Source organism: Saccoglossus kowalevskii, chromosome 11 (genome assembly GCF_978046115.1).
Source record: "Saccoglossus kowalevskii chromosome 11, keSacKowa6.1, whole genome shotgun sequence".
NCBI classification, from domain to species: domain Eukaryota; kingdom Metazoa; phylum Hemichordata; class Enteropneusta; family Harrimaniidae; genus Saccoglossus; species Saccoglossus kowalevskii.
The window spans coordinates 20,510,281-20,582,369 of record NC_140651.1 but is presented as its reverse complement, the minus strand read 5'-3'; the positions used below and the strand labels follow the sequence as shown (position 1 = coordinate 20,582,369).

The 72,089-nt window shown below is 35.1% G+C and overlaps 5 protein-coding genes across 6 annotated transcripts; 2 read left to right on the top strand and 3 right to left on the bottom strand.

Moving 5' to 3' along the window:
* Positions 1 to 9,085: 9,085 nt before the first annotated feature.
* Positions 9,086 to 11,872, top strand: LOC100367117 (protein D2-like). Of its 2 annotated transcripts, none has more exons than XM_002734551.4 (4): positions 9,086 to 9,304; positions 10,457 to 10,537; positions 11,427 to 11,472; positions 11,613 to 11,872. In XM_002734551.4, exons 1-4 carry the CDS (start codon positions 9,131 to 9,133, stop codon positions 11,798 to 11,800), a joined length of 489 nt encoding a protein of 162 aa, XP_002734597.3. In that variant the 5' UTR covers positions 9,086 to 9,130; the 3' UTR covers positions 11,801 to 11,872. The 2 variants fall into 2 exon arrangements, with proteins under 2 accessions (XP_002734597.3, XP_077865226.1); XM_078009100.2 differs by lacking the exon at positions 9,086 to 9,304 and adding an exon at positions 9,313 to 9,455.
* A 3,782-nt stretch (positions 11,873 to 15,654) lies between these two features.
* On the top strand, positions 15,655 to 20,220 carry LOC146736284 (protein D2-like). Its single transcript, XM_085505471.1, has 4 exons — positions 15,655 to 15,885; positions 17,046 to 17,126; positions 17,993 to 18,038; positions 18,179 to 20,220. Exons 1-4 carry the CDS (start codon positions 15,712 to 15,714, stop codon positions 18,364 to 18,366), a joined length of 489 nt encoding a protein of 162 aa, XP_085361597.1. The 5' UTR covers positions 15,655 to 15,711; the 3' UTR covers positions 18,367 to 20,220.
* A 7,036-nt stretch (positions 20,221 to 27,256) lies between these two features.
* LOC100366962 (UDP-glucuronosyltransferase 2C1-like) lies at positions 27,257 to 47,483 on the bottom strand. The gene is made up of 4 exons (XM_085505003.1): positions 46,550 to 47,483; positions 28,652 to 28,871; positions 28,138 to 28,357; positions 27,257 to 27,979 (listed from the first exon to the last, which is right to left on the bottom strand). The coding sequence occupies exons 1-4, from the start codon at positions 47,405 to 47,407 to the stop codon at positions 27,691 to 27,693; spliced, it is 1,587 nt and encodes a 528-aa protein (XP_085361129.1). The 5' UTR covers positions 47,408 to 47,483; the 3' UTR covers positions 27,257 to 27,690.
* A 5,402-nt stretch (positions 47,484 to 52,885) lies between these two features.
* On the bottom strand, positions 52,886 to 59,489 carry LOC100369963 (UDP-glucuronosyltransferase 2B1-like). Its single transcript, XM_085505265.1, has 4 exons — positions 58,632 to 59,489; positions 53,947 to 54,166; positions 53,314 to 53,533; positions 52,886 to 53,174 (listed from the first exon to the last, which is right to left on the bottom strand). Exons 1-4 carry the CDS (start codon positions 59,487 to 59,489, stop codon positions 52,886 to 52,888), a joined length of 1,587 nt encoding a protein of 528 aa, XP_085361391.1.
* Positions 59,490 to 69,089: 9,600 nt separating this feature from the next.
* Positions 69,090 to 70,229, bottom strand: LOC146736283 (UDP-glucuronosyltransferase 2B33-like). The gene is made up of 3 exons (XM_085505264.1): positions 70,148 to 70,229; positions 69,516 to 69,735; positions 69,090 to 69,378 (listed from the first exon to the last, which is right to left on the bottom strand). Exons 1-3 carry the CDS (start codon positions 70,227 to 70,229, stop codon positions 69,090 to 69,092), a joined length of 591 nt encoding a protein of 196 aa, XP_085361390.1.
* Positions 70,230 to 72,089: the final 1,860 nt, after the last annotated feature.

The window sequence follows — 72,089 nt, the reverse complement described above, 5'->3', positions numbered from 1 at the left end:
GCATTCTTGACTTTTGACTGCAGTTCTTTTTTTATATTTTAGAGTAAATGCTTCTGATATGCTCTTAGGTTGCTTAATATCCGTCTGAAATTCTGGACTGTGGTCATATTTTTCGATTAGGAGTCGTACATTTAAATTACTCACTGTGACTAGTGTTTTGCATTATGAAGTATATTGTTATGAAGGTCAACACACTGCAATTTAGGTAAATATTTACCATTTCGTTATTTCATTATTTCGCTTTCCAGCATTTCCGGAAACGCTTCATTCTAAAAAATGCTATCGCAAAACGGTTGGAAATAATAAATGTAACAGCAGAATACGTCCTAGCACAGTCACTCTACTAGGAGAGAGTAACTGTGGTCCTAGTACTAAATTAAGTGACTTCTAAAGACTGAATGGTGTTTGCGAACTTCGTATTAGTTATAAACCGACGTCAGCTTCACGTATATGTCACCATGGAAACAGCCAAAAAACATGTTGCTTGTTTTTGAGCGGAGCGGATCGCCAACCAGCCTACCGGCTTGTTACGTTTATTTATTCCCCCCCCCCCACCTTACATATGCAAATATACATGAAATTGATGCCAAAGCCCCATCGTGAATACATTGACCGCCCAGGAAAAAACAGATATAAAAACCCGTCAAGGGAGAAACAAATCTGGAAACCTGTACCCCACGCAATGTCATATGTACCTAGGGGTGGACGTCGGGAGTCGTCCATATTAAGAATACTATACATTTATAAAAATGAAATAAAAAATACATCGTGAGTTGTTTGCAACCGAGACTGAATACAATAGAATACTCTTCTTACTATATACTCATGAGCACCTGCCTACTTAGCCACTAACCAATCGGAGCAGGTGCAATGGCACCTGAATAATTTACATACGAATAGATAGCAATTATCTGCTAATCTACGAAACGCAGATAATTTCTCATTTCATGTACAAGTCTTTTTAAGCAATCTACGTATGTTTCTTGCACATACCGCCAAACTATAATACTGAGATTCCGTGATCAGCTTTTGCAAGCATCATTCGCCACCAGACGTTGACTGTATGGTACCATCAACCATTTTACAAAGACAACATATAGAGTGTAAATTTACTGATTAATAATGGTATCATTTCTGTCATTCCATTGGAAGTATTAAACTGCCTCAGTTTCATACAATTGTATGTATTGTATGTTTGTTACTACATTCAGTGTAACGAATGGGTTGACGTAAAGAAGCAGCAGGGAATAACAAAGTTTGAAAAGATGAACCGAAAAAATAAATTTAAAATTGTCATCCTTCTTTAAAATACGAGGCAACGCATTAGGCAAAGTTTTTTGTTCGATAGTTGGTCATTAATTGCCTCGTGTGTAAAAAAATCGCCATTTTGGTTTTGCAAATGGTACTTTAAAATTGATATGAGTGCATCTGTTATCGGTCCCAGTCACTAAAATACGTTAATTGAGGGGTGATGTGATGTACATTTCATGGCCTGGTCGATGGTAAATTAATTTGCGCGTTAGTACTGAACTCACGAAACGACTCTGGTTTAGATTCAAAAAATATAATATGACATAATGATATGGGGACACACTAAGTGTAGAGAGATAGGAATTATACATATGTTGTTCAGCCCTAGTATTGGCTCGGATTTAAGTTATTACCTTACATTGGCTTATCGGTTAGCACAAGTGACGGTGTGATAAATATGTGCATGCGGGTGGTGCTACACAAGTTGCCTTCACGTACGAGGAACCTACAAAAATACAGAGGAACTACGAAACTTTCGAGGAATATACAAATTTCGAGTTCCTTTAGTTTTCAGTACAATAACTCGCCATGTATACGATTTAGTTAGATTATAAAATAGGACGCAGGTTTCCCTTTGGATTATTCAAATTCCAGAATACATAGTCTTCTAATCATTTCATGAAGCAATTTCATTTTGGTAAATTGCGATGGCAACTGAAAAAATATTAGCTTGTTGATTTTAGAAATAGCGTTCACTTGCTTCAACTAATCGTATGTAAGACTGGACGTGATTCAAGTGTCTACTTTAATATACAATTTCAGACCAAAAAGAACGAATTGTCACATAAAAAAAGAATATTACGCGGTTTTCGTGTTAGAATGACAAATACAAAAACGAAGTGAAGTAGTAACCAAGCAAAACGTAAAACAGCTACTGCGATATATTAAGCGACAAATTCGACATCGAGCGTTGCCAGCTTTCAATTTATTCGAGAACATAGTTGCCGTGTTTCAAAATTTTTGATTCAATATAGATAATATTGCACTGAATTACCGATGGTGATCTAGCGGTTGACCCGTCCTGAGTTTAAATCTTGTATCTAAGGCTGTTATCGGCCCCATCACAGGGGATGATGTATTTGTCAGGGCTTGGTAGATGATAAATTAAACTTGCGCGGGTTAATGATATGTCATAGGATCTCATTCGTTATGGTTGGTACACAGTCGTACCATCTCGTCCCATTGTCCCAGACATTGGATACGGTTCAACTGTCCCGTGGAATAGTTAATTCAACAGGAGTCGTCATAGAACTAAACTTAACTTTGATATATACAGTCTTTATGATCAACGAGTAGCTAGTTGTAGATTGAATGCCCAACTAAGTACATATACGTAATTAGGGCTTGGTGATTGGAGTCATACCGGATAATTCTCTGTCTGTTCTGGGACCTGTCCGTTCCGCCATTCGGTCACAGTCTAGCCTGGTAGTTCAATTGGTAACATATTTGCAGCAGAGCGATTTTATGTGTGATCCAATTGAGTCAAAAGGTCAATACTGCATCATTCCACTGTAGATCAAAACAAAAAGCTTAAATTGACGTAAATAAATGCGTTGTAGACAGCTTTTACTCGTTGCACCTTGAGTTAATGAATCATTCAATGGTGCATTTCAGAAACTCATTAATATCATTCTACTACAAGAATTCCAGTATATTAATTTTCGCCAGAAGCAAGCTCCAATTTTCAATAGTCCACCCACAATTACAATATGCTGTAACAAGTAAACACTGACTACAACATATTTATATTACTTCAATTGACGCAGTTTGTTTTGACGTACCGGGAAATGATGCAGTATTGACTATTTGTACTCAATTGGTTCGCACAACAAATTATCATTGCCAATCGATGGGACTCCAATCACCAAGCTATACATAAGTATATGTTGTCAGCCTGCTACAAATTGAACATGAACACCACTGTATATATGTAAAATATAAAAATTAAAAACTCACCCTACTGATGTAAGTTACGTTTAATTCCATAAAGACTCGAGAGTATCGGGAATATGAATTAAATTGAATATTCCACAGATTGACCGTATTGTCAATGAGACGAGATTGTACGACAATCTACCTAGCATAATGATTACATCCAGATAACCAAGCATTAACATACGCAAGTTAAATTATCACCGACATCACTCCTCGATTTTGGTATGTCAGTCACTGGTGCCGATAACAGCCTCAGATAATGATTTAAACTCGAGGCGTAGAGACACTATAATATGTACATTGCCAGGACAGAATTCAGTTTACAAACTTCAATTGTTATGTGTCCATAGTGATTATTCGTGTTTATTTATCTATCTTATGTCTTTTAACACGAAAACAACGTACGAAGGGAGTTGAATAAGTTATGCCATATACTCATTCTCCATAGCAGGGGATTAATTAAACATGGCACAGTTACGTTATTAGTATTTCTCTACATAGGAACCACCCAGAGTTATGCATTTTTCCCATTGTTTGATGCAGCTCCGGACACCGTTTTGGTAGAACACCCCAGGTTGGTCCTCCAGCCACGTCCTAACTTCAGAAATGAAGGCTGCATCATCTGAGAAACGCTTCCCCTTCAAAAACAACTTCATGACTGGGAAGAGATGAACATCAGAGGATGCAAGGTCAGGAGAGTAAGCAGGATGGAGAGGATTTCATAGCCACATGACCGTGCTTCTGATCTGGCGACATGCGAGTTGTTGACCGGAGCGTTGTCCTTAGAAGAGAGAAACCTTTGCTGATCTTGCCCCGCCTCTTGATTTTGATAGCTTCTCTTAATTTCATCAAAAGTGAAGCGTAGTAGGCTCTTGTAAGTGTGGTACCATTTGGCAGGAAATCTGTCATCACTACTCCGTCCTGGTTCCAGAAGACTGTGAGCATGACCTTGCCAGTGGAGAGCTGCACTCTTGCCATCTTTGGAGGTGTGCGACATTCAAATGGCTACATTTCACACCTGACTCAGTTCAAACACCTGTAAATCAGAAACCACAATTAGTTCAGAGCTTTTTGAAACATAACCCTCAGAGATGTAAATCAGACAACTAGAAGTGCGTCAGGGACATAACTTATTGAACGCCCCTTGTAATACATTTTCGTTTTATAGGACTTGTTGGCCTTTTTGAACGTTTTATAATGTAATCATAAATTAGAAGAGACGCATTTACTGTGAATCAAGAAGTCAACATTAGCTAGAACGAGATAAGGCTAACACAGTAAAATAACTGGTACGTGTTAAAGTCTACACAGTCATGTTTTATTGATGTATTTAATCTATCTATCTCTTGTATTTAATTCTAAAAACCTACAATTTAAATTTCTGTCAGTTGTTCTCATTTATTAGAAGAATTATTAAAAATGAAATTGCTTGAGGAAAAGAAGATTGAATTTGGAATTTGAATAATCCAACGAGACAGCTGAGTTGAATATTATTTATTCATTGTTAGAGATTATATCCGTTTATGTGTCATTCCGTACTACTGTTGTAACAAGAGAACTAAATTGTATAGATCACGTGTTACTTAGCTGAAAAGTAAAATAATTTAAAATAATTTTGTTGAAATGCAAATGGGTATATCCGATATCCAAATGTATGAGTTTAACTTTAATCGTAGCCAATACTAGCGTAGGCTGAACTCCCTCATGTATAATTCGTGAGCTTTGTCAAATCTCTTCGCTTATTGTGTACGCTATCATGATGGCTTTTTATATATTCTTTCATTTTTATCTAGACCAGAGTCATTTCGTGGAATTGTGTTTCAATGAGGTAGTGTTAACACGAGCAAGCTAATTGGCCATCGACTAGGCCCTGAAGAGCACAGCACCCATCAGTTAAGAGCCGATAAAAACGGCTTCAGATATCTACGATTTAAACTCATGACAGAGACAACAGTTACGTCACCATCGGTAATTGTGAAATTCGTCGTCAAATATATTACAGTAGTTTCCTTTTTCGTAGTATTGTGTTGTCCACAAGGTCTTCCTTGTTTACCACATCACTCTTATAGTAACGTATTTTAACGTCATTAATGTAATATTTGAAACAACCAACATGGCGGTTTTGTATACACATGAGGCAATTCGTGAGCAACTATCTGAAGAAACTTACTTGGACTCATGTGCTGCCTCATAAGAATATTGAGAATTGTAAAGTATGTTTTAGGTACATCATTTCGAAATCTAGTCGAATATTTAGTGTTGCTTCTTTACGTCAATTGATTCGTTCCACGGAATGTAGTAATGCAAAACACCACATCGTTTCATCCAGGTACACGGTATGCAACATGTGTTGATATTGTTATTAGAATTGCAATTGAGGCCCTCTATAGTTCAAAGTAGTTTCTTTATTTCCGTTTTGACTTTGATGCGTATTCTGCTGAAGTGAAGTGAAGTGAGACTGAATGCTATTTGCGCACTTCGTATAAGAAGCTCCGGTTTTAATTATAAACCAACGCTAGGTTCACGTTCATGTCCTTTCATGGCAACACCACAAACATATGTTGTGAATCGCCAATCAACCTACCTGCGTATCTGTGTATTGTGCGCGTATATGTATTGCCTAACAGGTTTCAATAACACATACATAAGCTGGTATAATGCACAAACCTCATTAGTTTCTTGTTGCAATCAGTGCGTATCAATAACCAAATTTGCAAATTATTTTGCCAATTTTATGCCTTTCGTGTTTTTTTGTTTTTTAATTTTAAAATTTCGAAGCAATTTTCAATGTACTCGATCTCCGATTCATGTAACTTCATTCCAGTTTCAGATGTTAAATAGATAGAGGTAACATTTAGTGTTTCTGTAGACGTCAGTTTAATGTTCGTAGCAGTACTGTGCACAGATGAATGTACCCCAGCGAAGCATGCAACGTGTTGGAAGCCAGAGAAATTCAAGTTCAAACTATTTTACTAATGACATGCCAGTAAATACGACACACTAGCGGTACAAATTGTCAGAAGATTGCTGTTGTTATGTGCTGGCAAAACGATTCTCTTGGTTTGTTTTCAAAATTTCGAAATTCAATATGCTGGATCAAATATCTTTTTGCTACGCAGATATATTTTGCCAAAACAGAATTCACTACCCCAAAATACCTTTGTTTTCCCGTTCTGCCTTCATCAATTCTAAAGTGCTATAAGGCAGCTTTTTGACATTGTTATTTTACAAGATTCTTTCATTCACTGTTTCTGCACCTGTCTTCATCTTTCAAAATGCATTTCACTCCATAATGATGTAGTTGCATGCGCAAGTGAATATGTATATAAATAAATATGTAAACTTTAGCATAGAACACATTATCTTAATGATAAAACCCACTGAATATTCCTGAAATAGTAAATCAGCGAAATTTCAACCCAGTGAAAATTAGTCACTTTACAGTATCACATGTTTAATTGAAACATCTGATTTTAATATGATCACATATACAAAGCATAATTTTAAATGACAATAAATCCTGTCTACAAACAAGCTGCTCTCTGATTAGTCAGATTGTTAGGTTTTTGGGTTGGATAGCCAATCACGATCTTGTAGGTAGCTTCTCGTTGATTCCGTACATATGCTTTTTTTACCATCACAACGCTAGAGGGCGTAATAAAGCACCCGAGTGCCAGTGGTGGTTGGTGTCTTTAGTGGAGATGAATAGCATAACGTATGTAACTTATTATCATCATGCTGCAACCATTTTATTTCTGGATATGGGTCTACAAACAATATAAAATGGTTATCCGGTATTGCAATGCCACTGGCTGTTTTTAAGTGCAATCAGAACAAATCTAGAGAAATATAGACTTTAAAAATATGACGTGCACACGTAATTATTAATGCTAGTATTTGTTTTAGTCCCTGGTATTTTGTGAAAAGAATAATTACAACTGTACATACAGTTTTGCACACTACGATGACGGTTATTCGATAATTCACGATTGTCAGGTTCCATGGGACATACATTTAGTTCAGAACGTTCTACAAGTTCAATAAGCTTTACGTTTCTCTTGGAAGAATTTCTGGAACTTTTTCGAACTAAGATTATTGATGATGTCATTCCTCAGTGATCCTTTAAAAACAACCGACTCGAAGTGCGCCCGCGCGCGTTCAAACATTGAAAGAGTTAGGAGTTGAAATGGCAACATACTCAGAACAGTGGTTGACCCGTTGTGTCGTCACAGGAAGCGCTGTCCCAGCACAGACCTGTGTCATCAATCTCCCAGGCAGAGTTCTATTCAATCTCCAGGCAGAGTTCTATTCCTCGAATATATCTCTGCCACCACGCGATCTTATGCTTGTCGTTGATTGGTCGATGCGTCACAGTGGCACTACTTTCAAAGGCGCCCAACAAAACATTGCCATGCAAGTGTTCGATTTTCGAATCCGACGAATGTGTACGCGTTGTTTGCAGATTTTGACTGTTTTCAAAAATAGAAGATTTTTTTTTTCTTTCTGTAACACAAACGGTGTGGCAGTAGGACGATTTAGTCGTTAATACTAGGAAGTGCTTTCGTAAGTTTGTAATTCGTTGCCTGGCAATCGACAGGACGGTCAGTTTGATGAACCGAGTAACACCTTGGCAACGGTTATTACGCAAGGAATTATTTTGTTTTGTTAGTTATAACTATTTCACCGTTTTCGGTGCGTTTGCAAAAAAATCATTATCAGCTATCGATGAAATCTTTTAAAACTAGTTTATCAGTAGGAATAAATCAACACAAGATCCGGCTCCCTCTCATAACAAAAATACGCAAATAATTGGCGTAGTAAAAGTCTTGTGGTGTTTCACCACAAAATGGCGGTGTGTGGTGGCAGAGATACTTTCGCATCCTGCGTAACAAGGGTCACGCGACATCCGTGGGACCGATGGTAGAGAATGATACTTTCGGTGATCTAACCGCAAGGAACTCTGGGAAGGAGAATGCTGTGTCATATGACGCCTTACTAGCCGATTTTGGCTAACATAGCGCTCCGCCACCTCTTTACACTAGTTTTTATACACGGAACTTGATACTTCTTTTTCCAATTTAAGTTGCTTGTTAATCGCGTATTGTAGTGAAATATTGTTTAGTGGATGAAATGTTAATGTCATAAATATTTCAAGCTTGTAAATAACAGAAACTAACACATGATAACGATAATCAGAAGTTCGAAAGTACATGTGTAATTTCCGGTTTTAACGAGTTCGAAAATAGAACGTCATTGAACGCGATAAAATCACGAGTAGAACTCCTTCCGAACTAGACACTAGCAGTGTAAATTTGCGCAATTTGGGTCCTGTTTGTTCTTACAAATTTTCTAAGTTTCATTTATCATTATTTAGTAAACAGGTCTCTGAAACGATTTAATATATCCGTAAAATATGTGACAATCGACGATTGACTTCGAAACGTTCGAAATTTCGAACAAACTCCCGGCACACCTTGCGCGATATGCGTCAGATCGGTGTAGAAGGCGCCGACCTGCAGCGTCAATGGTGGTTAACCATTACTTTCTATGTCATGATGTAAAACCTAAGAATATAGCGGGTAAACCTTAAATAACAAATAACTGCGTCACTGACCGGTAAAATGCATTCTAGGAGATGAAGGTAGGAGAAGAAATAGTGAGGCAAGAAATTTTGTAAATAACAATTTTAAAAGGCAGTCTTATCTCTGTAAAATTAATAAAGGCAGAACGGGAAAACAAATGTATTTTTGGTTACTGAATTCTGTTTCTATGGCAACATATACCTGCATATTAAACGGATCACAAATAATCTGATCCAGCTACTGAATTTCGCGATTTTACATAAAACGAGCGAATCGTATTGCCACAGCACACACCAACTACGATGAATCTTCTGACAATTTGTATCGCTCTCGTTAGTGTATCGTATTCACTAGGGTGCCAATGTTCCAATGATTTGAGGTTGACTTTCTCAGGCTTGCAAGTCGCATGCTATGCTAGCGAACAGTCATATTCACTCGCTACAGCCCCTGACGTAAAATTGCCGACTGCAGATATTGTGGGTATCACCTCTTGTGCTATATAACAATGTGTTGAATGTATGACTCAATTTGGCCTTTTGGTTTTCGAGAAATTATGCTGTATCTATGCATTGTGTAATTTCATATTATATTTTAATACGTATTTTGAGCAATAATAGATTGTCAGAGGTAAGATGTTTTTTTTAAATATAGTTATTAAGTAGGTACTTCAGTTGTTATATATTTGACTGTTGAAGGCGTGATATTTATCTGCAATATTTTATCAGCTTGAATTAGCTCAAGGCAGCAATATAACTATGTAAACGCATTTTGTACGAGTCGATTTCGAGGGTTGAAAATCGATAGTACTGACTACCAACATGTTTCTGACCGTATGTATGTTTTGTGTGCTTTGTGGCCTTAACGTTATTCTTTTTTTTTAATTCTAGCGTATCAGTAGTGGACATCATTTGTTCTTTCTCGCAATGTCTAGACAGCTGTCTGTACAAGTTCCATATTGTTCCTTTAAATCGGTCACCACTAAATCTTAAAGACATTATCTTAAACAAATGTTTTTGTGTAAATCTGCTAGCATTATACACCCTGACTATAAAGAAGCAAGTGAACGTACATATAAAATCTTGGAGGATGAGTTCTGTTAATTGCTCGATTATACACATAATGGCATCTCGACATATAACAAACAACTATATCAATAACGAAAACATAAAATTAAACAGGCTTTTTTTTTCATAATCAGGATACTACTTTCAAACTCAATGGGTGGGCATGCTAAATAGGCTATATAACTTTGAAAACACATCAGTGTTCACATTTAAATAGTTGGCATTGGCAAATTACGAAATATGAAGTTCCATACGCATACTTAAGCAATGGACAATACTATATACGCAAGCCACATTTATTTCTTTGCAGCATTAAGCAACACAATAAAAAATGCTTAGAAAGAACTCCTGTGTGCTGAGGGTAATAGAGATCCAATAATCGACAATATTTCAAATTAACGTTTTAATATTAAGAAACACGTCTCATATATCACAACAATAACACTGAGTTTCATGGTTGAGTAAACAGGTGAAAACATTTACGAATATGTACAATATTTGATATATTGCAGAACAGTCGTTTTTTATTTATTTCCTAACACATTTTTTTTTCTTAAATTACAGTCCGCAATGTATACTCTTGTAATGCGAGATGTAGATGCGCCAGGAGGCAATTGGTTAAACTGGCTAAAAGGAAATATCCCTGTAAGGAATTCTACTTGAATATGTTATTAACCCTACCGTAAACCACACATCTCACATAGCACAATGTTGTCACAATAACACTATAAAGGGTAATTCTTTTGTTGTTTGAAAAACAGAACTGAACATATCCAGAAATATATTACAGATAATTTATAACGTAATGTAATATTAATGTAATGATTATTTTCATAATTATTACAGAAAAAAAGATATTTCTTTGTATTCTCTATAGTTTCATATGTCATGAATTATAACTTGCACAAGTTGAATGAAATTGAAAACTATATAGTTTATATAACTCATGTTTGTACAATAACTTTAATAAATGAGATTTTACTAGGTAAAAGTACTGTATTTAACTTGGCATAAAAGCGAAATAATTTCATAATATCGAAACGAATAGCCTTTATCATAGAATCCCATTGATTTAGACTGACAAAAATGAAGCATTGTTATCAAGTTAATTAATGGATATCCAGGCTTGAGGTTATTGCTTCCATTATTATTAGATTAGATTTCTTTCTTACACAAAAACAAAGCTGCCCCATCGTGGCTCACATCTTCATTTAGTTACATTTGGTGAAAATAAATTTGTGATTTTGAAGATTTGTGATGATTTAACTGTGATTCATGTCCGCATTCCTCGCAAACATATGTTTTTGACTGTTTCTCGAACAGATGTAATAGTTTGTTTTAGTATTTCAACTTAGCAAAGTTCTAACTTGAACTTGTAGTTGTAGCGAATTTGCTCTGTTAGTAGCGTCTGTGTTTCAGTGAATGATAGATGTGTCTTTCCTCCTTAAAAAAATAGATAAACACACACATAAACCATACATGTTTTTAACACAAAAATCAATCATTCTTATTGCTCATTGTTTCTCATTTGCAGGGCGATAGCCTTTTGTATGGTCCTAGTGGCGGTGTTGACATTGGAGGTAACACATTGCTCGTACTGTATTCATAGTATGTTTGTGCCATGCCATGTAACACTTTATAATAGCCTTTATTGTTTTTACTGTTGTTGTTGTCTTCTTCTTATCTCCCATAATCGATAAGACTCCTTTTATTTCAACAGGATTTTCGTATATGAAACCAAGTCCACCTACTCCAAATCAATTCGAAACGCTCATTTATAAACAACCAAGCACTTCCACACCATTTGTCTCAACATCCAGCCGATTATCTTTTGATCTTGACAGTTTTGTGGCAGCGAACGGATTGGGTGGTGTAATTGCTTCTCATTGTTTCGTTGTATATCCATAACATTGTGATTAACAATATTAGAACATGCCCGTATTACAAAATGTCGGCATACCAATAAAATAATTAAACGTGCATAGTCTTTGGTATACTTCTTAACATTAACCTACATTTTTTCTCATTATCTGCTGTGCTACCATTTCTAATTAGATTGCTTATAGAATGACGCCACTAAACATTACGGCATGTTGCTCAATGTACTAGTGTCAGGTAAATATCAAGGCTTAATTATCGTGTTATTAAACTAATGCTGAGGTACCAGGGTCCGGGGAATTCGCCACCTTTTTACTGAACAAAACACACAGAGAATGGAATCGTGTCACTTCTAATCTCGGCCTAGTAGGAACTGTTCCAAGGTTGGCTCGCCTCGTCTTCCAGCACTCACGACAGACCAAGACCTCTTTATTCACTTCTCCAACAGCCAATTACAGAGGAGTTTAAGAGCTTAAGGCGTAGCCTCTATACATTCAATTCGCATATAGCCAATTCGCTGACTCAAGTTCCGTCTAAGACCTCCATGAGCCTAAATGGTGACAAGTTATGGGAATGTGTTGAATGATATTAACCAGCTATAAACTAAAACAGTTATCAAGTCGTATCAGTGACCGATCCTTTAGACACATGGAAATAAATGATGACGTAAACAACAAATTCAAATTGGATGATGAAGTAATCCAGTACAAAAAAGTTACATATAACAGAGACGTTCCTGTTGTCAAAGTAAAAAGACGAAGGCAGTAAAACAATAATGATACAACTGATTTAAAGATGCATTACCATTTTGTATGATCTGCAGAACAAATCCGGGAATGTAACTTCTAATCTGCGTACATTCTTGGTATTTGATGTTCAACGATCTGATGTTGCATCATGTTTTAGTACATGAAGACGCAATTAATATTATGAAATGAAACGGGCTTCATTAACTAAATATATCTATAATTCACTTGTAGACTCATGACAGTCGCCACTGAATATACATTTGTTTTCCATATTTTTTTATGGAAACCCTCATTGCAGAAAACTACGGACTGTGGCGTTAAGATGAGATTGTCGTACACGAATGCACATATTGTACCATAGTGTTCCATCAAACGAAAGTGATTTTGATGATGAGCCAGCTTGTTGACCGCTGAGAAAGTTTGTCTTCATATCTCCTTTCGATTTTACACTTTCATCAGGTATTTTAAAACTGCGGAAATCGATCGATATTAAATACTTGGATAAAATGTTTGTTCAACAAATGATTGGTATCTGATCTGATCTACTCTTCTATTGTAGTATTCATTTTCTGAGATAATCACACATTTATTTTTAAAAACTACATCTATTTATTGTTTGCTATCATGATGGCATTCATCGATATAACTTATGTCAACCACATACTACCATGGTTGTCGATCTAATATCATGGTTAAAAACATTTGTTATCTTGAAGTGCAACAATGACCTAACATTTATACATTTATTCGTAGGTCAAACATTTATTTGTGCCTAACTTTCCGGAATACAAAATGATATTCCATATTTCAGCAAATTACAACCTGATAAAAGGTATCATTTTATGTAGATAACTTGTAGTTTTCTTCCTGTGTGCAATATATTAAAAACCTAATAATGAACGTTTATTTCTAGCATCACAATCTAAAATGTGCTCAATACAGGTCGACATAAAAGTGTAATAACAATTTCAGTGTGATTATACATAGAGAGAGATGGTTATCTACATAAGAAACGTCTTGATATATTTTACATCGGATCTGAAGCTGGTACTGTATTCAATAATCATTATCAGTATTCATTAGCAAAACATTACTGAATTAAAATAATAACTGTAATTCTAGCTAAATAACCAAATATCAGTTTAATTTACAAAGAACACATTTATTAATCGGTGACGAATCCAATGGGTCTTTGAGACTTACTTTTAATATTTATTTATATAAACAAAACGGGGATTATATTTGTGATTACTGAAGGATTGTTGCTATGGTTATATGTGCCTGCGTATGATAAATATAACAAATAAGCCGATTCTCGATACGTCATTCTAAAATCCACTGCGCCACACCCAATACATCGACATTTCAACAGTTCAAGCCTTGGTCAGCAAGAACGCTATCAATGAAACTTGTTATATAAATTCTTTCGAATAATGTGCATATTAATTAGGTGTTATACATATTACCATACTTCCATGAGCACAAGGCCAGGGGCCTCAACATGTAAAATTGTTCAACATTGTAATTCTTTATTAAACCTTGTACCCATGTCCCCCTCGAAAAAATATCCGAATTTCGTGCACCATGTGACAGATTAGAAAGAATACGTCTTTTTTGGAAAATTAAAATTCTGTAAATGCGTGCATTTTATTGCAATATTCAGTGTAGTCCACATTTCAAAACAGTTGGTAAACGACCTATACCTATACTGCATACAATATTCCAGCATTTATATTTGCCCACTCAGTTTTTCAATATTCTTTCTTTATATAATTGAAGCAGAATGACTTCATTCTTCATATATATGCTCATACATTTATTTATAATACTCCAGTAAGCAAGAAATTATCCTGAATAATACCAGCTCAATACACTCTTCTTCTTTCAGTCGGCATCGAACTCTACGAATGTCGAGAGGAGTCTCTGTGGTGTCATCTGGCGCTGGCCTATGTCACTAAATCTCATAGAAATTGATGTCATCATTAGGAGTCAATAGTAATAATTAATTAATTTCAGATCAGTACATGTTTAAATGTAAATTATGTTTGTACACAAATAATTAGATAGTTGGCAGAGCTAAGATGATATATTTTGGTTCATCCTTTGTACGTATATGTAGTTTTGACATAATGTTTTAAAATAACGAAGAATATGGTAATATTTAAACAAGACGCCCTGAAATACATCTCGCCGGGGGCGTTCAATGTGCTGTAAACACCTTAACCAGATATATAACAGCCTCCTCCTCCTCTAGATGTCACAACATGAAAGTGGCAACCTCTTGATTTATCCCACCCTTGTCAGACCTACGGTCGCCCCTGAAAACAATACGCGACCATTTGTGCCTATGGGCCGCAAGGGATTGTGAACTGATCTTACCCCATGCAAAATTTCTTGCCGCCGCCACAGTGTATGCACAGAGCCAGCAAATTTAACTGTACAGAAATACACATGAACAGAAAGCTTGTAAATAACAGAAACTAACACATGATAACGATAATCAGAAGTTCGAAAGTACTTGTGTAATTTCCGGTTTTAACGAGTTCGAAAATAGAACGTCATTGAACGCGATAAAATCACGAGTAGAACTCCTTCCGAACTAGACACTAGCAGCGTAAATTTGCGCAATTTGGGTCCAGTTTGTTCTTACAAATTTTCTAAGTTTCATTTATCATTATTTAGTAAACAGGTCTCTGAAACGATTTAATATATCCGTAAAATATGTGACAATCGACGATTGACTTCGAAACGTTCGAAATGTCGAACAAACTCCCGGCACACCTTGCGCGATATGCGTCAGATCGGTGTAGAAGACGCCGACCTGCAGCGTCAATGGTGGTTAACCATTACTTTCTATGTCATGATGTAAAACCTAAGAATATAGCGGGTAAACCTTAAATAACAAATAACTGCGTCACTGACCGGTAAAATGCATTCTAGGAGATGAAGGTAGGAGAAGAAATAGTGAGGCAAGAAATTTTGTAAATAACGATTTTAAAAGGCAGTCTTATCTCTGTAAAATTAATAAAGGCAGAACGGGAAAACAAATGTATTTGTGGTTACTGAATTCTGTTTCTATGGCAACATATATCTGCATATTAAACGGATCACAAATAATCTGATCCAGCTACTGAATTTCGCGATTTTACATAAAACGAGCGAATCGTATTGCCACAGCACACACCAACTACGATGAATCTTCTGACAATTTGTATCGCTCTCGTTAGTGTATCGTATTCACTAGGGTGCCAATGTTCCAATGATTTGAGGTTGACTTTCTCAGGCTTGCAAGTCGCATGCTATGCTAGCGAACAGTCATATTCACTCGCTACAGCTCCTGACGTAAAATTGCCGACTGCAGATATTGTGAGTATCACCTCTTTTGCTATATAACAATGTGTTGAATGTATGACTCAATTTGGCCTTTTGGTTTTCGAGAAATTATGCTGTATCTATGCATTGCGTAATTTCATATTATATTTTAATACGTATTTTGAGCAATAATAGATTGTCAGAGGTAAGATGTTTTTTTTTAAATATAGTTATTAAGTAGGTACTTCAGTTGTTATATATTTGACTGTTGAAGGCGTGATATTTATCTGCAATATTTTATCAGCTTGAATTAGCTCAAGGCAGCAATATAACTATGTAAACGCATTTTGTACGAGTCGATTTCGAGGGTTGAAAATCGATAGTACTGACTACCAACATGTTTCTGACCGTATGTATGTTTTGTGTGCTTTGTGGCCTTAACATTATTCTTGTTTGACGTTTTTTTTTAATTCTAGCGTATCAGTAGTGGACATCATTTGTTCTTTCTCGCAATGTCTAGACAGCTGTCTGTACTAGTTCCATATTGTTCCTTTAAATTGGTCACCACTAAATCTTAAAGACATTATCTTAAACAAATGTTTTTGTTTAAATCTGCTAGCATTATACACCCTGACTATAAAGAAGCAAGTGAACGTACATATAGAATCTTGGAGGATGAGTTCTGTTAATTACTCGATTATACACATAATGGCATCTCGACATATAACAGACAACTATATCAATAACGAAAACATAAAATTAAACAGGCTTTTTTTTCATAATCAGGATACTACTTTCAAACTCAATGGGTGGGCATGCTAAATAGCTATATAACTTTGAAAACACATCAGTTTTCACATTTAAATAGTTGGCATTGGCAAATTACGAAATATGAAGTTCCATACGCATACTTAAGCAATGGACAATACTATATACGCAAGCCACATTTATTTCTTTGCAGCATTAAGCAACACAATAAAAAATGCTTAGAAAGAACTCCTGTGTGCTGAGGGTAATAGAGATCCAATAATCGACAATATTTCAAATTAACGTTTTAATATTAAGAAACACGTCTCATATATCACAACAATAACACTGAGTTTCATGGTTGAGTAAACAGGTGAAAACATTTACGAATATGTACAATATTTGATATATTGCAGAACAGTCGTTTTTTATTTATTTCCTAACACATTTTTTTTCTTAAATTACAGTCCGCAATGTATACTCTTGTAATGCGGGATGTAGATGCGCCAGGGGGCAATTGGTTAAACTGGCTAAAAGGAAATATCCCTGTAAGGAATTCTACTTGAATATGTTATTAACCCTACCGTTAACCACACATCTAACATAGCACAATGTTGTCACAATAACACTATAAAGGGTAATTCTTTTGTTGTTTGAAAAACAGAACTGAACATATCCAGAAATATATTACAGATAATTTATAACGTAATGTAATATTAATGTAATGATTATTTTCATAATTATTACAGAAAAAAAGATATTTCTTTGTATTCTCTATAGTTTCATATGTCATGAATTATAACTTGCATAAGTTGAATGAAATTGAAAACTATATAGTTTATATAACTCATGTTTGAACAATAACTTTAATAAATGAGATTTTACTAGGTAAAAGTACTGTATTTAACTTGGCATAAAAGCGAAATAATTTCATAATATCGAAACGAATAGCCTTTATCATAGAATCCCATTGATTTAGACTGACAAAAATGAAGCATTGTTAACAAGTTAATTAATGTATATCCAGGCTTGAGATTATTGCTTCCATTATTATTAGATTAGATTTCTTTCTTACACAAAAACAAAGCTGCCCCATCGTGGCTCACATCTTCATTTAGTTACATTTGATGAAAATAAATTTGTGATTTTGAAGATTTGTGATGATTTAACTGTGATTCATGTCAGCATTCCTCGCAAACATATGTTTTTGACTGTTTCTCAAACAGATTTAATAGTTTGTTTTACTATTTCAACTTAGCAAAGTTCTAACTTGAACTTGTAGTTGCGTCTGTGTTTCAGTGAATGATAGATGTGTCTTTCCTCCTTAAAAAAATAGATAAATACACACATAAACCATACATGTTTTTAACACAAAAATCAATCATTCTTATTGCTCATTGTTTCTCATTTGCAGGGCGATAGCCTTTTGTATGGTCCTATTGGCGGTGTTGACATTGGAGGTAACACATTGCTCGTACTGTATTCATAGTATGTTTGTGCCATGCCATGTAACACTTTATAATAGCCTTTATTGTTTTTACTGTTGTTGTTGTCTTCTTCTTATCTCCCATAATCGATAAGACTCCTTTTATTTCAACAGAATTTTCGTATATGAAACCAAGTCCACCTACTCCAAATCAATTCGAAACGCTCATTTATAAACAACCAAGCACTTCCACACCATTTGTCTCAACATCCAGCCGATTATCTTTTGATCTTGACAGTTTTGTGGCAGCGAACGGATTGGGTGGTGTAATTGCTTCTCATTGTTTCGTTGTATATCCATAACATTGTGATTAACAATATTAGAACATGCCCGTATTACAAAATGTCGGCATACCAATAAAATAATTAAATGTGCATAGTCTTTGGTATAATTCTTAACATTAACCTACATTTTTTCTCATTATCTGCTGTGCTACCATTTCTGATTAGATTGCTTATAGAATGACGCCACTAAACATTACGGCATGTTGCTCAATGTACTAGTGTCAGCTAAATATCAAGGCTTAATTATCGTGTTATTAAACCAATGCTGAGGTACCAGGGTCCGGGGAATTCGCCACCTTTTTACTGAACAAAACACACAGAGAATGGAATCGTGTCACTTCTAATCTCGGCCTAGTAGGAACTGTTCCAAGGTTGGCTCGCCTCGTCTTCCAGCACTCACGACAGACCAAGACCTCTTTATTCACTTCTCCAACAGCCAATTACAGAGGAGTTTAAGAGCTTAAGGCGTAGCCTCTATACATTCAATTCGCATACAGCCAATTCGCTGACTCAAGTTCCGTCTAAGACCTCCATGAGCCTAAATGGTGACAAGTTATGGGAATATGTTGAATGATATTAACCAGCTATAAATTAAAACAGTTATCAAGTCGTATCAGTGACCGATCCTTTAGACACATGGAAATAAATGATGACGTAAACAACAAATTCAAATTGGATGATGAAGTAATCCAGTACAAAAAAGTTACATATAACAGAGACGTTCCTGTTTTCAAAGTAAAAAGACGAAGGCAGTAAAACAATAATGATACAACTGATTTAAAGATGCATTTCCATTTTGTATGATCTGCAGAACAAATCCGGGAATGTAACTTCTAATCTGCGTACATTCTTGGTATTTGATGTTCAACGATCTGATGTTGCATCATGTTTTAGTACATGAAGACGCAATTAATATTATTAAATGAAACGGGCTTCATTAACTAAATATATCTATAATTCACTTGTAGACTCATGACAGTCGCCACTAAATATACATTTGTTTTCCATATTTTTTCATGGAAACCCTCATTGCCGAAAACTACGGACTGTGGCGTTAAGATGAGATTGTCGTACACGAATGCACATATTGTACCATAGTGTTCCATCAAACGAAAGTGATTTTGATGATGAGCCAGCTTGTTGACCGCTAAGAAAGTTTGTCTTCATATCTCCCTTCGTTTTTACACTTTCATCAGGTATTTTAAAACTGCGGAAATCGATCGATATTAAATACTTGGATAAAATGTTTGTTCAACAAATGATTGGTATCTGATCTGATCTACTCTTCTATTGTAGTATTCATTTTCTGAGATAATCACACATTTATTTTTAAAATCTACATCTATTTATTGTTTGCTATCATGATGGCATTCATCGATATAACTTATGTCAACCACATACTACCATGGTTGTCGATCTAATATCATGGTTAATAACATTTGTTATCTTGAAGTGCAACAATGACCTAACATTTATACATTTATTCGTAGGTCAAACATTTATTTGTGCCTAACTTTCCGGAATACAAAATGATATTCCATATTTCAGCAAATTACAACCTGATAAAAGGTATCATTTTATGTAGATAACTTGTAGTTTTCTTCCTGTGTGCAATATATTAAAAACCTAATAATGAACGTTTATTTCTAGCATCACAATCTAAAATGTGCTCAATACAGGTCGACATAAAAGTGTAATAACAATTTCAGTGTGATTATACATAGAGAGAGATGGTTATCTACATAAGAAACGTCTTGATATATTTTACATCGGATCTGAAGCTGGTACTGTATTCAATAATCATTATCAGTATTCATTAGCAAAAAATTACTGAATTAAAATAATAACTGTAATTCTAGCTAAATAACCAAATATCAGTTTAATTTACAAAGAACACATTTATTAATCGGTGACGAATCCAATGGGTCTTTGAGACTTACTTTTAATATTTATTTATATAAACAAAACGGGGATTATATTTGTGATTACTGAAGGATTGTTGCTATGGTTATATGTGCCTGCGTATGATAAATATAACAAATAAGCCGATTCTCGATACGTCATTCTAAAATCCACTGCGCCACACCCAATACATCGACATTTCAACAGTTCAAGCCTTGGTCAGCAAGAACGCTATCAATGAAACTTGTTATATAAATTCTTTCGAATAATGTGCATATTAATTAGGTGTTATACATATTACCATACTTCCAGGAGCACAAGGCCAGGGGCCTCAACATGTAAAATTGTTCAACATTGTAATTCTTTATTAAACCTTGTACCCATGTCCCCCTCGAAAAAAATATCCGAATTTCGTGCACCATGTGACAGATTAGAAAGAATACGTCTTTATTGGAAAATTAAAATTCTGTAAATGCGTGCATTTTATTGCAATATTCAGTGTAGTCCACATTTCAAAACAGTTGGTAAACGACCTATACCTATACTGCATACAATATTCCAGCATTTATATTTGCCCACTCAGTTTTTCAATATTCTTTCTTTATATAATTGAAGCAGAATGACTTCATTTTTCATAGATATGCTCATACATTTATTTATAATACTCCAGTAAGCAAGAAATTATCCTGAATAATACCAGCTCAATACACTCTTCTTCTTTCAGTCGGCATCGAACTCTACGAATGTCGAGAGGAGTCTCTGTGGTGTCATCTGGCGCTGGCCTATGTCACTAAATCTCATAGAAATTGATGTCATCATTAGGAGTCAATAGTAATAATTAATTAATTTCAGATCAGTACATGTTTAAATGTAAATTATGTTTGTACACAAATAATTAGATAGTTGGCAGAGCTAAGATGATATATTTTGGTTCATCCTTTGTACGTATATGTAGTTTTGACATAATGTTTTAAAATAACGAATAATATGGTAATATTTAAACAAGACGCCCTGAAATACATCTCGCCGGGGGCGTTCAATGTGCTGTAAACACCTTAACCAGATATATAACAGCCTCCTCCTCCTCTAGATGTCACAACATGAAAGTGGCAACCTCTTGATTTATCCCACCCTTGTCAGACCTACGGTCGCCCCTGAAAACAATACGCGACCATTTGTGCCTATGGGCCGCAAGGGATTGTGAACTGAACATGCAAAATTTCTTGCCGCCGCCACAGTGTATGCACAGAGCCAGCAAATTTAACTGTACAGAAATACACATGAACAGAAACAATTTTCCTTGAGTACTAAATGCGACAGTTCCCTCATTGCCTAGGCTGATTTGAATTGTGAACGTACACCACCTTCAATATACCACACCTGGCACATATCTCCCGAGAGGGGGGGGGGGGTAGTCAAGAAACAGTTTCACTGAAGTACTGCAAAGGACTGAATTGTTGTCGACCAGCTGCAGTGCCCTGAACAGCAATCACGGCTTACATCAAAATCTTAGAAACACACTGATACAGTCAATACGTAAAGCAAGAAATAGCCACAAACATATTAAAAAACCAAAACACGTATATAAATACTTGTTTATTATTTGCTCCATCTAATCGACAGTAGAATGAGATGAATCAACGATATAGTCCGCCATCTTTAATTAATTTTATATTGGATACAACCATTACCTTACGGAGGAACCAAGACATAACTTGAGGGGAGTTAATACCTCTGATTTTTAAAATGCCATGATCAATGCGAGTCTAAATTACAGAGTAACATTTATTTTTCCGACGATCATTGAATACATTAGGCATGCTGAACGTATCTCATTTCGGTCAAATTAATAGTTCAGACTTAATTGAATCTGAACATAACAGGCCAATTATATCAGCCCTTGCTAGACTCAAACTTCCATCCAATCAGAGAATTCCAAATTAAAAATGACTCTGTAAAAGTTCTAGATGGCGCTACAGCCAAACATTTGTCTTTGTTTACAAAATTGATACTAATAGTAGGGACAAATTACAATTAAAAAAAAGAATTCAGATTCACCTTCAAACCATATTATTTATTCCCATAGAATCAAAGGTATGTGTGACCAAGGACATAGTAACTGCGTTGGATATTGTAAGTCTCAATGTAACTGTACGGGGTCCGTGTTATGTCACAATGACATTCGAGCTTTGGAATTATTTTCACATATGGTAAATTTCTTTCTAAACCAAGATTTTCTATTTTGCTTCTAGGAAAGAGGGACTAAACAGCAAAAATACATTATTTATAAAAAAAATACCACAATAACATTTTTTTAGAGAAGTGAAGTTGGTGATTTCTACTTAAAGTGCCAATATAAGCCGTTTTGGGCTGTTTCTGTTTATTTGCCAGGGCGTTCAGGATCGATTAGTCTCTTAAGATGCGCGTGCTAATAATGGTATGTTATTGAGATTAAGATGTTTCTTGTAAATATTTCATCGCCCAATTATTAATCGAAAGCATTGCGTATGAGACACTGCAACCACATAATTCCGTCGACGATGTGTAGGCTATCCATTGTGGTAATTAGAAGACTGTACTAGCTCCAACCTTACCAAACTGATCGCTCGATTTAACAGGTCTTTTGGCTTTTTATATTAATAGAATATCTGAATATTCAATAGCCACTAACGGTGGCTGTTCCGGCTCAATTCGTAAATATTTTCCTTTATTGCATTTCTACTGAAACATTGACTTCCAGTATATAACATATGTTGGCCACTCTTCAACTAAACACCATCATGTCGCCCTCTAGTGATGGAACGTGTATCACATATTTACGTCACGGAATCGTTTCGTCACTAGACTTTTAGAAAAATGTATTTTGTATGGACAATCAACTTGAATATAGGCAACTTGAATCTCTCTTATGTATTGTACACACAACAACAACGTCAACAATATCATCATCATCATTAAAATGTCTATTATGTTGGGACTAATTTGCTCTACATGGACATTTATAAATAGTTTACAAATTTCAAATAGCAACCTATGACACTTGATCAATACACGCCTATGTATACTTTTTCTGCGTTTATTAACCTTTCTTTTTATACTCGCTCGCTTTGCCAAACAGTAATACGCTGCTCAATTTAATATTCCGCGTCAAAAGATAATGTCACTACTTGCATGTTTTTGAAATCCACTCCAACGAGCTAATTACTGCAATGTTAACACATTTTAAACACGTTTGATCTAGAGTTATGGGTAATGAGCGTTACCGGTAATCGGTACTTTTATTTATCAACACCGCAGTCTAAAGCAACAAAACTTTAATCTGAAATAGTTATCACTGAATAGTTTATTTTACATTATGGGTGTTGTATGTACCAATATAATTTCTTTCAGTTAAAATTTGCGCTTCCTTTAAAACGAAGGAATCTCCGAGCTGGTCGTGATAGGAACAAAATACGTGTATGTAAACCGAACATGCAAATTGTAAGTGCTTAACTGGTGTTAAACTAACAACGAGTTGAATATTGTGCTGTTAAAACCGTTCATGAGCGGTAAATTCAAATACTGTTCCAGCTCTACTGGCATGACATCATAGATATTATATTTCCATTGGAACTGTTTGTACACTACCGTACAAAATCACCATTCATACAAAGCTACGACATTTCCAGTACAAGCTTACTATAAAATATTTGCCATCTAATCAACTTCTGTATACATGGAATCTCGCCGAGTCTCTATTATGTTCCTTTTGTGGAGAGGTTAGTTAAGACCACTATCACTTATTTTCGGATTGTAGATTTACAAATACGTTTCGGAACTTAGTTAGAAAATAGCTATCCTTGTTCACAGAATTAATTTTCTCATTAAGTTCTACAAAGTGTATAGATCAATGCTTAACTATGTCCTACTTATAGGTCGTTATTATATGTTTAAGTGCAAGTTACAACGTAATCTGTCAAATATTGCAGGTTTTAAACCCTTGTGTAAAATATATCTTTGATTTGGAAAATATCATTGCGAAAGCACAAACCAGAAAAACAAAGTTCGTAAAGAAGTGGGGGCTTTTATTAAATATTATGATCTGTAATTGTGTTTTATGTTGTTATTGGCCGTAATCTGTAGTTGTAACTTTTGCATATTGATTATTATATTATACCAGTATATTGATGGTGTTAATTAATTGATTTGATTGGTCCAAACACAAAATTTGCATATGCAATCCATGGTATATTGGCTGATAATGCACGGCTAAACCAAGTGGCCCTGGAACATGAATTGACTACAGGTTTAATACGGAAATACATAAAACCGGTATTATTTGATTTTTAGGGAAATATAGTGGTTGAATTTTGGAAGAATGTTGAAAAAAATACTGAATTAAAAACATCTGAAAAGTTATATAACTATAATATTGCTTTTTGTTAATGGTGGGATCCAAGTTGTGAGCGTCGGTCGTTGGGTGATTGTCGTTCGCCACACAAACCTAAACCACCGTCCCTCAACACCGTGAGGTGCCTACACGAACGCCAGAACGCTATGTTCTCAGTGTTGTTACTTTGAGATGGATTGCGAACTTCCAACAAAGAAAACATGATCTTTAAGTACAAGGTATAATTGAGGGATTTAATGACATAAAATGCAAAAAACTATGAGTCACAGGCAAAAATGTATGCCACCAATAACATCCGGTGTCCGGTTGCGGCAGCTGACAAAATTGCAGTGCACCCGGGTAATTGTCATCAGTTTCAAAAAACACGGGACAACGCAGGATTCGACGACGATATATGGTATTGTAATTCTCCACTATGGGTAAATAAATTACAGGAGATGATGAAGGTAATTTTGAAAGCTATAGATTTGCGCCGAGTGTACACCAACCACTGTATTAGAGCGACGGCGTGCAAAGTCTTTCGGCCGGAGTTGAGACAAGGCATATCATGTACGTGTCACAAAAACGATGCGAAAATCCGATCTTACACCATCAAACTTACCCCAGAACAACGACAAAACTTGTCAGTCATACTGTCAGAAAACTTTGGTTATACCAAAGGTATCCAGGTCAGATGTTGGAACTGAGGTCGCTGTGCCGGTCGCCGTACATGATACACCGCGTCCCGCCGCGTCTCAAATTTCGGTCGAACCAAGTACCGCTGAACGTCAAATATCCACAGTTACAAGTAGTATGATGAGTCACAAAACCGGTTTATTTCACAACTGTACTTTCAATGGGCAAATTACAGTCCAAATTGTACAAAAACCGGAATGAAAACGTGGAAAATCCGTTGTTTAAATGATCCAAAATGTACACGACCCTGTATTTCAAATCGCGTTGCACGTCAGTAAAAGGTCAGAAAGGTCATCCTTTGTTATGCTAATTTGTGTGTTTACACTGCTCTATTCAACGTGGATATGTTTCTTTTTCATGTGGAATAAAAATTAGTTTGTATTCAATTTGAACTGTGTTGCGCATGTAATTTGTGTATGCATTCAGCGTACAACTACATACTATTCTTATAAATATTCATGTTCAAGGGCCATAATCATGATCTTTTAGTAGATGAAAGTAAACTTTTTTTTTACTAGTTTTATCGAATTGTCAATATACTGGTATAATATAATAGCAATAACCCCCGCCGAAGTTGGGTATACCACTTGATATTGCACAATTCACTCCATATATGCACTCGCCTGCGGCTCGTGCATATATGTCGTGAATTGTGCAATATCTCGTGGTATACCCGCCTTCGGCGGGGGTTATTGCTTAAATAATGAATAATCAAATAAAAAAAATATAAAATTGAGCATTTTCATTCCCGGTGACTTTAGTGAGTCGCTATTCATTTTACCGCATCTGCTATTTATCTGCCCTGATATTAAACTGGACTGGAGTACTAATATTAGTTGTGCAATAATCCTGAGATCCGAACATAGAACTGGATCGTTAGACATATGGCTACAAGTAGAGTTGATCGGGCAACTGAAAAAAATATCATTATTCACGAAATTGAAAAGGGAATTCCTTTGGCATAATGTTACGTATTTGTTTTGTACCTTCCCTTAATGTATATAACACGATGACCTACAGTACGGAATAAATTATCTAAACATTATAAAAATGCGCCTTCTTGAAAGCCAGGGTAACATCATAAAACTTGTGTTACTGTTGAATGATTTATATAACATTACACATTAGATAGCTAGGAAGTAATGCGAAAAGTCTATAGTTAAGGTAGCGAGACTATTATTTGTGTTGAAAAGTACGATTTATTAATTGATGAAATGCAATATAAACTTTAATATGATAAATCAACATAACATAGAATGTCATGTAAGTTGGTTAAAATGTTGATTTTCTGAAGTGAAGCAAGGCAGCCTCAGTAGTTTTTTTTTTCCAAAATCACAGGTCTAATCTGTGTGCCTATAAGTTTCAATGATAAACTCAAAACAAAGCACTGTAAGGACGTGTTATCAGTGGCTTTCTGACACACAAAGACATTGGTTTTGGTGTTCTCATCTGCCGATTTTATCGAATTATAGCTATCACATTCCTTTATTTTTTTGGTTTAAAATAACATTACACATTTGGATGCCCCTACACATGTTAAAACAGACCTTGAAGGAAAAACAAGTCGATTGTGTCGATAAAGAAGTTGAATCTTTGCTGTGACTTCATGGGCGTTTTCTAGGAGTTTATTTTTTTTTTTCAAAATACAAGGTCTTTAACGAAAAATAGCGTATACTTATTGCCGTCGGATTAACACCAAATGTTCACAACTTTAAGGTGACAATGAGAGAAACTTCAATGTGTCCAGACAAACTATTTCATCGATTATTTACCAACGTGTTGTGGTTTGAGGTGGGGGGGGACAATACGACTAAAACGGAAATTAGAATTCAGCACACTACTTTTTAAAACGCATTGCTTGAATAAAACTGACAAGACACATTCAATTTACCAGACTATTGAACAACTAGGAAAAGTAAAAAAAACTTCTTATCACCAGCATAAATGGGTAATTATTTTTATTACAGAAAAAGTAATGTTTTACCTTTGATTGAGTAACGCGTCGTAGAATGCAGATACGGACATGAAAAACACACTTTTGAAATTCCAACAATATACACTTTCCTGGATCTGTTTGTAGTCATTTAGTCACAATTAGAAGATGAAATCAAATATGCAAATAATAGTCTCGTTACCTTAAGTACATCTACACTTTATTCAAGTTACCGGAGATGGCGTTAAAGATTGGAATCCTATAGAGGCTTGGCAAAAACAAGTCACGTGGTTCTCTTGCTGAGTCCTCGACGGCCATTTACGACCAGGTTTTATTCTCTCTAATATGCAGTTTGAACAATACTGAAAATCATTCTCATACAGCTTGATTTAAAGTTAGTAAATATGAATGAATTACTAGGACTGCAATTAATTGAATTCCATCACTGTTTCTTCTTTCTGTTCAATTTGACATTATTAGGTCTGCAACAGATTTTAAAGACCATTCTTATCACTTGCTTTAAGATAATAGTAGCAATGGCTGCTACGGCTAGTAAAAATAAGGCAATGTCGAGAAGGTAATACTGGATTAAATTCAGTTGGAGGGATGCTGGTTTGAGGTGATCACCGCCAAACTTCAAAATGTGTTCAATCCAATATACAGCTGTATCTCCTGGAGGCATTGGAGTATCTCTCTGGATACTGGATAATCTAGCGGCATTGTCTTTGTACCTACCAAAAATAATTCGTGCTAAAAATCAGTATGTGTGCAATCTTCAAGTTTTCCTTTTTTTCAAAAAGGCCCATGAGAGCCACAAATTTAATTATAACATTGTATACTAAACTTAAGTATTGATTAGCAGGCAGTCGGTCACATGAAAAGCCCTTACCTAGGGTCTTCAATAACCCTTTTCACAGCATTGTAGACATCATCTTCACTAAATGATTGTAGATCTATGGCAATTGCCATACCTTTGTCGACCAATCTTCCTACATTCTCAGCCTGATCTCCAACTGCCGCCACTCCAACGAAAGGCACTGCATGGTAGATAGCCTCGTTTACTCCATTGATACCTCCATGGCTTACGAATGCTTTGGTATTTGGGTGACCTATTGCACAGATGGAGTAAGTCAGAGCAATCATAATGATGTTTGATCAATCCATAAATAGCAAGTTAGTTATTCTGAATATGTATACACCATAACACATTATTTGTGTACTGTTCTAAAGTTAAGTTTATTTTGTATATACAACAGGGAAAAAAGAACTGAAAAACTGTGATTTTACATCAACATATAAATAAACATATGTTGGAATGATATCTATCTAGTTTATTCTCGATACCTGGATGTGTTACAGAACAAATCCAGGGCCACTTGTGAGATAGATTGTCTATTTATTACCTAGGAGGTCATTTTGTGGAATCCAACTGCTAAGTTTGGTGTTCTCGCCGACTCCGTTTAGTGGCTTCCCCACGTATTTCATAATAACTCTTTGGGGCAATCTAGCAAAAGCTCTAACAAACTTTGATGCTTTTTCGGGGTCTTCGCCAATGTTAACCTGTGAACCCAGTGTAAATACTACAATTCCTTCTTCAGCCGATTCGACGAATTCGGTCCATTCCTAAGGAGGAAACAAATAGAGAGCACTCCTATACGACAGCTGATATACATTTAGATCTACTACTAGTTGCAACAACAAAAAATATAAAGATAACAGTTCACAGATCCCGCTTTAAATAATAAATACAAAATATATCAAAATATAAGTGGGAGAATGTTGTTAAATTAAATCATGTTTTGTTTATTCACTATTTGCTTCAAAGCCAGCGGGTCTCTTTTAGTCAATGATTATTTAACACACACTTAACTTCTCTACTCCAGTGATTGAAAGCACGTGTCCTGGCTTGTGCCAGTAATATATCTGCGATCGTTGTGACGCACGTGACCTGTTTACGTAGCGCATAAATATATTAATATAGAAACTATAATTCTAGTTAAATGTATCAGCAGATTTTCCAACTTTTTTATCACATTTGCATCAAATTGTACTATATTATTCACTATACTTTCTTTTTTATTTAAAGTTCCCTTTGAAATGTCTGCCAACACAATTCTAGTTTTTTATTTGTGAAATAGGCAGTTTGTGAATAGGAAGATTTTTTGTTAAAAGTGATTACTCATATCCGAGTAAATTCGCGCCAAAGTAAAACACCAAATACCAAAATATGAGACGAAGCCATACTCCTTTGCTATACTTTTATATTAATGCGTCCTTCAACGATACTATTAACGATATATATTTTTCGGTCGGCGCATTTTTGTTGAAACGTTGTATTTTTGGCGGATGCAGCAGTGCGTGTAGTGTTGTGAGAATTTGCGCGTTTCCAAACGATCCGAATGTGTGACATCACTGGACGAAAGCCGTAAAATCAATGAGAAAAAGCTGGACTAGGCATTTATAATAAAACATCATGAAAAAGTGCCGAAACATTAAACCTTTAAAAAAAAACAGATTCCGGACCAGCCAATGCTACGTCGGTTTCCAGAAGAGAGACAAATACCGGGTAAGTGTTTCAAATTTTCTAGGAATCTGAATAACGTTTTGAAGAGAACATACATATAGTTCGTGTTATGTAACAGGTAGCTATGACGTGACGCGAAAACCCAAGTATCGATCAAACAGAAAATTACGCAGCACTCACACGTTGGTAATTGTTGTTAATTTCGCTGTCTAAAATGTTTTGAATTGTTTGGTGATTGTTGTTGAATGACGACTTCACAGTTCGGTGATCTTTTCTTGCAATTCGATATGCGGCATGGACTGTCATTATTTGGCGAACAAGTAATTTTTATTGTAACGACGTTATTATGACATTCACGGTAACTCCTCAATAGTCTGAAATTTTGCTGTGTTGCGTTCTCAGTTATTTAGCTGATACAATGCCCGCTTACAAGTAAAATATATTACTGCCGGAATATGGGCGTTTGTGCCCGAGCGCAGGTGACCATTTTCCCGACGTTAGGGGGGGGGGAAAAAATGATCTCCTTGTGCGTTGTGCGAGGACACTGACGCCCATATTCGGGCTAAAATATTTTATTACATGCCTTTAATAACATACAGAGTACAGGGTTTATATTTTAATATTTAAAGGTAATTCTTATTGGTAAAAGGGTACTTTTTTTCATGAGCAGTAACAAAGCTTTGCATGCAATCACGTTAATCGATAAGTTTGGCACTGCGGATGGATATGTTTACTCATTATTTTAACCGGTTCCCTTGACAACCTGCAGACGATAATAGCTGCAGCAGGCAAAATGGATATTATGCAGTGGTTGCAATCGATAGGACAGGGCCAACCTGATGACATTTTTTGACCAGCACCAGAAAATGAAGTACGAAGTGGACGGTTTTGTAATAGCACACCAGAAGCAAAGTACCGTTAAAACCACCGAACGTGATTTTCGTCGCTGCACTAAGTGGCTAACTCAGAATACCGGATAATTGCGGCGCCTCGAAGACATACCACCGGTCGAGTTGAATGAGCTTCTGCGAAAAATTTTCATCATACTGACGACGGTCGTACATGGCTCATGGTACCGCAAAAATCCCCAAATGTTCCTATTCTAGAGTTTGTGTTTGATTGGCGGGCGGATGAAGGCAGGTAATAATGTACGGTTATGTATTACCACAATGCTAGTTTACAAGCAATCTACGGTTATGTAGTACCGCAATGCTAGTTTACAAGAAATATACGGTTATGTAGTGACACAAGGCAATTTACAAATAATGTACGGTTATGTAGTACCACAATGCTAATTCACAAGTACTGTACGGTTATATAGTACCACAATGATAGTTTACAAGTAATATACGGTTATGCAGTACCACAATGATAGTTTACAAGTAATATACGGTTATGTAGTACCACAATGCTAGTTTACAAGTAATATACGGTTATGGTACCACAATGTTGGTTTACAAGTAATATACGGTTATGTAGTAACACAATGATAGTTTACAAGTAATATACGGTTAGGTAGTAACACAATGCTTCTTTGCAAGTAATATACAGTTAGGTCGTACCACAATGCTAGTCTACAAGTAATATACGGTTATGTAGTACCACTGCTAATTTATAAGTAATATACCTTTATGTAGTATCACAATGCTAGTTTACAAGTATTATACGCTTTTGTAGTACTGATTTGCTAGATTACATGTAATATACGGTTATGTAGTACCACAATGCTAGTTTACAAATAATATATGGTAATATAATACCAAATTAGTAGTCTACAAGTATTATACGGTTACGTAGTAGCGCAATGCTTCTTTGCAAGTAATATACAGTTATGTCATACCACAAAGCTAGTTTATAAGTAATTTACGGTTATGTAGTACCTCAATGCTAGTTTACAAGTAATCTACGGTTATATAGTACCACAATGCTAGTTTACAAGTAATTTACGGTTATGTAGCACCACAAGGCTAATTTACAAATAATATATGGTAATATAATACCAAATTAGTAGTTTACAAGTATTATACGGTTACGTAGTAGCGCAATGCTTCTTTGCAAGTAATATACAGTTATGTCGTACCACAAAGCTAGTTTATAAGTAATTTACGGTTATGTAGTACCCCAATGCTAGTTTACAAGTAATCTACGGTTATGTAGTACTACAATGCTAGTTTACAAGTAAACTACGGTTATGTAGTAACACAATGCTACTTCACAAGTAATATACGGTTATATCGTACCACAAGGCTAGTTTACAAGTAATCTACGGTTATATAGTACCGCAATGCTAGTTTACAAGTAATATACGGCTATGTAGTAACATAATGCTAGTTTACAAGTAATATATGGTTATGTAATACCAAATTGCCAGTTTACAAGTAATATACGGTTCTGTAGTACTGCAATGATAGTTTACAAGTGATATACGGTTATGTAGTACCACAATGTTAGTTTACAAGTAATGTACGGTTATGTAGCACCACATTCTAGTTTACAAGTAATGTACGGTTATGTAGTTCCACAATGCTAGTTTACAAATAATATATGGTTGTGTAATACCAAATTGCTAGTTTACAAGTAAGTTTACAAGTAAGATACGGTTCTGTAGTACTGCAATGATAGTTTACAAGTGATATACGGTTATGTCGTACCACAAGGCTAATTTACAAGTAAATTACGGTTATGTCGTATCACAAGGCTAATTTACAAGTATTATACGATGTTGTAGTACTGCTATGCTAGATTACAAGTAATATACGGTTATGTGGTACCACAATGCTAATTTACAAGTAATATACGGTTATGTCGTATCACAAGGCTAATTTACAAGTATTATACGATTTTGTAGTACTGCTATGCTAGATTACAAGTAATATACGGTTATGTGGTACCACAATGCTAATTTACAAGTAATATACGGTTATATAGTAATACAATGCTAGTTTACAAGTAATTTACGGTTGTGTAGTACCCCAATGCTAGTTTACAAGTAATATATGGTTATGTAATACTAAATTGCCAGTTTACATGTAATATACGGTTTTGTAGTACTGCAATGATAGTTTACAAGTAATATACGGTTATGTGGTACCACAATGTTAGTTTACAAGTAATGTACGGTTATTACCACATTCTAGTTTACAAGTAATGTACGGTTATGTAGTACCACAATGCTAGTTTACAAATAATATATGGTTGTGTAATACCAAATAGCTAGTTTACAAGTAATATACGGTTCTGTAGTACTGCAGTGATAGTTTACAAGTGATATACGGTTATGTAGTACCACAATGCTAGTTTACAGGTAATGTACGGTTATGTAGTACCACAATGCTACTTTACAAATAATATATGGTAATATAATACCAAATTAGTAGTTTACAAGTATTATACGGTTACGTAGTAGCGCAATGCTTCTTTGCAAGTAATATACAGTTATGTCGTACCACAAAGCTAGTTTATAAGTAATTTACGGTTATGTAGTACCACAATGCTAGTTTACAAGTAATCTACGGTTATATAGTACCACAATGCTAGTTTACAAGTAATATACGGCTATGTAGTAACACAATGCTAGTTTATAAGTAATATACGGTTATGTCGTCCCACAAGGCTAGTTTACATGTAATCTACGGTTATATAGTACCACAATGCTAGTTTACAAGTAATATACGGCTATGTAGTAACACAATGCTAGTTTACAAGTAATATACGGTTATGTCGTACCACAAGGCTAATTTACAAGTATTATACGATTTTGTAGTACTGCTATGCTAGATTATAAGTAATATACGATTATGTAGCACCACAATGCTAGTTAACAAGTAATATACTGTTTTGTCGTACCACAAGGCTAATTTACAAGTATTATACGTTTTTGTAGTACTGCTATGCTAGATTACGAGTAATATACGGTTGTGTGGTACCACAATGCTAATTTACAAGTAATATACGGTTATATAGTAATACAATGCTAGTTTACAAGTAATTTACGGTTGTGTAGTACCCCAATGCTAGTTTACAAGTAATATATGGTTATGTAATACCAAATTGCCAGTTTACAAGTAATATACGGTTCTGTAGTACTGCAATGATAGTTTACAAGTGATATACGGTTATGTAGTACCACAATGTTAGTTTACAAGTAATGTACGGTTATGTAGCACCACATTCTAGTTTACAAGTAATGTACGGTTATGTAGTACCACAATGCTAGTTTACAAATAATATATGGTTGTGTAATACCAAATTGCTTGTTTACAAGTAATATACGGTTCTGTAGTACTGCAATGATAGTTTACAAGTGATATACGGTTATGTAGTACCACAATGCTAGTTTACAAGTAATGTACGGTTATGTAGTACCACAATGCTACTTTACAAATAATATATGGTAATATAATACCAAATTATTAGTTTACAAGTAATATACGGTTATGTAGTACAACAATGCTAGTTTATAAGTAATTTACGGTTATGTAGTACCCCAATGCTAGTTTACAAGTAATCTACGGTTATGTTGTCCACATTGCAAATTCACAAGTAATATACGGATATGTAGTAATACAATGCTAGTTTACAAGTAATTTACGGCTGTGTAGTACCCCAATGCTAGTTTACAAGTAATATATGGTTATGTAATACAAATTGCCAGTTTACAAGTAATATACGGTTCTGTAGTACTGCAATGATAGTTTACAAGTGATATACGGTTATGTAGTACCACAATGTTAGTTTACAAGTAATGTACGGTTATGTAGCACCACATTCTAGTTTTCAAGTAATGTACGGTTATGTAGTACCACAATGCTAGTTTACAAATAATATATGGTTGTGTAATACCAAAGGGCTAGTTTACAAGTAAGATACGGTTCTGTAGTACTGCAATGATGGTTTACAAGTGATATACGGTTATGTAGTACCACAATGTTAGTTTACAAGTAATGTACGGTTATGTAGCACCACATTCTAGTTTACAAGTAATGTACGGTTATGTAGTACCACAATGCTACTTTACAAATAATATATGGCAATATAATACCAAATTAGTAGTTTACAAGTAATATAGAGTTACGTACGTAGTAGCGCAATGATTCTTTGCAAGTAATATACAGTTTTGCCGTACCACAAAGCTAGTTTATAAGTAATTTACGGTTATGTAGTACCCCAATGCTAGTTTACAAGTAACCTACGGTTATATAGTACCACAAGGATAGTTTACAAGTAATATACGGCTATGTAGTAACACAATGCTAGTTTACAAGTAATATACGGTTAGGTCGTACCACAACGCTAATTTACAAGTATTATACGATTTTGTAGTACTGCTATGCTAGGTTATAAGTAATATACGGTTATGTAGCACCACAATGCTAGTTTACAAGTAATATACGGTTATGTCGTACCACAAGGCTAATTTACAAGTATTATACGATTTTGTAGTACTGATATGCTAGATTACAAATAATATACGGTTGTGTGGTACCACAATGCTAATTTACAAGTAATATACGGTTATGTCGTATCACAAGGCTAATTTACAAGTATTATACGATTTTGTAGTACTGCTATGCTAGATTACAAGTAATATACGGTTATGTGGTACCACAATGCTAATTTACAAGTAATATACGGTTATATAGTAATACAATGCTAGTTTACAAGTAATTTACGTTTGTGTAATACCCCAATGCTAGTTTACAAGTAATATATGGTTATGTAATACCAAATTGCCAGTTTACAAGTAATATACGGTTCTGTAGTACTGCAATGATAGTTTACAAGTGATATACGGTTATGTAGTACCACAATGTTAGTTTACAAGTAATGTACGGTTATGTAGCACCACAATCTAGTTTTCAAGTAATGTACGGTTATGTAGTACCACAATGCTAGTTTACAAATAATATATGGTTGTGTAATACCAAAGTGCTAGTTTACAGGTAAGATACGGTTCTGTAGTACTGCAATGATGGTTTACAAGTGATATACGGTTATGTAGTACCACAATGTTAGTTTACAAGTAATGTACGGTTATGTAGCACCACATTCTAGTTTACAAGTAATGTACGGTTATGTAGTACCACAATGCTACTTTACAAATAATATATGGCAATATAATACCAAATTAGTAGTTTACAAGTAATATAGATTTACGTAGTAGCGCAATGATTCTTTGCAAGTAATATACAGTTTTGCCGTACCACAAAGCTAGTTTATAAGTAATTTACGGTTATGTAGAACCCCAATGCTAGTTTACAAGTAACCTACGGTTATATAGTACCACAAGGCTAGTTTACAAGTAATATACGGCTATGTAGTAACACAATGCTAGTTTACAAGTAATATACGGTTAGGTCGTACCACAACGCTAATTTACAAGTATTATACGATTTTGTAGTACTGCTATGCTAGGTTATAAGTAATATACGGTTATGTAGCACCACAATGCTAGTTTACAAGTAATATACGGTTATGTCGTACCACAAGGCTAATTTACAAGTATTATACGATTTTGTAGTACTGATATGCTAGATTACAAATAATATACGGTTGTGTGGTACCACAATGCTAATTTACAAGTAATATACGGTTATGTCGTATCACAAGGCTAATTTACAAGTATTATACGATTTTGTAGTACTGCTATGCTAGATTACAAGTAATATACGGTTATGTGGTACCACTATGCTAATTTACAAGTAATATACGGTTATATAGTAATACAATGCTAGTTTACAAGTAATTTACGGTTGTGTAATACCCCAATGCTAGTTTACAAGTAATATATGGTTATGTAATACCAAATTGCCAGTTTACAAGTAATATACGGTTCTGTAGTACTGCAATGATAGTTTACAAGTGATATACGGTTATGTAGTACCACAATGTTAGTTTACAAGTAATGTACGGTTATGTAGCACCACATTCTAGTCTACAAGTAATGTACGGTTATGTAGAACCACAATGCTAGTTTACAAATAATATATGGTTGTGTAATACCAAGTTGCTAGTTTACAAGTAAGATACGATTCTGCAGTACTGCAATGATAGTTTGCAAGTGATATACGGTTATGTAGTAACACAATGCTAGTTTACAAGTAATATACGGTTAGGTCGTACCACAACGCTAATTTACAAGTATTATACGATTTTGTAGTACTGCTATGCTAGGTTATAAGTAATATACGGTTATGTAGCACCACAATGCTAGTTTACAAGTAATATACGGTTATGTCGTACCACAAGGCTAATTTACAAGTATTATACGATTTTGTAGTACTGATATGCTAGATTACAAATAATATACGGTTGTGTGGTACCACAATGCTAATTTACAAGTAATATACGGTTATGTCGTATCACAAGGCTAATTTACAAGTATTATACGATTTTGTAGTACTGCTATGCTAGATTACAAGTAATATACGGTTATGTGGTACCACAATGCTAATTTACAAGTAATAGACGGTTATATAGTAATACAATGCTAGTTTACAAGTAATTTACGTTTGTGTAATACCCCAATGCTAGTTTACAAGTAATATATGGTTATGTAATACCAAATTGCCAGTTTACAAGTAATATACGGTTCTGTAGTACTGCAATGATAGTTTACAAGTGATATACGGTTATGTAGTACCACAATGTTAGTTTACAAGTAATGTACGGTTATGTAGCACCACATTCTAGTTTTCAAGTAATGTACGGTTATGTAGTACCACAATGCTAGTTTACAAATAATATATGGTTGTGTAATACCAAAGTGCTAGTTTACAGGTAAGATACGGTTCTGTAGTACTGCAATGATGGTTTACAAGTGACATACGGTTATGTAGTACCACAATGTTAGTTTACAAGTAATGTACGGTTATGTAGCACCACATTCTAGTTTACAAGTAATGTACGGTTATGTAGTACCACAATGCTACTTTACAAATAATATATGGCAATATAATACCAAATTAGTAGTTTACAAGTAATATAGATTTACGTAGTAGCGCAATGATTCTTTGCAAGTAATATACAGTTTTGCCGTACCACAAAGCTAGTTTATAAGTAATTTACGGTTATGTAGAACCCCAATGCTAGTTTACAAGTAACCTACGGTTATATAGTACCACAAGGCTAGTTTACAAGTAATATACGGCTATGTAGTAACACAATGCTAGTTTACAAGTAATATACGGTTAGGTCGTACCACAACGCTAATTTACAAGTATTATACGATTTTGTAGTACTGCTATGCTAGGTTATAAGTAATATACGGTTATGTAGCACCACAATGCTAGTTTACAAGTAATATACGGTTATGTCGTACCACAAGGCTAATTTACAAGTATTATACGATTTTGTAGTACTGATATGCTAGATTACAAATAATATACGGTTGTGTGGTACCACAATGCTAATTTACAAGTAATATACGGTTATGTCGTATCACAAGGCTAATTTACAAGTATTATACGATTTGGTAGTACTGCTATGCTAGATTACAAGTAATATACGGTTATGTGGTACCACAATGCTAATTTACAAGTAATATACGGTTATATAGTAATACAATGCTAGTTTACAAGTAATTTACGGTTGTGTAATACCCCAATGCTAGTTTACAAGTAATATATGGTTATGTAATACCAAATTGCCAGTTTACAAGTAATATACGGTTCTGTAGTACTGCAATGATAGTTTACAAGTGATATACGGTTATGTAGTACCACAATGTTAGTTTACAAGTAATGTACGGTTATGTAGCACCACATTCTAGTCTACAAGTAATGTACGGTTATGTAGAACCACAATGCTAGTTTACAAATAATATATGGTTGTGTAATACCAAGTTGCTAGTTTACAAGTAAGATACGATTCTGCAGTACTGCAATGATAGTTTGCAAGTGATATACGGTTATGTAGTACCACAGTGCTAGTTTACAAGTAATGTACGGTTATGTAGTACCACAATGCTACTTTACAAATAATATATGGTAATATACTACCAAATTAGTAGTTTTTTTTTTCTTTTAATTTTTTTTTTTATTCACATATTTTCCCACAAAAGTACATTACTTCAAAACAATCTTACATGTCAAAAAGATATACATAAAGGTAATTAACAACATAAAATGAAGCAATATTAGAAAAAGAAAAAGAGAAGGGGGAAAAGTGGGGGAAAAAATGGTTGGGGGAGGGGCTGTTGTTGTTAGTGTGTGTATGAGGGAGGGGTTCATTTGTTTTTTTTATTAACTGTTGAATTTCATTAATTTACAATGACTACATGTTAAATAAACTTATAAAATTAACTTACAAATATCCTGCAATCACTTGCAGCACTTTGCTCCATATCGTTTCAAACTTTTTTAAAACACATTTTTCAATGTTAATTTGGTTTCTAATTTTACTTATAAAATAGGCTATTGTTGGGCTATAACCAGTAAACCTGCTACAATACAAGACATATTTACCAATTAGTAACAACAAATTTAAAAGGGATCTGTTTTCCAGTACTCCGAAGATAATACTTGAACATGTGATTAATTTTGTGTTATCATCAGAGATCTTTTTCCAGAACTCGTCAAACGAATTCCAAAATCTTTGTGCAGTTGAACAATACGAGAACAAATGTTCTAAATTTTCCTCATTTTGACAATATTTACACATACTATCTGTTCTTAAGTTATTTTTGTATAAGAATAAATTTGTTGTTACAATTCTATGCAAAATTTTGAACTGAAAAATTCTCATTTTTTCTTCACCTGTTACCTTATAAGGTAACTCCCAAAGTGCCTTCCATTTTCCTGCTATGTTCGGCCCATAAATCATTGACCCATATTTAGTTTCTGAGCTTGGGGGTTCAAATTTACTTTTTATCAGTATTTTATAGAAATCTTTTGTTTTACCCTTTCCATAATCAATTGTATTTTGAACATTTTGTCCAGTTACATGCACATGGTCATTAGATTTCAAAAGCTTTTTCCATTTTGATGGAATTGCCGAAATAATACCTGTATATGTTATAAAATTCACAGCAATATTATATTTTTCAGTAAACTGATGGCACTTTAGAAATTTACCGTTATTATCTAACAAATTACCGATGTACCTTACTCCACTGATGTGCCATTTACTGTAATATACAGAGCTCCCATTTATCAAAATATATTTATTATTCCAAATTGTTTGCGTTATAACTTCCTGTACACAACTTGGTTCCTTCTGTTTATTTATCTCACTCCAATATCTTATAATATCCATGTAAAAGGGAGGTATTCTACCATTTATTTAGCCCCAATCATAATTGCACTGGAGTAAAAATCGCAAACCCCCATAATTTCTAAAATAATAATGACTGAATGCAGCTATAGTTGATTCTGTATCTATAATTTTAACAGCCCAGGAAAGTTTTATTGCTTTGTTCAAAATTTCAATATCCACCATACGAAGGCCTCCTTGATCATAGTTACCAATTAGGGTATTACCCTTTATATGATGTTTTTTACCCCTCCACAAGAAATTGAATAGCAAGGACCTAGCCTCATTAATAACATTACTTGGGGTTGAAATCGCAGTCATTGAATACACCAGATTTGATGCACCAAATACCTTAACTAAAATAACCTTTCCTTTGAGAGTTAAATTACGTGATTTCCAGACTGACAGAATATTTGAAATTTTAGTTATCTTATCATCAAAATTTAATTTCTTATTACACCTTTTATTGTGGCCCAGGTAAATGCCTAAATATCTAATTGGCTTATCAGTGGGTGAAATCTCATCTATTTCCCTCCATTGCCTTTTCATAGTACCTACTAGTAAAAGCTGTGTTTTTTGCAAGTTAATTCTAAGTCCAGAACACTTATGAAAGTACTTTAACAAAATAAGAATGTGCTTAACTGACACCTGATCCCCCAAAAAGAGCGTGGTATCATCTGCATACCCTAAAAATCGAATTTCATTGTCATAAGGCAAATGTACTCCTTCAATTTCTTTACTGGCACGTATAGAAATGGCAAGGAGTTCGATAGCAATTACAAACAATGCAGTCGATAAAGGACAGCCCTGTCTTATACCCCGTGATAGTCCAAACCAACCTGTGGAAAACCCATTGTTTACAACACAACTCTTAATATCATTATAAAATACATTTACCCAACGTATAAATGAATCACCAAAATTAAACAATTTCAATGCTTTATTTATAAAGTTCCATTCCAAAGTATCGTAAGCTTTAGAGAAGTCCACAAACATCACTGCCCCTGTGTGCTCATACTCCTCACAATAATCGATAACATCAGAGATAAGCCTTATATTATCCATAATTTTCCTCCCCGAAATAAAAGCTGATTGATCTTCGTTGATAATCTTAGGCAAAATATTCTCAAGACGTTTTACAATACACCTACTTGCTAGCTTATAATCACTATTTAATAAAGAAACTGGTCTCCAATTTCCTAGATGAAGTTGGTCTTTATCTGGCTTTGGTAATAAGGTAATGACTGCCTGTTTTTGTGTGTTTGACATCATGCCTCTCTATAACCATGATTGAGTGAAGCAACTAGTGCATCTCCAATATATTCCCCCAAAAATAAATAAAACTCGGGGGGTAGACCATCGCTACCTGGAGTCTTATTCTGAGGGGCTTTTTTAAGCACAGCAAAAACTTCCTCCTTAGTAAGTGGGCCCTCACACTGTAGTGCAATCTCATTTGGTAAAATAGGAATATTTTCTTTTACGAAAAATAAATTATCATTCTCACTAAATTCCAAATTGTTTTTTTCTGATGTATAGAGCTCCTTATAATACCTATTGATTTCCTTTAAAATGTCCCTTTCACTCGTCAAATATTCATTCCCCTTTTTCAACTCAACAATGGTCTTTTTTGAATAATTACGTTTCTCTAAATTCAAAAAGAATTTTGTACTTTTCTCACCATTTTCAAACCATTGAACCCTTGACCTTACAATTGAACCTCTAATATTATTATCAATAATATCATCTAATTCTTGTTTTTTAATTTCGTATTGGGCTAATACCATCTCATCTAAATTTTCATCTATTTGTTCTTCCAATTTCCGTAGTTCAAGCATTAGTTCCTTTTCTTTACTTCGTCTCTCTTGTGCTTTCTTTTTTGAAAATTCAACTGTTGCCTCTCGAATTTTATATTTTAAAAACTCAAACAAAGCTTGATCATCCATATGTTTGTTTTCACCCACGACACTAGAGATCTGTATTTTAATCATTTTAGAATATGAATCATCATTTAATAAATCACAATTAAATTTCCAAAAACCTGGTCCTCTAACCTGCTTTTTACCAATTTCATAAGTTATTGAAATTGCATCATGGTCTGATTTAGTACAAGGCATGATGTCAAACTTCCTAATATTTCTAAATACAGATGGCGATGTCAAAAAATAATCTAGACGAGACGCAGCATTAGCTCTTCGCCAAGTAAACCTATACTGTGCTGGGTTTAGTTTACGGTAAACATCAATAAGTGATAAGGAATTAATAAATGTATACATGTCACGTCTGAAAGTATTCCTCAGCTCTGGACTATCACCTCTTTTATCCATTACTGGATCAAGAGGGATGTTTAGATCACCTCCAATTATTAAATTACAATTTGGAAAGTTATAATCAATTAAACCTCTTACAGTGGCTAAGAATTCAATTTGTTCGTTTTCCTTATTGGGTACATATAGATTTGCTATGACTAAAACCAGATCATTAATTTCCACTTCAACAAAAATATACCTCCCATCATTATCGACCATCTTGTTTCTAATATTAACATTTAAATTCTTATTAAAAAATATTGCTACCCCACAACTATTTTGTGTGCCATGCGAATAAATGACACTTCCACCCCACTCCCTCTTCCACACACTCTCCGAATTAGAACAACTATGAGTTTCTTGAACCAAAATAATGTCACCCCTTTGCTGTCTAAAAAATCTAAAAACAGCTTTTCGTTTACTATACGAATGTCTCATTCCCCTAACATTCAAACTTAAAATTTTAAATGAAGTCATAATAAATTATACCCAAAAAAAAAAAAAAAAAAAAAAAAAAAAGGAAAAAGAAATATTATTGGCACTTAAATATTGCTGACAAAATATGTAATAATGCAATAATGCTGCAGCTCCGTGAATCATAATTCACATCCCAATAGCACACTCAGTGCCATATTATTGTATCAACAACCCCAACTAAAATTATGATACCAGTTTAAAAAATTATACACTTAATCAGATGATACATTCAACACGAGAAAGAAACTGTAAATTAATTACCACTGACTTAGTCATTAAGCAAAATGTTATGTTGCCAGTCTGGCACAACCCTAAAAAAAAAAGACCATAAACAGTTTGCTAAATAAACCATATATAAATGCATAATTAAATAAAACTCAACAGTGTTTTTTTTTCTTACCTCATGTCGGATATATAGCTATAACTAGTTTGTCTGGAGTCACTTACACTTAATATTACATCCCACATGGGAAAGAAACTGTAAGTAATTACCACTTATTTCGTCATAATTGATAATTAAATCATATATAAAGACATACCTCAATAAAATTCAAAAGCTTTTTTTTTATAACTTTATAACTTTACACCACATCATCTTTATTAGGCGAATACTTCTTTCCATCAATGTACAGCACGCCTCTTCGAAAAATAGGTCGTTTCCCCTCATCGTAAGCACGTTTAATAACAGCGTTCAATGTTTTCTTCAATTGAAAGTCTTCAATAATCATATCCCGTTTTACATATATTCCTGTATCCTTTAACGCAATTCGTTGTTTTCGTATGATTTCTTCTTTCTTTAGACGACTGAAGAACTTCACCAATACTTGTCTTGGGTAGGGCCGGTTCTCTGTTTTGGCTACTTCACCAATATTTACCCGGTGGGCATTTTCCACTAAACCTGCTTGCATACCAAATTTATCCACTAGTATTTTCTCGATAACTTCAACGCACTTCTCGTTGTCACCTTCCTGTATACCGTGGAATCGCAAGTTATATTCACGTGAATACCTTTCTTGATTCTTTTGTTTTTCATTTGATTCACGTAGCTGTTTTTTCAAAACTTGATTTTCATTCTCCAGTTCAGTAACACGTGTCATAAGTTCATTGACCCTCTTATTCACATTCTCAAACGACAACGTAAATTCTTGTTGATGCTCCTCAAACTTCTCCTTGTTCTTCGTTAAATCACTCTCAACTGCATCTACTCTGCTGTTAATAGTTATATTTTCTGATACTAACTTCTCCATATTTTGATCAATGCGTGTTATTGTATTTATCATGAACTCCTTGAAGTCAGCTGCGCTGTCGTCACCTGCCATTACTGTATTGTCTTTATTCATGAAGTGTGTAATTTTACCTCGAGTTTCCAATGGCGTCGTCTTCGAAGATACAGCTTGGCTTTCTACCATTTTTTTCCTTTCTGCTCTCGTTCGACCATTTGGCATCTTTGTAATAAGTATCAATTCCACCTTCCTGACATGCCATCAGCTATTCTAAGACGGGTTGTACAACCAATATAGCAAATTTTATTCAACTTTCCACGGAGCCACGTGCATTGCGCTTATCTGTTCATGGCAGCGCCCTCAGCCAGCCATACTAGAGCCTCGTTATCACCAATGTTAGTTTACAAGTAATGTACGGTTATGTAATACCAAATTGCCAGTTTACAAGTAATATACGGTTATGTAGTACCACAATGTTAGTTTACAAGTAATGTACGGTTATGTAATACCAAATTGCCAGTTTACAAATAATTTACGGTTGTGTAGTACCCAATGCTAGTTTACAAGTAATATATGGTTATGTAATATCAAATTGCCAGTTTACAAGTAATATACGGTTCTGTAGTACTGCAATGATAGTTTACAAGTGATATACGGTTATGTAGTACCACAATGTTAGTTTACCAGTAATGTACGGTTATGTAGCACCACATTCTAGTTTACAAGTAATGTACAGTTATGTAGTACCACAATGCTAGTTTACAAATAATATATGGTTGTGTAATACCAAATTGCTAGTTTACAAGTAATATACGGTTCTGTAGTACTGCAATGATAGTTTACAAGTGATATACGGTTATGTAGTACCACAATGCTAGTTTACATGTAATATACAGTTATCTCGTACCACAAAGCTAGTTTATAAGTAATTTACGGTTATGTAGTACCCCAATGCTAGTTTACAAGTAATCTACGGTTATATAGTACCACAATGCTAGTTTACAAGTAATATACGGCTATGTAGTAATACAATGCTAGTTTACAAGTAATATACGGTTATGTCGTCCACAAGGCTAGTTTACAAGTAATCTACGGTTATATAGTACCACAATGCTAGTTTACAAGTAATATACGGCTATGTAGTAACACAATGCTAGTTTACAAGTAATATACGGTTATGCCGTACCACAAGGCTAATTTACAAGTATTATACGATTTTGTAGTACTGCTATGCTAGATTATAAGTAATATACGGTTATGTCGCACCACAATGCTAGTTAACATGTAATATACGGTTATGTCGTACCACAAGGCTAAATTACAAGTATTATACGATTTTGTAGTACTGCTATGCTAGATTACAAGTAATATACGGTTGTGTGGTACCACAATGCTAATTTACTAGTAATATACGGTTATGTCGTATCACAAGGCAAATTTACAAGTATTATACGATTTTGTAGTACTGCTATGCTGATTACAAGTAATATACGGTTGTGTGGTACCACAATGCTAATTTACAAGTAATATACGGTTATGTAGTAATACAATGCTAGTTTACAAGTAATTTACGGTTGTGTAGACCCCAATGCTAGTTTACAAGTAATATATGGTTATGTAATACCAAATTTCTAGTTTACAAGTAATATACGGTTCTGTAGTACTGCAATGATAGTTTACAAGTGATATATGGTTATGTAGTACCACAATGTTAGTTTACAAGTAATGTACGGTTGTGTAGCACCACATTCTAGTTTACAAGTAATGTACGGTTATGTAGTACCACAATGCTAGTTTACAGATAATACATGGTTATGTAAAACCAAATTGGTAGTTTACAAGTAATATACGGTTACGTACTACCGCAATGCTTCTTTGCAAGTAATATACGGTTATGTCGTACAACAATGCTAGTTTACAAGTAATTAACGGTTATGTAGTACGCCAATGCTAGTTTACAATTAATATACAGTTATATAGTACTCCAATGCTAGTTAACAAGTAATATACGGTTATATAGTACCATAATGCTAGTTTGCAAGTGATATACGGTTATGTAGTACCACAATGCTAGTTTACAAGTAATGTATGGTTATATAGTACTACAATGCTAGTTTACAAGTAATGTACGGTTATGTCGTACCACAGTGCTAGTTTACAAGTAATGTATGGTTATGTAGCACTACAATGCTAGTTTACAAGTAATATACGGTTATGTAGTGCTACAATGCTAGTTTACAAGTAATATACGGTTATGTCGTACCACAATGCTAGTTTGCAAGTGATGTACGGTTATGTCGTACTACAATGCTAGTTTACAAGTAATAATTGCCGATTTACTTAAACACTTACATTTGCATTTTTACTGGATTTAATGACAGATGAGAAGTGGTCGAACAACATGGCACGTGACAAAAGTGGTGTACGTGTACCTTGCCTGGTTCTAGGTTACACTTGTTTGATGTTTACTGTATGAATATATCGTATTTGTATAACAATCTACATTTTCACGTAACTCACCTGACTAAGAGGGTATGGGGTTCTTGCTGTTAATGACCCAATATAAATAGCATGCGGCATCATAGGGCGGGGATAATCGAATGCAAAATCAGAACAGAAAAGTACTAACTCCGAATTTCCACCTAAACTCCTGTATGAAATCTCTGGTCGAATGTTATACCTTTGTTGTATACTTTTGAATGGTTTTAAAACAACAAACTCAAACATTGCAGCCGATACAAGGTATACAAAGGTATTGCTCAGTCTCTGAGGAAACGTCATCACATCTGAGTATCCTGTCAATACCGCTGGTACATATGCAGGGTTTGAGGTCAAACCATGAAGTAAATCGTCTACAACCGGTAACGCTCTCGTGGTGGAAATAACGACGAACGGGACACGCAGTGTACCAACAATAAGAGCGTAGCCTGGGTTGAAAACATTGGCAAGAATTAGATCAAAGTTCGAGGCATTCAAGCGTTCTATGGTGTTACTGTCTTGAATAAAAGCCTCGGTCTCATCTGCCAAAGCATCAAAAACGCGAAGCGTTTCAAAAATAGATGGTGCAGTATGTGCACTTTTTGTGACTAGGTTGTACGCGTCGGGAAATTCGTTGAAGCCGGATTTATACTCTTCAAAATTCATAAATGTTCGTTGTTGTTTGATCAAGCCTGCAAATCTTTGGTAGTAGAGGTCATTTATCAGCACGGTCACATTATGACCTCTCGTGGCTAGTAGTTCTCCAAATCTCGATACAGTAATGTAGAGATTTCCGAGCGGGGAACCTGGGAGAATTAGGATATTGCTGCACAAGACTGGACAGATCACACATGCTATAACAATAGCACCAATCCACCGGCTGTTAACACATGCGGCCATTTTGACGGCGTTGTCCAAGGTCACTGTGTATCAATCAAACATGTTGACACTGCCAACACACAAAATTAAATATTGATTAAACTTGATCGATGTCCTTTGATACGCGAGTGTAGTTATTGCAAAAAATAGCACTCATGTCTAAAACTGCGTACTGGTATACGTGAAAGAGAATGCAGGAAACCACTCGGAAATGTAACGTACGACACTTGGCACACACACTGTTTAGAGCTATTTTGATTCAAAGCTTGACCTGTGTCACGTGACAAGCAACCGGTTGCTAAGCAAATTTAACGGTCTCGCTTGGTTTCGATCGAAGCGGAAAATAGCCTGTTGGTAACGTAGCATTTTGTATAAAACTGATAAGAATCGGAGTGTAATTATAGTGCCTCGAAAGTGAAGGTTGAATGTTTACAACTAAAAGCGTTAATACGTCTGCTTTTTGTCATCGAATGTAAAATAGCTTTTATTGATACTTTCTATCCGCATTTAACATTAGTTTCACTATGCCCGACAGCCTTTGCGTTTTTACCGCGCGTGCGCAGGTACCGACCCTCCCGCCGAGAATAATGAAGAATAATATTATTTATAGATACACATGTATGACTGCAATTTGTCTAATATTTTTAATTTACAGTAGCTCAGGGTAAGGCCGTCTGATGATAAAATTACAAAAAATTTAATTTTTTTTTAATTTTTTTTGTGAAATACAGAGAGGAAAATATTAAGCACTAATATCAACCCTAAACGTGTTAACTTTCATTGGGATCGGCGATTTACCTAAACAATATGCTAGTGTCAATCATATCTTACAAGACAATTGTATGTTAGGTTGGGGTAACAGCCTATGCAAGTGTAACCCGATTCCTAATCGAGTACAGATGTTTATATGCAAATGTTGGGTTGCTTCGCCCCATGGTGCATTGCGCTCTCTGAATCCCTTTTGACTTGTCGGTCGGTCACCATGTGGAGTGGTTGCCTGTCGCTTTTTGTGAGCCACGGAATTGTCTTGCCAGCAGTCGGTCCTTAAAGCTTGCAATAAGAGTGCAATTTAAATTCAGTTGCAGAGTTGTCGGGCTATATTTTTGCGCCGTAAGGGGACGTGCCACGTAGGATAAATTGGTAAACTCTGAACACGTATAACCAGGATCCCGGAGTTAGCTACAAATAACCGTGCTGGATAATTACCTTGCTGTCGCAATTATTGCCGATATATGAAGAGATTATAGTGAACTGTAGTGATTTGTTAATTGTATTTTATATTATTGTTAAATGTATCTGCGAACATGTCCTGCCTAACTAGTGTGATCAGCACTTAATCTATTCCTACCGGGGTGTACCTGTGTGCAGTCAGTTGCCACTGTGTTGCATATTGTTGTATAATAATCTATTGCCATTATTGGTTGTTCCATTATCGTGTGTACGTTACACAGGTGAGTGTACCTGAAGTATTCGGTGAAAAATTGGGTTGATTGGATTTGGCCACTCTAATCTAACCTGCTGGTTACCGACAAGGTAGGCCTCGTTTTGTTACAATTAGTTGGTACATTCTCCTTAGGTGACGTACACTCGGCATGGACGTGACTGACTTTAGAGTTTATAATTTTGTGTTAATAATTATTAAATAAGCTGTTGTGAATGATAATAAGTGTGGTAACCATCATTTGGTATAGCGTACCTGGGCCCGGTGTTAAAGGCCGGTTACACAAGTTACTGCAGTATTTTGCAACTTCCTTTATTTTATGTGTACCATTGTATATATTGTCATTTTTTCAAAATGATTGCCAGAGAAACTGTGAATATTAATATGTCAATAGAATTTGCGCAGACCTTGAATACGTTTCCGATTTAATCTTTCATCGCAATCATAATGATGTTAATACTGATCATACACTACCTCCATTCAGTCAACCACTCTTGAAAACAATATGAAGTGAATACACGAGTGAACATTTTAAAAGGTGTATAACTTTTGTCAAACTTACCAATACTTAATCAAGTAAACGGAATATAATAGACAATGAAAATAAGTTTATATCCCTGGCATTTAAATGCTACACAGTAGCACAACCAGAGCAGTCAGCGATACAGTTTCTAAATCCTGATTTGCCGTTCGTAGTTTCTCCCACTTTGATTCTAAAGTGACCCTTCGATAAGTCACCGGTGTCGGGACCAAGGCAAAAACCGCGACTTGCCGGGGATCGTGACTTACCAAGGGGTCTCGGGAAAGAGGAGTTCATGCATTGAAAATTGATAACATTGCAAGTGAAAATGCATTTTAGAAATCATATTTGATGAAGGCAGGATATAGATATATAGAACATTTAAATTAACAAATGATTAAACAAAAAATGCAGGCAAGTGAAAGCAATCTAACCCACAGTATTGAAGAACATATATACTATATATTAAAGAACAATATTATTTATAGATACACATGTATGACTGCAATTTTTCTAATATTTATAATTTACAGTAGCTTAGAGTAAGGCCGTCTGATGATACAATTAAAACACATATACCAATACCAAGTTCACTTGCACTAGAGGTTGGTATCTTTACTTAACTATACAGCTGGTCTCCAAACTGGGTTTTTGGCATACGTTTGAACACTTTATTACATGACATTGATGCATCGTAAAAATACTGACATTAACTGCGGTTTGTTTGATAAAATTTACTCTGGCGTTGGAGGGTTAGCGACTGCAAACTTTACAAATAAACTATCGTTACCAATTTGAATACACGTTTTAAATTCATAGACAGATAGAACTATAAGGTAACAATGAACAAGCGAACATTCAAATTACGATAATGAAGTAAATGGCTAGTTCTTTTTATCTGGTTACCTGTATCACAAAGTAACCCATAACGTTTTCGATATAATGTACTTCACACTGTGTCGTAATGATAACAATTATCACATCTCATCTGTAACTATGTCGCCTTGGTTTTATCGATTATGTCATTTAATTTGAAGCCATTCTACGCGTCATTTATGTTTCTATGACATATATTCAACTGTACATCAAAAGGATGCAACGATGAATCATGTCGTGGTTTATATCATGTCGTTTAATGAGAAGCCATTCCATGCGTAATTTATTTTGTTGTGACATACATTCAACTGCCCATCAAAAGTGTGGAAGGGTGAACAATGTCATGTCATTTAATGTGAAGCGATTCCAAGAATCATTGATATTTCATGGCATGTATTCAACTGCCTATCGAACGAGTGGGACATTGAAACACGTCGTGGTTTGTCATGTCATTTAATGTGAAGCCATTCCATGCTTCATTTATGTTTCCACGACATATTTTCAACTGTCCATGGTAGGAATGGAACGGTTTATCATTTCGTGGTTTGTCATTTCGTTTAATGTGAAGCCATTCTATGCGTCATTTTTTTCATTGTGACATATATTCAGCTACCCATCGAACGAATGGTACGGCGATCATGTCGTGGTTTATGTAATGTAATGTCATGTCATTTAAAAGTAAAGCAATTCCCTGAGTCATTTATTTTTCTACTGTATGTATTGTCTATCCGCCCAAAGTCTTCCAACGTTTATTTGATTTATTATCTATCAGTGACACTAATAAACAATCGCATAAATATTCTGTTGGAACGAACAGGAATACGAAATACAATACCCCGCACTCCACGACGCAACACAAAGGCACACAACGAAAATATGTCAAATAATTCTAATTTAATGATACAATTGGCATAAACCATTAGCAGCAGTAATATAAATTACACACAGGTCACCGATATACATTACAATAATAACAATAATGATAATAGCCCAGCTCGTACTGCGTAGTTCCAGCGAAAGTACAGTCATTCACATTAACGTCGACGACGAAAGCAGTTCTACAGTCAAACGACTAGGTCTCAAGGAATGCAATCTACACGACACGGACCGTAATGTTACGCTACTTCCATACTGTCGTTCTGTGGCGAAACACAGGTCTTTAAATAATGTTGGTTTTAAAGCGTAGAACCAAAGCCGGCTGTTAAGTATCTGTCAGTCCCACATCGCATATTGGACAGTTATTATCTTGAGGCTGCTGCCACGTTGACACTTCACTGTACTTGAGCTGAATTGCAACGCACGGCACTGTCCTGGAGCTGGGTGACAACTGACTAACTCGTGTTCACGTTCGTCTTGCACACAAGCACGAAGAAAAGACAATACACACTGTCTATTGTAATTCCGCAGCTGGGCAAGCCTCGTTAGCTAACTGGGCATTATCAAAATACATTTATATTACATCAACAAATATAATATCACAACACTGTTCATAACCGGTTATATTTTGATTTGTTTTGTATTGTGTTCGGAAAAGTTTGACACTGTGACAGAAGTTCGTTGGGTGAAACGAAAGAAACCCGAACACTATTCATCACAGCAAGTCAAATCACATCACACAAAGTGAGATATATACTTTTTTGCTTGGTTTGTCATTGCTATGGCAGTAATTAATAACAAAGATTGAGAATGGATTGAGAATTTTCAAGTAGAAATTAGAGCTTCCGATGCTAACTGATTTATATATTTAAATTATAACATTATAAGAATCACATGATTGATGTAGCTGTTTACAAAATTCTCAGGGGACGCTAACAAAGTTTAATTAAATTTGGTGCATAGAACGTTTTAATAATTACACATAATAATTCTCCCCTTAGATGTTCAATCGAATTTTTCATTTCATGTTGTGTGGTTTTTATTAGTTAGGTTTTCCATCTGAATTATTTATATTATTTGTTTATTTCATTTGTGTTGTTGAAAATATATTCTGTTAGTTAAGATTATCAACAGAACTCATTCCCCAGACAATTAACATTGACCTTGAGCAATGCTTAAATTAAAACTTTAAAGCAATATATTTAAGCATTTAAACTTAGTAGATATTTCATTATTATGTAGCTTAAATTCAAACATGGACAAGCATTTATTTCAAATCGTAAATTTAAGCAAAGACAAGCATTTTATTTAGTTTCAAGGGCTTAAATTTGGACCAACCGTTCTGATCTGCTGTTTAAATTTAAGCTTTTTCAGCGGCCATATATTGCTTTGAAGTGCACGATATATCCCTGGAATGTAACCATATTATTTAAAATCATGAATACAGCAGATATTTATAAAGACAAGAGCTGTTTTTACCGTGAAATTGTAAAGCGTGAGGGCCACGCAACTTTTTTTTTTCTCACGAATGTTGTCTTATTTCTGTCCGTTTATTGTGAACAAGGCAACTTCTCTTTTCACCCATGTAACCATGGTATTTGTAACGGTAGGCACGATGGTGTTAAGGATTGTAACCATATAGGGTTGGGACAAAAACAAGTCACGTGGCTCTCTTGCTGAAATCCCGGCGGCCATTGGCGAATAGACTATATTTATTCGAATATATAATGTTAGAAACCATTCTCATACAGTTTGGAAATATGTATCGCGTTCCTAATTAATTTTATCACTGTTTCTTTTTTCTATTCAATTTGACATCCGTTGGTTTGCAACAGATTTTAAATATCTGTTGCATTACTAGCTTTGAAATAACAATGACAATGGCTGGTACAATCAGTAAAAACACGGCAATGTCGAGAAGTAAATACTGGACTAAATTTAGTTCGAGGGATGCTGGTTTGAGGTGATCACCGCCAAACTTCAAAATATGTTCAACCCAATATACAGCTGTATCTCCTGGAGGCATTGGAGTATCTCTCTGGATACTGGATAATCTAGCGGCATTGTTTTTGTACCTACGAAAACATAATTTGTGCTAGAAATCAGTATGTGTGCAATCTTCAAGTTATACTTCTTTTTCAAAAAGACCCATGGAGTAACAATTTTAATTATAACATATTATTGATTAACAGTCTGTCAGTAAGAACATCTTACCTAGGGTCTTCAATCGCTTTTTTTAGAGCATTGTAGACATCATCTTCTGTGAAGGATTTTGAATCTAAAGAAATTGCCATTCCTTTGTTAACGAGTCTTTCTACATTCTCCGACTGTTCCGCAGATAACGCCATGCCAATAAAAGGCACTGCGTGGTATATAGCCTCGTTTACTCCATTGATACCTCCATGGCTTATAAATGCTTTGGTATTTGGGTGACCTATTGAACAGATGGGGTAAGTCAGAGCAATCATAATGATGATTGATCAATCTGTAAATGGCTAGCTGATAATTTTGAATATGTATGCAATATATCACCTTGATATGTTCTGCATATTGCATATATTCTATGTAATGAATTCAATAACGAATAGTCGTTAGACGATATATCTACGTGTTACCTGTTGTTAGTCTCAATATTGAATGTATGTGAACTGATCACACAAACTTTTACCAATGTTACAGCGAAGCATATATGTATCTGTGATTTTACATCAACATACAAATAAATATATGTTGGAATAGATTACTGTGACATTTAAACGTGCATTGAATACGCAAATTTTGATTCCTGTGTTGGTTTGAAGAAATAAAAACTGCTAAACTAATAAAGTGATATTGTCTATTTATTACCTAGAAGATCATTTTGTGGAATCCAACTGCTAAGTTTGGTGTTCTCGCCAAGGCCATTTGGTGGATTCCCCTCGTATTTCATAATAACTTTTTGCGGCAATCTGGCAAACGTTTTAACAAACTTTGTTGTTTTTTCCAAGTCTTCGCCGATGTTAGCCTGTGAACCCAGTGTAAATACTACAATTCCTTCTACAGCCGATTCGACGAATTCGGTCCATTCCTAAAAAAGGCAACAATTCGGTACGATCGTTTTGAAGCACTTACACCTGTGCACGTGACGTGCATTTGAAACTATGCAAATTAAATGTATTAGCTTCCAATCTTTGTCAAGTTTTGTGAAGCAGGTTTGTCAATTTTTTTATCACTTTTGTATCAAATTGTACCTTATTCTGTATTCCTTTCTTTTTGTACAAGAATGTAGTCTTTTTATTTAATCCGCTTGGCGTAAAGTATTATTTATAAATAAAGTATTATTTAGCCAATACAATTAATTGATTGATACATGGTTATGCGTGTAATACACGTTCTTTAACAAGCATTGTGCGGTTATGTAGTAATACAATGCCCGCTTACAAGTAATGCACGTTTATATAGCACTACAATGCCCATTTAGAAGTAATATACGGTTATGTAGTACATGTACTATTATAATGCTAGTTTACAAGTTATGCAAGGCTATATAGCAAATACATTGCCGATTTACTTGCATACTCGATTGCAGTTTTACAATTAGCATAAATACAATGGATACCAGGCAATAAAATACTAGAAATAATACATGAATGTTGTCCTTCTTGGCTAGAATAAGTTATTAGTAATATTATATTACAATACGAAAAAGGGCAGAACTACACACATAACTGTGGTACCATGCTTTCACTTCGTATTGGTTTTGCGCCCTGTTCAAACTGCAATGCTTTTTAAAAACGTTCGAATTGTGGTACGCTTTAACCGGCTCTTCAAAATAAATAGACGGGGTATGACACGACTCAAGCTGACCAATAGGTGTTCGCTCGTAACGTTGTTTACGTGTACCATGCTCTTCTTCGTGTTATAGTGTATTTTGCCGTTTATAGAACAAGGGACACACATTTAAAAACGTAATTCACTAATCTGGGCTCAATATCGAGTGTTTGTTGTTCAATCTAGAAACTTCAAGAATCACTGCTGTGCGGTCACTTTTCATGAAGTATCGCTGTCACCAGAAGCGTAGAGGCCGTTTTGTGCATATTTAAATATTTATATTTTCGATGACAGGTGAAATATTCTTACGGCGATAGAAAAAAAAAACAATATACCGTCGCAGTACTGCAGCTATCTATACATTGTATCTTGTTTACAACCAACTCCCCGAGTAATTGCGATTTTAAACAATATTTGTACGCCGACGTCAGAGTGTGATAACTTGAACAATAGGATCGATCAAGCAATGTTTTTCAGTATGTACATGAGTAATTTGATTTATTACTGTATTTCATTACGATTTTTTACCAGCACATACAAATTATGTACTATTTTACGCTAAAATAACGAGGCTTTGGTTATTTGGTGCTCGACCGTCCTCTACGAATACCATAAATAATGTTCACGAACGAGAAGGCTGGTACGCGGTGTGTCATACCCCGTGTACTAGTATTTTATAGTCCTTTGGCGGAGTTTCTTCTGTATAACAGAACACAGACACACAAGCAATCCCGCAGGGGAAGCACGCGCAATTGTTCTCCATCGGTGACGCCGCTGTTAAATATTGATAACTAACGGCTTTCTCTATTCACCCCGTACGTGTCAAATTGGGGAAGAAATTAAATACAGATATAGTGACACAGTTTGTGTGTGTATCTATTAAGTATATTATTATTAATTATTATTTTAGCTAGTTACCCGTGAAAGCAGAGACATGTAACTAATACACTTACATTTCCATTATTCCACAAATATTTCAAAACAGAATGTATCACTGACCCAAACCTTTTACCCAACGTCCTTGATAAGAGCAGTGGTCAAACAATATATCACGTGACAAAATGTGGTGTACATGCACTTCACTTTGATACACTGCTTGGAATCACGTGTTTCCGACTCCGGTTACATATCGGATAGAAAGAAAAATCGTGCTTAATTGTCGCGTAACCGTCAGATAACCGGAAGTCTAACCGTCGCGTAACCGTCAGCGGAATAACAACATTTCCTTTCATTGGGTCCAACCTAAAAAAACGGAAATTTCTGAGAAAACATCGATTTCCGTTCAACTTTTATTATGCGTACTTCTAATTATCCACTCTTGCGACGATTAATCGGGGAAAGGGATATTAGATTGATGGCTGGGCGTTACGGTCCTGCTTTTGGGTTTTATGGCCCTAAACAGGTTGGTCGTCACAGTCCTGGTCTAAATTATAGTTCGATGTGTTCATATGTGGTGTTATAAATGTACGACGAATGTATGGTTTAATTATTCACAACATATTTGTGTATTTTATATGAAATTTGCAAGGCATTGGTGAAAATGGTGTGTTTGTCTATAGTGGCGTTAACGTGTATGTGAACGATGAGGACCGAATCGGCGCGTGCCGAAGAAAAAATCGATTTCTGTCCTGATAGCTGGTAGCTATCATCAAATAGTAATTGGCCATTGCTTTTAAGTCTAACATGTGCAGTTTTATATTTTAGTAAAATTTCAATTCTTTGTTTGTTTCAGTGGGCATAGATATGCTCAGTAATGTTCAGGAGAGACTCGAAAGACACAGACCCAAAGAACAGTTTCCTGAGAGCTTCTACCTTTGTTTTCACCGAGGTCAAAACCCAGAGCGCTTGCCATTCTATAACTGCCTACTATCATCGCGAGAGCAGATTTTTTCTCAGCAAAACATTGTGCTTTGAATGGACATGCGAAACTTTGTAAGACTAACAATAAATTACCAACCGAAAAGTAACGTCACGAGCTTAGATTTAGTACGACTGAGAAACACGTAATCATATTGGTATTTCGCAGGAACAAGTCATTCTGCATAATTTTGATCTATAATTAACATCAACGCAATATTTTGCAGGTGAATTTATCAAGCACAATACGATTGAAGTTCTTTCTTTATCAAACGTGTGATATTTAGTAGCTGTCTTACATATGTTGAATAAGCCACTCGGCTCGTACCGAAATCTCGCCCTCATTGGTCGATCTCTTTATTTGTCATTACTACGTACAACACCTATTTCCATCGACAGCCAGTTCATACTAGTATTACATATATCTTCTATTAAGTTCACCACCGAGAGTGTGATTTCGGCTCGTACCGACCTGTCAGGCAGTAAATCTCGGCCCGACTCTATATGAGGACCTAGATCGATTTTTGTTGGCACGTGGCGTCTCGTTCCGGCCGCTCACACACACATTTCGGTACGTGCCGACACGTTCCAGACTGTCAGAAGGTAGTAGATCCAGGGTCGGAATCCCAGACTAGTGAAATTTTACTAGTTACCCTCCACCGACTTGCCATTCGCAAGAAACTCGGTCGATACGCACCATTTCAGAATAATGCAGTAACCCATGAGTGCACATGATCTTGTCATCTACAAAGTACTTTCACGTCAAAATATTTATTTAATATAACCTAACGTTTAATATAACCTAACATGTGATCGGCGAGGGCGCAATAACAGATATAATACTGTGTTCGGATACTGCGAATAAATGTATAATAAATAATAGTTTACTGCTAAAATGTTCATGTAATGAATAATCACAATCGGTAGACAAGCACTCCGCCACGATCTAATTAATATAAGGTTATTACGAAGATAATAATAATACGCTGTCACATCGACCTCCGCTGCGCGTCGGTCGATACTGCCGAAGTACTGTCTTCGTGCATACTTTGAGGTATCTTCGTAATAACCTAATTATTATACATCTTTTCCCTTCAAGGATACATCATGGAAATGCCGAAATTCAAAAGGTTTAGAACAGAATCAGCGAACTTCTTTGCATGGAGTCCGGTCAAATCCTGGTGGCAGCCATGTTTGTTTTTATTATTAGAGGACGCTTACGGGCGTAATCATTCCATATTTGGAATTCGCATTTCCAAATATGGTAGTATGAAAATACCCCGTAAAATACCGCAAAATTACGGCACGCTGTAACTTGTGGCGTTACGGTGACAGATGTAAAATAATGCAAGTTAGTTCTATACAGCATATACGACACCAGTACGAATATATGCACACAACAACAAATGTAAAGTTGTCGCATGCATTGGACGATTGCCATAAACTAGTAAGTTAAAGCTGGTTATTTTGAAATATGGTTTCCGAGTCATTAAACCGGGCCTGGGAAGCAGGTTTATATGAAAAAGTAAATGAAATCTATCATATCAAACCAGTAGCGTTACACCTATGTAGTTCACTGTGCGTGATTTACGCTAACTAAATTGAAAGTAAAACAACAACAAACTCTCAGCTGAAAGTATTAAAAGAGCAACTTAGTGTATCAGTTCTCCAAGTTCGGCGTAAAACGACTGCAAATTTGGGAATTTCCGTTCTTAACACAGAACATATCATACGTAGCACTTCGAAATTTACGCAGTTTCCGTTTTCGAGTGGACCTAACCGATATCCGATAAAAGAAATACATTCATGAATATATCGAAATTCATATATATATATATAACAATAAACATTTTCAAGAAACTCACCTGACTAAGAGGGTCTGGGGTTCTTGCTGTTAATGAACCAATATAAATAGCATGCGGCATCATAGGGCGGGGATAATCGAAGGCAAAATCAGAACAGAAAAGTACTAACTCCGAATTTCTACATAAACTCCTGTATGAAAGCTCTGGTCGGATGTTATGCCTTTGCTGTATACTTTTGAATGGTTTTAGCAAAAGAAACTCAAACATTGCAGCCGATGCAAGGTATGCAAATGTATTGCCCAGTCTCTGAGAAAACGTCATCTCATCTGAGTATCCTGTTTTTACCGCTGGTACATATGCAGGGTTTGAAGTCAAACCATGAAGTAAATCGTCTATCATCGGTAAAGCTCTCATGGTGGAGACACTGACGAACGGTACACGCAATGTATCAACAATTAGAGCGAAGCCTGGGTTAAAGGCATTAGCAAGAATTAGATCAAAGTTCGCGGCATTCAAGCGTTTTATGCTGTTACTGTCTTGAATAAAAGCCTCCGTCTCATCTGCCAAAACATAAAAAATGCGAAGTATTTCAGAAATTGTTAGTGCAATATGTGCACTTTTTGTGACTCGGTTGTATGCATCGGGGAATTCATTGAAGCCGGATTCATAGTCTTCAAAATTCATAAATGTTCGTTGTTCTTTGATCAGTCCTGCAAATCTTTGGTAGTAGAGATCATTTATCAACACGGTAACGTTATGACCTCTCATGGCCAGCAGTTCTCCAAATCTCGATATAGTAATGTAGAAATTCCCGAACGGGGCGCCAGGGAGAATTAGGATATTGCTGCACAAGACTGGGCAGATCACACACGCTATAACAATAGCACCGATCCATCGGGTATTAGAAAGTGCGGCCATTTTGACGGCGTCAATCAAAGTCCCAGTCCAATGCACAAAACAAAAGGCTTACCTTTAGTGGTATGATCTGAGCTCAGTATTCTAATTTTGTCTTGTATCGCATTATCATAATTCATGCAGAACAAAACACCCTAGCGAAGGTAATATAATATCCCGAACATTAGCAGTGAATTAATATGTGGCTGTATTATGACATTAATCTCAGGCTATGTCTAGTTTGTACCCATCAGATAAGCTACTATATGTAGGAGAAAGTGAATGTTGTCCAAATCACAATTACTATACGTGATTAAATAATTGTTACTGTCCTATGGGGCCTTGCGTCATCAAAATGTCGCGCTATGGCAGAAGCTTGTCGAGTTTTGTGTGACGCATCCAAGATGTTGAAAGAATGCCTGTCGACGCCTCTGAACTCGTCAACAAGTGTCGCTGGAACTAATAACGAGCTGGACATAATCACAAGAAAGAACTAGCTTTGTAAATTACTTTTTCTGCTTGAAACATTTAGGTTAAATTGACATATTTAATCAACCATTTGAAACATAAATATATATATATAACTGTATAAAAATAACTTGGGTATTTGGTGCATGTCACTGTATATGAATAATCCATTTGTCCCCATTTATTACCAATACAATAATTCAATGATTTCACTGTAACCATCGTGATTAATATATTTTGACATAATTAGCCAACAGAATATATGAACATTATCTGTGCGTTTGGTTAGTAGTCGTACAGGATTGAATCTTTAAAGATGAATTGTGAATATTAAATTGTTCACAAAAACTATAGATTGTTATAAAGTGGGATCTTCATTATCAATTTTAGAAATTGTCTGAAATCACAATGCATGGTAATACAAGAATGTCCATAATTATTAGTCCTAGGTTGTACGCAGTTCAAAATAAGGGACTCATGAATAGTGCATTTTCCGAAGTCTGCGAGGTCTCGCGCGAGTGAGATTTCACCTTAACAACAGGTTGCTAAGCACGTGACAAAGGTCAAACATTCAAGCTTTTAATGGCGTCGCTCCATGAGTCCATTCACGCAACGTGTAAATCGACGAAAACATTCTGCCTTTTCACCGTTTGCCGCGTACGAAATCAATGGATAACATCGATAAATTGACAGTTCCAAAGCTCAAGGACTTTTTGAGGAAATTCGGCGTGTCAACTTCCAACTACAGAAAGAATATTCTCGTAACGCTTGCAAAGGCAGTCCGAAACCTGAACCTTGACGAAGACCCAGATTAATCACGGTATGATCCAAAAGATGACGTTAGACAACGTCTTATTGATCTGGGTTGTGATTTCTTTGACCCTCTGAGTCTTCCAAATTATTCCTCTGATTTTACTAGCGTTCCCGATTTCGGCCTGTGTGATGTGTTTAACTACTTAATGTGTCACCGATCGGATTATGACTGGAAAAAACTCAGGGCATACAAGTCTTATGAAGACCATAAGTTATATTACGATGGTCATGTGTTGGATATGGTATACACCGCGATATCTGAGAGTAGCTCTGTTGGTGCATTTCGAGCCCAGGTTAAACCTACTCAAAAAGACAAAACATATCTTAACAAGTCAACATACAGTTTGTGGTTTCTACTGAAAAAAGAACACTCTGAAGTTATGACTGCATATTGTGAATGTCCTGGAGGGTAAGGTGCAATGTTATTTATTTTTCTATGATATCATATACCATTTTCAATTTACAAGAAATCATTTTTTAAATAAAATATAATACATGCAATAGTCTCAGTGTGCAGTTGTATTATCTATATCCACAAAGTACAAGGAATTCCATAAATAAGTATTTTACTGCTGTGAAACAATGAGCAAAGTGGAAATTTAAGTAAATGGATGAGGTATAATTTCCCAAGTTGCTTAACTGAAATATTTTAATTTTGATAATTTTATTTTTACAGTGCAGATGGAGCATGTCGTCATGTGGCTGCAACACTTTATGAACGTGAGGCATTTAATAAAACATCAGTAACTGATGGTCCCTGCCAGTGGAAAAGAAGACCAATGGAACACGATGAACCTGTTTCTGTTAAACGTCTTAAGATACTATTTGCACGGTATGTTTATTTCATAATAATATGTTTATCTCAAAATGAATAGGCTAAATAGGAAATAGGCTTACATCCATTGATGTTGTGCAATATACTGTAAAACAGTAATCCGGAACATACAAATCTGGGGCACTTCCTAATTACACTTGACATTTTTTATGGGGGTGTTAACTGCACATTTGGCATGCGACAGACAAGTACAAATGTATTGTGAAAACCGCAAACAACAATGACAAGAGAGATTCGCTAAATCAAAATTTCGCTATTACGTCATTTTACCACAATTTGTTAAAATTGCATGTCGCTTTTTCAACATATTTTACAGTAGTATTTTGTTTTATAATATTATTTTCCAGCTATGGCGTCCAGAAAGAAAATAACATGGGCCAGGAAGATTTTGATCCAAGAGACCCAGTAGACAGAAAACCATTGACATAGAAGCAGGAAGAATCATTTGCTCAAGGACTCTCACAGGTTAGTCGTATGTTGTTTGCATTTCTTTACACAATCCAAAAGTTCAGAGGTCATAGCCACAGGTTTCATTCATCATGGCCACAAAATTATTTTGATTTAATGGCTTCATAACTGATTGTAAATAGCATTTACTATTTCCTTATTGGCAGAACAGAGTTATTATTTCATAAGAAACCTCAGTATATGAAAAAACATGTTTGCAGCATTGTGAATAGGGAACCTAGTATGGTGGGGATATATCATATAAGCCAATTTTTGTCAGTGGTTAATGTTTTGAGCTCTTTATTTAATGAGAAATGTGTGATATCTTTGTTTTTGCAAACATTTTTTTCTGTACTCTTACAGATAATACCAAATGCTGCAGCACTTAGCTTACTACTGCCCTCAATAGATGTGCCAAAAGATGTTAAAAAAGACCCAAATCAAGACTGCCTAAACTTATCACTTACAGTGAAGTTTCAGAATTTTTTAAAGATTCATTTGCCAGAAAATTTAGTTTCTTCTATTCAAGACCTGATTGAAATGTTTCTTAGAAACCTGACATACACACCTGAAGAGGTAAATTTCATTGGCACAGAGACTGTTGGGCAGTCTGAAAACCCTACTTGGCGTTCAATGCGGAATGGGATCTTGACAGCATCTGCATTTAAACGTGTTGCAAGTAGGGCTACAACATTGACAAAAAAACATCTGCTGACCCATCTAAGGTAGGTAGTTGATTTAATCATTTGTTGTGCTGTTCCACCGTCGGGGGATTTGCCTGCTCTAGAGTGGGGATGAAGAAAGGAAAGTAAGGGCAGGGAAATGTATCTTATGGTTGAAAGAAAAAAACACAGATGCCTAAAAATCAAAGTACCTGGACTTAGAGTTTACATTGAGAAGCCATTTTTAGCCTGCTATTATAAATTAAATGTCCCTATTCTTTGCGACTAAAGTCACCAAAGGATGCTGCTAAAGAGAGGGGGTGCTTGAGGAAGGTAGAAACTGGCATCTTTCTGAAAGTGCAGGCTACTATGTCCAAATACAAGGCCAGTTAGGTATTTATGGTTTGACGGAATGCGACCTAGTTATTTATACGAAAAAAAGGACTGTTAATAATTACTGTGCCATTCAATGAACAGTACTTTACTCGTATTGTGGACAAATTGTCATTTTTTCACAGGGAGTATGTTTTACCGAGGCTTTATGCCATATTATAAGATGATTTGTGCTCTGTATTATGACATACTGGTACAAAAATCTTTATAAGTTTTGAGGCCTGTATGTTGTAGCTAACTAGAAAATATTTTCACTTTTTATGCATTTCACACTGTGTACCCTTTGTACTGTGATAGAAAAAAATAAGTACTGCCATTAAACTTGTTTTATATATTTTTTTTAAAAAAAATATTTATTTTTCTGTAATGAATGCACATTTCATAATAAAGAATAATAAAAAAAATATTCTGTCTTAAATGTCAATGTACTGATAACAAATATTGCTGCACAGTGTGTGGAAATTATTGCCAAGCTACCTGTTTACACATCACATGATAACACTATCATCAAAAATAGTATTTTACAATGGCAATAATACTCATGAAAACAAGTAAAAGAACATTTGAAAAAAGTAAATTTGAATAAGTACTGAATGTCTAGGTATGCACACTGTAACTTGTAAATGAAAAACAACAATGAAATGTAAATAAATTCATTGAAATGACAATAAAAAAAAATTAATAGCCAGTGTAAATTAATAAGATTAAATATAAATAAATGTGTTGATAAGCACTGTACATGAATCAGTTTTCAATGCAGAATTATAGGCATAATTTCATCTTAGACTTGCCTATTTGACCAACATACTGTCAATATTGCACAATGCAGCACAGAGTTGGACAGTTTGATTCAGTATTTTTTTGGACTTCATTGGAAATATACCTTGAAGAATTTTGAAATTTTTCAAACGTCCAATTGCTCGTTCAACATATATTCGGGCACTTGCAATCCTCCTGGTCTTGGTCACTGCTCTTGCACTGAGTTGTTTACCATGTGCAAATGGCGGTATGTTCAGTGTGGCTCCATGCAACGCCAAAAGATCACGTATTAAAAATCCGCGATCTGCCATGACATCATCCCCATGGTTGACATTGTCAAGGAACCCACTTTCCTGCACAAGTTTGCGATCAGATATGGAATCAGACCACAACCAGATATGGAACCAGTTGGCGATATTGAAACAAGGGTCTTCAAGGTGTTGTGGTGTTTGTAACTAGACCATGTAATCCTTTGTGATGATGGTATGGAAGGTTTCTGGATAAAGAATTCTGTGCAATCTATAATTGCAACTGTCTTTTTAAAATGACGAAATGTCGATGGAATTGATGATCTAATATAATCTTGTTTAGGCCACTTTATTAAAAATGACAACTCTTTACTCAGAAACTCAATCCATGTTGTACAGTAGCGACTGACTGTGGCAGGTGCAATGCCAAATGAGTCGGCTAAATGTTCTATATCCATTCCTCTTCGTAGTCTGACAAGTATCAGTAAAAAGGCTTCATTTTTTGTAAGAGCGCGACAGTGACCACCCTGACTGACTGGATTATCCTAAGTAGCAAAACACAAATTACAATAAAATACAAAGATTTTTAAAATATGATTGAAACATTAAATTATGCCAACCATTTCTTGCTGAAGTATGTTGAACTACCATACCAAAATATATAAATGTGTCATGTATAAAAATTGAAGTCTGGTACTTTCAGTTGTTAATATGATGATGATTCTATTGTTGGAAAATGGACACTAAACCAGTGACAGATGACAATGTTTTATGTGTGCAGTAAATATACCAGTAGCTGATATTTTTTCACAATAGAGAATTTGAATCAAAACTTACAAGAGTGTCTTGTCCTTTCCAAATTGTAAGTCTATCTCCCTTTGATTTGATCCATTTAAAAATGTATAATAATAGTTGCAGTGATGCTAACCCTAGAACAAATAATAGGAATATTAAATGAAAAGGATAGCTTATTTACAGCAGAAAAGGTGAAAACACAATATTTTAAATAAATGAATAAATAAATAAATAAATAAACAACACATTAGTTTAATTACCTGTGTAAAATTTGCAAGATTTAGCATTTCTTTCAATATCCTTTATAATGATTTCTCTTTTCATATAATTTATATCTGTAAGTGCCCTGTCACTGTAGGGTTCCATGTGTTCTATAGTTAAATCAGTCTGTGTTGATACACTGCAATGGGATGGCACAGTCTTCATTGGTTTGCACTGAGCAATCTCTGTATATGTATGTATATATGAGTATATGTTGATATATTTAAAAAAAAAGTATGGAATTTAAAGGCCTGAAAAAAATCTACCCAATGTTCTTACTTGACTTCAACCGAAAATAAATTGAGAACAAAATGGGTGTGTATGCAAGGAAGAAATGCTTTGGCTTGTCTTATATTTTTCATCTTCCCACAAGCAGAATAAAAAATATGTTGAAGGCATGTAGTTCAGAAGCAATCTAAATATAATTAGTCAAAATTACTAAAAGCAATAAAAACTTACCAATAATTACACAGCATCTTTCCTGGAATTTTTAATTAGTGAAATATTTGTAGACTCTGCTAAGGATTCACTGGGAGATTGTGTAGCATGGTATAATAAATTAAAGTTGTTGTTGTTTTCATTACATGGTTGGAAAAGTAAGTGCACATAAACAATTCAGGTTCTCAATTTATAAAAAAAAAGTACCATAATAAACTAGTTAATAATCATAAATGTTTTTTCCAAAAAATACTGACATACCGCTAATTCTTTGAATTAAAAAAAGCCCACTGGCAGGAAATAAGTTTTGTTTTTATGAAAGAATTAAGTGTGTCGTCAGACAACCATTGTCTGAGATGTGTAAAAAAGACACCTCAGACACGAACATTGATAAGTATCCATTGTCCACATCTAGGTTTGTTAAACCATGGAGGTAAAAAAAAAGACCTCCATGCTTAAACTGTCTTTTTGTTTTTCATGTATCTCGCGATAAAAATAAATCTCGACGCTGCAAAACATGTATATTCGTATTTAAAATAAAACGCACTGAATAAAACAAATAACAGATCTGGGCTTCTGATTGACATTTGAAAAACACATTTGTTGAAAGAAATTTTGATAATTAAAAGAGTAACGAAACAATGAAACAATGTCTTGACGATTTCCGTCGGAAAGAAAGTGCTTACCGAAGCTTGATTACGTTGTCGTTTCTTTGCATTTCCGGTACTAGATCTGTCTTTCGGTGGTGGTCGAACTTTTTTCGTTTCGAATAGTCGAAGGTCTACACTTCTTGCTGTTGCAGGAATTGGGTCTGGCTGTTCATCTATAGGTCCTTTTCCGCCAACAAAATGAAGAGAACACACGTATGTATCCTGAGTGATACGATGCCTCCTAAAATCGTCTGCTCTGGAGCATGCGGTGATCCAGCGGTCGCATTTATCGGGTTGCGTTTTCGGCTTTGGGAATCGAATAAAATATATTCCAGCCATCGAACATCCATCTGGATATAGGGAATCGCTCTTGCATTCTCCGTAGGCACATCTTTTAGCTCCCATTGAAGAAGTAATCAGCCGAAGTAATAGTCGTATTGTTGCTGCTTTCACGCGTGTAACAATGGCGTTGCTTTAGCGAGGATAGCTTGACCTGTTTCACGTGACCGTGGCTCACGCAAACTACGGAAAATGGCTTATTGGCATGCACCCAACTGTGTGTTCATTCATACATATGTATCACATCATATACATAAGCTGGTGGTGAACAGTTTTTTTACTTTTATCTCAAAATGTTGTTTCTCCAAAATTAGTTTGTTGTGGATTTCGGCAACCATTTTGGCTATGTCGTTTTACTTTGATCTGTTTTGAATTACGTCCAATTTCTTGTGCAAAGCAATTTATTTAATTTCTTTTCTTCAGTATGTTTGAAAGGAGGCTGTATTTTGGAGATATAATCTTGTGATCTGCATGTTTTTGTGCAATTTATCGAACATGGATCATCCGTGTATTGCGTGTCCTGAGTTGAAGCGACAACACAATCCCCTGATGTCTTCCAAAAATAATCATGAATAAAAAACATCTGATAAAAACAGGTTTCTAACACAGGTGAAAAAGATAAAGCGGAATGATTTGCTCGGTCTATGAAGGTTTTCTACAGAGTTTTGCCAAGCGTCAAATTTCTACCAAAAGCGCATTGGTGACTGATCATATTCAACTGTTCATAAAATCGGTGCAACGGTGAATCATGTCGTGGTTCATGTCATTTCGTGTAATGTGACGCTATTCCATGCGTCATTTACCGGTTATGGCATATATTCAACTATCCATCGAACGAGTGGGACGGTGAACCATGTCATGTAATGTTATTTAAATTTGAAGCCGTTCTGTGCGTCCATTATGTTGTTACGGCGTATATTCATCTACCCATCAAAAGAGAGAAATGGTGAACCATGTAGTGGTTAATGTCATGCCATCAATTAATGTGAAGTCATTATATGCGTAATTTATATATATTCAACTGTACATCAAAATAGTGGGACGATGAGTTTTGTTGCAGTTTTTGTCATTTCAATTAATGTGAATCCATTCAATGCTTCATTCAAGTGAATATATTGTCCTTTAATGTGAAGCCACTCTATGTGTTATTCGTGTTTCTGTGACATATATTCAGCTACAAATCGAAAGAGTGGGACGGTGAAACATGTCGTGGTTTGTATCATGTTATTTAATGTGAATCCATTCCATGTGTCATTTATATTTTATGGCATATAATACACTACCCATCGAATGAGTGGGTAATGAACACAAATAAACTGCCGTATAAATATACTGTTCATTAACGATTATATTTTGTTCTGTTTCATGTTGTATTAGGCAACGTTTGACACTGTGATATAAGTCTATTTGATGAAACGAAAGATAAACTAATACGACTCATCACAGCAATCAAATATCTTCACATAAAGTGAAAAATATACTTGTTTTACTTGGTTTGTCATTGCTATGGGTGTAACTAATAAACAAAAGTCGGAGAATAGATTGACAATTTTTAAGTGGAAGTTAGAGCTTCCAATGATAACTGATTTATATTTGTTTTGTTGAAAATATATTCTGTTAGTTAAGATTATCAACAGGAATCTTTCCCCAAACAATTAACATTGTTCTTGAGCAATGCTTAAATTTAAACATTAGATACAAAGAAATATTGCAAATGTGACCATTGTAAGGCTTGCTATTGAGCTTCTATGAGTTGATTTTTGTTTGTTTGAATGTTTAAATTTAAGCATTTAAACTTATATATTTATATAATTATTATGTAGCTTAAATTCAAACATGGACGAGCATTTATTTCAGATCTTAAATTTAGGAAAGGATAAGCATTTTATTTAGTTTCAAGGGCTTAAATTTGGACCAACCGTTCTGATCTGCTGTTTAAATTTAAGCTTTTTTTCAGCGGCCATATATTGCTTTGAAGTGCATGAGATATCCCTGTAATGTAACCATATTATTTAAAATCATGAGTACAGCAGATATTTGTAAAGACAAGAGCTGTTTTTACCAACAAATTGTTCTCACGTGGCAAATGAGACGATGTCAAGTTGAAATAGACATTGTTCGAATTCTCGTTGAAATAGACCTATTTTAAGTTCTTGTTGAAATATACATTGTTTGAGTGCTAGTTGAAAAGCGTGAGGGCCACGCAACTTTTTTTTCTCACCAATGTTGTCTTATTTCTTTCCGTTTATTGTGAAGAAGACAACTTCTCGTTTCACCCATGTAACCATGGTATTTGTAACGGTAGGCGCGATGGTGTTCATGATTGTAACCATATAGGGTTGGGACAAAAACAAGTCAAGTGGTTCTCTTGCTAAAATCTCGGCGGCCATTGGCGAATAGGCTATATTTTTAAGAATATATAATATTGGAAACCATTCTCATATAGTTTGGAAATATGTATACCTTACGCTCACTCTGATATAACTAGTTGCACATCGCGTTCCTAATTAATTTTATCACTGTTTTTTTTTTCTATTCAATTTGACATCCGTTAGTTTGCAACAGAGTTTAAATATCTGCTTCATTACTAGCTTTGCAATAATAATGACAATGGCTACTACAATCAGTAAAAACACGGCAATGTCGAGAAGTAAATACTGGACTAAATTTAGTTCGAGGGATGCTGGTTTGAGGTGATCACCGCCAAACTTCAAAATGTGTTCAACCCAATATACAGCTGTATCTCCTGGAGGCATTGGAGTATCTCTCTGGATACTGGATAATCTAGCGGCATTGTCTGTGTACCTACGAAAAAATAATTTGTGCTAGAAATCAGTATGTGTGCAATCTTCAAGTTATCCTTTTTTCAAAAAGACCCATGGAGTTACAATTTTAATTATAACCTATTATTGATTAACAGTCGGTCAGTAAGAACCTCTTACCTTGGGTCTTCAATCGCCTTTTTTACAGCATTGTAGACATCATCTTCTGTGAAGGATTTTGAATCTAAAGAAATTGCCATTCCTTTGTTAACGAGTCTTTCTACATTCTCCAACTGTTCCGCAAATAACGCCATGCCAATAAAAGGCACTGCGTGGTAGATAGCCTCGTTTACTCCATTGATACCTCCGTGGCTTATAAATGCTTTGGTATTTGAGTGAGCTATTGAACATATGGTGTAAGTCAGAACAATCATAATGGTGTTTGATCAATCTATAAATGGCTAGCTGATAATTTTGAATATGTATAGAATATATCACCTTGATATGTTCTGCATATTGCATATATTCTATGTAATGAATTCAATAACGAATAGTCGTTAGACGATATATCCACGTGTTACTTGTTCTTAGTCTCAATATTGAATATATGTGAAATGATCACACAACCTTTACCAATGTTACAGCGAAGCATATATGTATCTGTGATTTTACATCAACATACAAATAAATATATGTTGGAATAGATTACTCTGGTATTTAAACGTGCCTTGAATACGCAAATTTTGATTCCTGTGTTGGTTTGAAGAAATAAAAACTGCTAAACTAATAAAGTGATATTGTCTATTTATTACCTAGAAGATCATTTTGTGGAATCCAACTGCTAAGTTTGGTGTTCTCGCCAAGGCCATTTGGTGGATTCCCCTCGTATTTCATAATAACTTTTTGCGGCAATCTGGCAAACGCTTTAACAAACTTTGTTGCTTTTTCCAAGTCTTCGCCGATGTTAGCCTGTGAACCCAGTGTAAATACTACAATTCCTTCTACAGCCGATTCGACGAATTCGGTCCATTCCTAAAAAGGCAACAATTCGGTACATCGTTTTGAAGCACTTACACCTGTTCACGTAACATATAAATATATTTGATGTGGCAAGTATGCAAATTAAATGTATTAGCTTCCAATCTTTGTCAAGTTTTGTGAAGCTGGTTTGTCAACTTTTTTATCACTTTTGTATCAAATTGAACCTTATTCTGTATTCCTTTCTTTTTGTTCAAGAATGTAGTATTTTTATTTAATCCGCTTGGCGTAAAGTATTATTTATAAATAAAGTATTATTTAGCCAATACAATTAATTGATACATGGTTATGCAGGTAATACACGTTCTTTTACAAGCATTGTGCGGTTATGTAGTAATACAATGCCCGTTTACAAGTAATGCACGTTTATATACTACTACAATGCCCATTTAGAAGTAACATACGTTTATGTAGTACATGTACTATTATAATGCTAGTTTACAAGTTATGCAAGGCTATATAGCAAATACATTGCCGATTTACTTGCATACTCGGTTGCATTTTTACAATCAGCATAAATACATGGATACCAGGCAATATAATACTAGAAATAATACATGAATATTGTCCTTCTTGGCTAGAATAAGTTATTAGTAATATTATATTACAATACGAAAAAAAGCAGTACTACACGCATAACTCTGGTACCATGTTTTCACTCCGTATTGGTTTTGCGCCCATTTTAGACTGCAATGCTTTTTAAAAACGTTCGAATTGTAGTACGCTTTAACCGGCTCTTCAAAATAAATAGACGGGGTATGACACGACTCAAGCTGACCAGTAGGTGTTCGCTCGTAACGTTGTTTACGTGTACCATGCTCTTCTTCGTGTTATAGTGTATTTTGCCGTTTATAGAACAAGGTACACACAATCTTAAGTTATTCGAAAACGTAATTCACTATCAATATCGAGTGTTTGTTGTTCAATCTAGAAACTTCAATAATCGCTACAGTGCGGTCACTTTTCATGAAGTATCGCTGTCAGCAGAAGCGTAGAGGCCGTTTTGTGCATATTTAAATATTTATATTTTCGATGACAGGTGAAATATTCTTACGGCGATAAATAAAACGATATACCGTCGCAGTACTGCAGCTATCTATACATTGTATCTTGTTTACAACCAACTCCCCGAGTTATTGCGATTTTAAACAATATTTGTACGCCGACGTCAGAGTGTGATAACTTGAACAATAGGATCGATCAAGCAATGTTTTTCAGTATGTACATGAGTAATTTGATTTATTACTGTATTTCACTACGATTTTTTTACCAGCACATACAAATTATGTACTATTTTACGCTAAAATAACGAGGCTTTGGTTATTTGGTGCTCGACCGTCCTCAACGAATACCATAAATAATGTTCACGAACGAGAAGGCTGGTACGCGGTGTGTCATACCCCGTGTACTAGTATTTTATAGTCCTTTGGCGGAGTTTCTTCTGTATAGCGGAACACAGACACTCAAGCAATCCCGCAGGGGAAGCACGCGCAATTGTTCTCCGTCGGTGACGGCGCTGTTAAATATTGATAACTAACGGCTTTCTCTATTCACCCCGTACGTGTCAAATTGGGGAAGAAATTAAATACAGATATAGTGACACAGTTTGTGTGTATATCTATTACGTATATTATTATTAATTATTATTTTAGCTAGTTACCCGTGAAAGCAGGAACATGTAACTAATACACTTACATTTCCATTATTCCACAAATA

Bases quoted from the DNA above. Each gene is read 5' to 3' on its own strand.
- LOC100367117 (XM_002734551.4), top strand. From the start codon at position 9,131: ATGAATCTTCTGACAATTTGTATCGCTCTCGTTAGTGTATCGTATTCA. The intron at 9,305-10,456 runs GTGGGTATCACC...CTTAAATTACAG, and splicing joins AATTGCCGACTGCAGATATT to TCCGCAATGTATACTCTTGT. The intron at 11,473-11,612 runs GTAACACATTGC...TTATTTCAACAG, and splicing joins TGGCGGTGTTGACATTGGAG to GATTTTCGTATATGAAACCA.
- LOC146736284 (XM_085505471.1), top strand. From the start codon at position 15,712: ATGAATCTTCTGACAATTTGTATCGCTCTCGTTAGTGTATCGTATTCA. The intron at 15,886-17,045 runs GTGAGTATCACC...CTTAAATTACAG, and splicing joins AATTGCCGACTGCAGATATT to TCCGCAATGTATACTCTTGT. The intron at 17,127-17,992 runs GTAAGGAATTCT...TCTCATTTGCAG, and splicing joins GGCTAAAAGGAAATATCCCT to GGCGATAGCCTTTTGTATGG.
- LOC100366962 (XM_085505003.1), bottom strand. From the start codon at position 47,407: ATGGCCGCATGTGTTAACAGCCGGTGGATTGGTGCTATTGTTATAGCA. The intron at 28,872-46,549 runs GTGAGTTACGTG...TTTCCTCCTTAG, and splicing joins CCCCATACCCTCTTAGTCAG to GAATGGACCGAATTCGTCGA. The intron at 27,980-28,137 runs GTAAGGGCTTTT...TATTTTTGGTAG, and splicing joins AGGGTTATTGAAGACCCTAG to GTACAAAGACAATGCCGCTA.
- LOC100369963 (XM_085505265.1), bottom strand. From the start codon at position 59,489: ATGGCCGCACTTTCTAATACCCGATGGATCGGTGCTATTGTTATAGCG. The intron at 53,534-53,946 runs GTAATAAATAGA...TCTGTTCAATAG, and splicing joins TCCACAAAATGATCTTCTAG to GTCACCCAAATACCAAAGCA. The intron at 53,175-53,313 runs GTAAGATGTTCT...ATGTTTTCGTAG, and splicing joins AAAGCGATTGAAGACCCTAG to GTACAAAAACAATGCCGCTA.
- LOC146736283 (XM_085505264.1), bottom strand. From the start codon at position 70,229: ATGAAATACGAGGGGAATCCACCAAATGGCCTTGGCGAGAACACCAAA. The intron at 69,736-70,147 runs GTAATAAATAGA...TATGTTCAATAG, and splicing joins TCCACAAAATGATCTTCTAG to CTCACTCAAATACCAAAGCA. The intron at 69,379-69,515 runs GTAAGAGGTTCT...ATTTTTTCGTAG, and splicing joins AAGGCGATTGAAGACCCAAG to GTACACAGACAATGCCGCTA.